The 72089-nt window shown below is 38.5% G+C and overlaps 1 protein-coding gene across 1 annotated transcript; it reads right to left on the reverse strand.

The window, feature by feature from the left end:
• Positions 1 to 26677: 26677 nt before the first annotated feature.
• LPL (lipoprotein lipase) lies at positions 26678 to 56643 on the reverse strand. Its single transcript, XM_036855941.1, has 10 exons — positions 56349 to 56643; positions 49549 to 49718; positions 45505 to 45684; positions 44079 to 44190; positions 43074 to 43307; positions 41640 to 41882; positions 39562 to 39682; positions 38646 to 38828; positions 30809 to 30913; positions 26678 to 28659 (listed from the first exon to the last, which is right to left on the reverse strand). Coding segments are annotated over exons 1-10 (1437 nt in total). The 5' UTR covers positions 56437 to 56643; the 3' UTR covers positions 26678 to 28658.
• Between the last annotated feature and the right edge of the window lie 15446 nt (positions 56644 to 72089).

Raw genomic sequence — 72089 nt, forward strand, 5'->3', positions numbered from 1 at the left:
TTGAGTGTTGAAATTTTCAATCCTCCCTCAAAGCCCCCCAACCTCTTGAGAGGAGAGAGGGACTAGAGATTGAATTCAATTGCCAATGGCCAATAATTTAATCAATCATATCTAAGTAACGAAGCCTCCATACAATCGCAAAAGGAAGAGGTTCAAGAACCTCTGGGATGGTGAACAGGTAGAGATTTGGGGAGAGTGGTGTGCTCAGAGAAGGCATGGAAGCTCCAAGCCCTTTCCCCACACTTTGCCCTATGCATTTCTTCCATCTACCTATTCCTGAGTTATATCCTTTTATAATAAACCAGTAATCTAGTCAGTAAAATGTCTGAGTTCTGTGAGCAATCTAGCAAGTTAGTTGAACACAAGGAGGATGTCATGGAAACTTCCTATCCGTAGCCAGTCAGTCAGAAGCACAGGTAACAGCTTGGCCTTGTGATTGGTATCTGAAGCTGAGGGCAGTCTTATAGGACTGAACACTTAACTCGTGGGATCTGACTCTATTGCCAGGTAGATAGTGTCAGGATTGAGTTGAATTGTAGGACACCCAGCTGGTGCTGGAGAATTGCTTGGATGTGGGGAAACAGTGCCCTCCTCACCACCACAGTGGAATTGAGGCAAGAGATAGATGGGCCCCACGCTGAGCAGCTGGAGTTTGTCCCCTGGGGGGGGGCAGGAGAGAGGAGGAGCTGAGCCCCACCCAGATAAAAGATAAAGAGACCACATATTTCTCATTCTCGAGGCCAAGGAGACCTTACTGACTACACATGCAGAGAAGGGCTCCTTGGGGGTCAAAAAGAGATGGGGTGCCACCCCATAGTAGGTGACATCAACCTACCCATGGGCCTCTTCACTAGACTCCATCTTGCCTAAGAGATGTTTGTGCACACAGGGGAGGACCCTGAGATAAACCAGACTCAGAACCAGGCAAAGCAAGATGATTGGTCAGAGGAAACCCAGAAGAAATGCCGCATGTAAGAGATTCAAGGTACCATGAGGACACGACTCTCTCTCTGAGCTCACCTGTGTGAGTCTATTCACACGTACTCTTTTTCCTCCTAATAAACACTTTAGTTGTTTCACTACTTTCCCCCTCTTTGTGGGAATTAATTTCTACAAAGCCAACAGGCCAAGGTCTTGTCACTGGCCACTGGTCCCTGGTGGTCTAGTGGCTGGGATTCAGCACTCTCACTGCGACGGCCTGACTTCAATCTCTGGCCGGGGAACCGAAATCCTGCTTCAAGCCGTTGCAGACCAAGGCCACCCGAGGTCAGACCCAGCCAGGTTAAATGACTTGCTCAAGGTCACACAGTCAGTGAAGTAAATAGATGAGAACCTAGATCTCCTGAGTCTGGTTATCTAATGTGTGTCCTCCCTATTTGATCCCCATAACCTAAGAAGTAGGTCCTACATCTACTTGGATATGAAAATGGGATTCAGAGAAGTTAAATGATTAGGCCTAAGGCATAAAGGGTAGAGTTGAATTTTAGAATACAGGTTGTTTAAAATATTTTTCCTGCCAGTCTGGTGCACCATATGTTACACCAGTGATTTGCTCATTTTTTGGTTTATTATATTCTTTCAGAATCTGATGAATGCTATGGACCACCTCCCAGAAAAGCATACTGTGTGCTTGCTGAGTGTTAAATATAATGGGCATTCTGAAATTCATCCACGGGCAAAGGTCTAGGAAGAGGTTGTAGAGCCTAGGTTAGAAATAGTATCATGCTTGTAAATATTTAGCAATCTACTCTCCTCATGTACTTCTGCCATAAATATTTGTTGATATTTTCATTTATTCTAACAAGTAACATGAAAGTGAAATAATAATGTATTGTTTTTCTAATGACATAAGGACCTTTTTGCCAAATCAGATAACAGTTTTCAAATATTGGAAAAATATTTCTCAATTCTTTGTGCTATTCACAATGTAATGGCAACAGTCACAACTTACTTTTAAGTTTAATCTGCATTATTAACACTTCTCCTTCACTGTCTTGAGTCCAGACAATCAACAAAACAATAAATAAAGACCTGATTTGTAGCATTTGCCAATTTCTGTGGTACAAATACTCCCACCAGGGCAGATTTCAAGCTACCAATATATGTTATTGAATATGGAGTTGGGATGATATGTGTAGTAGCACATTTTTATATAGAATCTATATACAATATATTTATAATATTATATACAATAGACATAAATTCAAGAACAGATATTGTTAAAAATTAGTAATTAGAAATCGAGAGGTTTTTGTGTTTGTTACCTTTGTTTAAAATATAATTTATTTAATAAGTTAATATAATTTTTAATTATGGCTGCATTTGACAACATTCTTATAAAATTCCTGACAATATAACAATGGGCTCTTTCATGCCATGTGTGAGCTTGCATACAACTGGTGAGAACCCACTGTACTGTACTATTTTGCCTCTTATCTACTCTGCTTATTGTGACTTGCTTCCTTAGGACTTGGAAGCCTCCTCCTGCAATTTTCAAGCCTACTTTTTTCTTTTTTTGCTATCAAAATTACCAAACTAAAAAGAAAGTCAATATTGCTGAGCCACTTCTCTCCACCTATGATGTCCTTGGGAGGGTTAAATTCTCCATGTTCTTCAGTCTTTTTTCCCCACTTTCTGCTAATCACTTTCTAATTAAATTTCACTGTGTTTCTGGCAAGTATAATTTATGCTTTTCCCATTGACCTGCTACCTAGGGCCAGATTGAGAATACTCTGTGTGGGCCTATATAGACCTGAACTTTATAAAATTTGGGGGAATATGTTAAGAAAATAGAACACAAAATACAAATTCAAATAAGGTACAGGTCTTTGGAAATTCCTCTGCCTAAATTCACTTGATTTCATAATAAATCCTCCTCTCTAGCTCCTAAATTCTGTCTTGAAAATGCACGGGTAGTTGGAGGGGTTTGTGTGTGTGTGTGTGTGTGTGTGTGTGCGGGCGCACAAATGTACATTCATATCAACACAATGAGGAGCATCCAGAGGAGAATGTGAGCACTAGGGTGCGTTTTGGCAGGGTTGGGTCCAAGGTAACTTCACTTTCATCTGGAATCTCCCTGTTAATTTACTGTGTGATCTTCAGCAAGTTATTTGACTCCTGGAAGTCTCAGTTTTCTCAATTGTAAAATGAAGGGATTGTACTGAGTCCCTGTCAGTTTTTAATGGCATTTTAAATGTATTTTAAATTGTTAAGATATACGTGTTGGGGGGACAAGTATCTCAAAATAAATATTTGTAGAATAAAAGTAGCATCTGTTCATGCTTATCACAATGAAGGGTGGTACACAGGTAAGCAAACCATTATTTCCCATTTTAATTATTGTTGGAAAGAGTGACTTGTCAGAAAGAAGAGGGAGAACTGAATAAGAGATTGAGGCTTTTTTGTGCCATTTGTGTTTAAGTTCAGGCAATAGCCTCCTTTTAAAACTTTACTGCAGCTCTCCAGCTGTTTAACCCTTTATGACAGCTACCCAGCATCAGTAGCAGTGTTATGCTAAATTATTTCTCCAGAAAAGGGAGTATGTCCTTCTCAGAAGAAATTTTCCAGTGGTAATCCCCTGAATTAAGTTCTGTTTCCCTCTGCTGGGCCTCTCTGTTCAACCCCAAGACTATGTTTTTCTTGCTCCCTTTGATATGCTAAGTAAGGGTTTCATAGATTTCCCAACCTTACCCTCATTGGCTGTTATTTCTCATTCCACCTTCTTATTTTTTGCCAGAATTCTCTAAGTTCCTTCAGCTGCTGACACCTTTCCCAGCCCATCTCTCTCTTCCTTCCATGTTAGAGTCCCACCCACACCTTCAGTAATGACCCTATTGCCTTCATCCATGGGTTTCACCTGTGTGGAGGGCACAAGAGTGAGCCTGGGATTGTGAAGGAAAATCAAAGTGGAGTGGGTATTGCTAAGAGAGCTCTCTAAAACGGAGCTGAGAGGCCAATGAGGAAGTGCAGTTTATGCATGTCTCAGCCCAGAAGGAATCTGAACTTTCCCCACTTACTGTCTCAACATAGACATCCAGAACATCTGTCCAATGTTCCAGGAACTCAAGATATTTATTGGACCCTTACCCTAAATAACTTGTGACAGCCTATCCCTTAAAGATAAAATATGTCCTTTTTGTATCAAAGTCAGTCATAGTTCTTGTAACTTTAACAGCTGTATAGCTTTTGCCTTTATAAGTCCCTGACTCTATTTCTTCCCTGAATACTCTTTTGGTTTTACCCAAATCTGTGTCTCCCAAATTACAATTCCTAATACCCCACATAAAACTCTTTGTTCTTTGTAGCTTTGATATTGATTATTGTTTTACAGAATCCCAACTCACAATTTACTAAACATGTCACCTCAGCCTAATTATTTAATTTCTCTTTGTCTTGATTTCCTCATTCATCAAATACAGATAGTAAGGGTACTTAATCCATATGTTTCTTGTAAAGATTAAATCAGTCAATGTGCATTAAAGACGTAGCAGAGTACTTGCAGACAGTAAAGAATAAGTAGATGTGAGATATTATATGTTTATACTATTATATGTTATATTATATATTTCTGTGCACACTCCAAAGGCAGGGTTTGTAGGCAATACAAACACTCTTATTCCAACAGCACAGCTGACAGACTTTACTGAAAAGATGAAATTTTTGGTAAAGTCAATTATTTTGCATCATGTAAAAAACCCCTCTCCTATCTATCTCCCTTCAAAAATCAAAGTTTTCTGAATTTATACCTATATTTCTATAACATTTTATAATTGAACTTATTCTTGGTTATTACTAAACATTGTCAGTTTTACCTCTTCCTTTCCTATCTGGATGCCTTTTACTTTCTTTTTTCTTGCATTATTGCACCGAATGGGACCTTCAGTACAATGTTGAGTAGGAGTGATGAGGTGACCATTCTTGCTTTGTCCCTGATCTTAGGGAAAAACTTTAATATTTCACCACTAAATGATATTATCTGTAATTTTTTTGTAGATGTCTGTGATGGTTAATTTCATGTGTCAACTTGACTATGCTAAGGGATGTACAGATAGCTGGTAAACATTATTTCTGGGTATGTATGTAAGAGTATCTCTAGAAGAGATTACCATTTGGATTAGGAGACTGAGAAAAGAAGATCATCCTCACCAGTGCTGGTGGGCATTATCCAATCTGTTGAGTGTGTGAATAGAACAAGAAGGCGGCCTGTTTACTTGACCTGAGACACGCATCTTCTGCCCTCATAGATTGTCACTCCTGGTTTGTGGGCTTTTGGATTCAGACCAGAACTTATTTACACCATTGGCTCCCAATTTTCAGGACTTTGAACTTGGAAAGAATTACACCATTTTCTGGGTTCATTAGCTTGCAGACAGCAGACTGTCGAACTTCTTAACCTCCATAATTGTTTGAGCCAATTCCTATGAATAAATCTCTTCTTATACCTATCTATATCTATATCTAATCTATCTATCTGTATCCTATTGGTTCTTCTTCTCTCAGAGAACTCTGATTAAGCCAATGCCCTTCATCAAATTGAGGATGTACCCTTATACTCCTAATTTTCTGAGAGTTGTTTTTGTCATGAATGGATTTCAAATTTTGACAAATGTTTTTTCTTCCTCAGTGTTTTATGGTTACAAAATAATCCTAATTAATGGACATATACGTTGTTCACAGATTTGCTGTTACAAACAAAATTGTGATAAGTAGCACCATATTAATATCTTTAAGATAAATTTCCAGGAGCAGGAATATTGGAAAGGGTGTTTATTTATAATTTTGATAAGTATAAACAATTGCCCTTCATAGGGATTGTACAAATGTACATTCCCTCCACCAATGTAAAAGATTTCTCATTTCCTTTCAGGGTTGCTAACAGAGGGTAATTTTATTTTATTTTTATTTATTTTATTATATTTCATTTTTGGCTGCACTGGGTCTTCGTTGCTGCTTGCGGGCTTTCTCTAGTTGCCGCGAGTGGGGGCTACTCTACGTTGTGGTGTGCGGGCTTCTCATTGTGGTGGCTTTAATGGAGGGTAATTTTGTTTTTTATTTATTTATTTTTTAAGATTTATTTATTTATTTTATTTATTTTTGGCTGCGTCAGGTCGTAGTTGCGGCACGCAGGATCTTCATTGAGGCACGCGGTATCTTTTGTTGTGGTGCACGGGCTCTTCATTGTGGTGCACGGCTTCTCTCCAGTTGTGGTGTGCGGGTTTTCTCTTCTCTAGTTGTGGCGCACAGGCTCAAGGGCACATGGGCTCTGTAGTTGTGGCACACGGGTTTCAGAGCGCATGGGCTCTGTAGTTTGCAGCATGCGGGCTCTAGTTGAGGTGTGTGAGCTCAGTAGCTGTGGCACACAGGCTCAGTTGCCCTGCCACATGTGGGATCTTAGTTCCCTGACCAGGGATTGAACCCAAATCCCCTGCATTGTAAGGCAGATTCTTTACCACTGGACCACCAGGGAAGTCCCAACAGAGGGTAATTTTAAACTTTAGGATTTTCCCAGTCTAAATTGGTAAAAAGTGGCTTTTCAGTAAATTTATAAATTGCATCTCTTCTTATGAGTGACAGTAACTATCTTCTATTTAAGGGCCTTTTTATATTCACTTTTCCCATCTTTTGCCCTTGTTTTTTTTACTCTGTGTGTGTGTGTGTGTGTGTGTTTGTGTATGATTTTCTTATTGATTTTTAGGAAATTGTTTATTATGTATCAATGTTTTTTAGCCAATTTATTATCTTTTGACTTTGCTTTTGGTATGTGTGTAAAGGCTATATTTTAGCTTAAGTGAGTCACATTATTTCCATTATTTTTTTCTGATGAGCCTTTAGAAATGGGCATTATGAGAAAATCTGGGAAACACTGTAATTTTATCAATTCTTTTGACAAATCATCTTGTGGAAAGATGTCCACAGTAGTATATCTTACAACAATAGTGTGCTGATTCCTGCTAATTTTTTTTTCACAGAAAGTACTCAATATAACTTGTTTCTTCTTTCATTGGTGTGGATAGAAGGTACAATCCTCACTCACTCACATCATACCTTTAGTATTAGAGGAGCAGTAAAGGTGAAGAAACAGAGTGACACTATTTGATGCATATGGAGTTATGATGTCCCCTTGGACTCATGGTCACCTTGAAATGATTAGTGGCTTGGTTTCAAATAGAATGTTCCATACTTCTGAGGGTATACTCATCATTGATATCTTAGCCCAAATCACATGTGGTAGTAGGAGAGTCCCAGGGCCTCATTTTACAACCCAGACTCTCCAACTTGGGGATTTCTGAGAGCCTAATATTTTAGCCCTTACTTGGCTATCAAAGTGCTGAGTTCACAGTGATAAACTCAACCAACACTTTATTTAACTTGTACTGTCATTGCCTTCAATGTATGACACTATCTCATATGATGCTGGCACATACAATGGAAACAAAAGTTATTTTTTCTTTTAAAATTAATATTAAAGATATAGTGTTATGACATGAATATCTTCCTTCTTTCTAACTTCCCTTTTCTATTGCTTTTTTTAACCTCAACTCATCAACTTTTTCCTTAGTTTTTTTTGGATCAGTGTCTCAGTTCCTTTTTTCTTCTTCTCTAGGAAAATCTTGTTCTAGAGCTAATTATGTTCATGTTTGTTACACTATTGAGAAATTTATTTTAATACATCAAAAAATATATTTTTAGAACATCCTAGGAAGAATGAGTATACTGGTCAATTTCAATTACACCCGCTCTTGAGGAAATCTACAGAGGTGGAGATATGGACAGTGAAGTGAAGAATTTTATTCATTTATGCTTTTTGTCAAAGTTTTAAAAGTACTTAATCATGATAGTCATCATTCATTTATTGATGTTTCTATTTAACAAAGAATTGTTAAAATAAATGCATGCAAAATTATTTTCATACTCTGAGTTTTTGAAAAAGTAGATGGTTGATATAATCATTATCATCAAAGAAAACTGGTGTACATCTGAGAAGGCAAGACAAACAATAAAATGTAAATCAATTTCTGGAAAAATAGAATGGTGGAGGCAATACAGAGCCAAAGCACAATGTACCATAGCAGTATTTTTCCAGCTCCCTACTTCATATTTAGGTACTTACAGCATCTTTAAACCTTTTCTAACTAATTTTAGTGAGGAGCAGGGCAGTAAGTAAAGTCAGTGTTTGCATGTATAGTGTCTTTGCATGAATTACCCAAAGATGCCCACTTTGGTAAATAAATTACAAAAAGGCATTCACTTCTGAGTACGTAAAACATATAAAGATCCATGTCATGCATAGATTTTCCTATCTACTCCCATATGCCTACTCAAACGGGCCATAAGTACCTTGACCCTAGCATATTACAAAATGCCTGCATGTAGTAGATGCCTAATAAAACTTGTTGATTTGAATTGACCCTATACTTTTCTTCCTCTGTCCCTCCAGCTGTTAATAATATTACTTGTCACAACCCACTGCCAATGCATTAAGTGCCAGAGATGTCAAGGTTTTCTGACTGACTGAGTCCCCAGTGAAGCCAGAGCAGCTTACAAAAACCACAAGAGACCCAATGCATTAATACATTGCTGGGAGAATGTTGGATCAAAGCTGCCACCAGACCCCAGGCCATGGATGTTAAATTTAGCCATCCACAGATTGGTCCCTTCTCCCTAAGTCTCAGGCATTTCTCCATAGAAGCTGTGACAATAAGAGAAACAGGCACAGGGCAGAGCTCAAAATTGTCTCTCTTCTCCATCCTGGCCCCTTGTACGTGGATTGTTCTTTTGTACTTAGAAGAAGATTTAGAAGAATATTTTCCTGCCAACAAATTTCTGGTGATCCATCCACAAGTGCTCCTGATATGTTCAAACAGGCTTAAAACTTAGAGGAAAAACAACGACTTTGAAGTTAGAGATGGGTTTGAATGCCCACTCTTCTACTTACTAGCTATGAGTCTTTAATTTCCAAGCTACTTAATTTCTCTGCACCTCAATTCGTTCATCAATAAAGAGAAGATAAAAATACCTTTCTTAGTGGGCTGTGGGGAGAATATAGCAAATGTAAATATAAACAAATGCCTAACACAGTGCCTGGCACAGAGTTGATGCAGAGAAAATGACAGCTATTATTTATTAAAGCAACATCTGAGCAAATACATACTACTATTGTGCTGACGTATCCTACTGGTCATACAACAATGAAAGAAGAGGGGTTGAGGAAGGGAGTTCAGAACAGTGAATATAGTCATTAAAGGTATAGAGAAGATAGGGTGGTTATCCTAGGCAGGGAAGACCACATGAGCAAAAACGTAGAGGTCAGAGTAAAAATCTTTATTTGGGGAAAGAGTAGAGGCCATGCTGTCTGGGGCAGAGCTTCCATCTTAGATGAGTGAAGAATAAATTGTTGAATTGGAGAAGTATAGGGAGTATGATGATTTATTGTTGCTCTACTTATCCCACTCCCATTGACTTGCAATTTGGATCACTAGATGACCATTAATGGGCTTAAAGGACTCTCAGTTTTGACTCAGCTCAGTCTGACACAGGAGATGGTCTTGGGATTGCATCTCCAGGCAGCCACCTTCTGGTGATATGAGTCTGGACTTTGCACATAACTTTTGTTTATCTATAATGAAGCAATGATGCCAAACTCATAGAATTATTACAAGGATTAGAAAAGAAGATGCATGTGAGAGCCTGGAACCACAGCCTCAATCTCAGGTGTCAACCCTCAGTGACTCATCCATGACATAATCTCTGCTGCCATAGTCGTCCCTTCTGGGAACACAAAGACTGTAAGGAAAGTTTCACCATCTTTGGCTTATGTGGCCAAATTTTGCAGATCTTATTATTGATCTTTCCCCTTTAGAAATTTCTCCTGTTGTGTCCTAAGAGCGAGTTTCATTTGGATTGTGAAATCTTTGTGTTTCACCTTTGGATAAAGAGGAATTGTCTCAGCTTAGCAATTGAGAGATTTCTAAGACTGAAAAACACTCTAGACATGTTGGGACCCTGTCAGAGGAATGAGGGAGTCAGAGCAGTAACTTAGTCTAAGTATTTCCTTAATCTCGTTTCTCAAGTAGATTTCCATTTAGGTCTGGAAGCCTGGATGAGAAGGTAAAGGATTTGAGCCAGGATAAAATAGGGAGTTCCCCTTACTAGAACTTTAGAGCAGGCTTTCTGAGTCTGTTCAGAGCCCAAATTTGCTGAAAAATCAATCATTATGAGTAACTGATCTATGAGGATCAGAGAATAGAGTTGCCAATGTGATTCAATGGAAAAACGATAGTTTTTGTGTGTGTGTGTGTGGCCGTGCCGCCGGTCATTGCGGGATAGATCCCTGACCAGGGACCCGTGCCCCCTGCAGTGGATGTGCAGAGTCTTAACCAATGGACCACCAGGGAAGTCCCAGAAAAGGGATAGTCTTTTTAACAAATAGTGCTGGAACAATTTGACTATGGTAAAAAGAAGTAAACAATTATTATCACCACAACCACCACCACCATATCAACATGAAAAAACAGCTCTATCCCTAGCTTGCACTATATATAAAAATTAACTAGAAATGCACTAAATGCAAGACAGAGTGGATGAAAACAGTGTGCATACACGTTCATATACACACCTGCACATGCACGCATATACCCCCACACACAAGCTTACATATGAAAATAGTAACTTACAGTTTTGTTGTTAGCCAGAGAGATTAAGAGAGATTAAGTTTTGAGTAGAAGAATGGGATGTTATGTTGTATTTTAGAAATTTTACCTGGCTGTTATATTATTAATAGACTAATGGGTAAAAAGGGAAATAGAGAGAGGAAGGGAAGATTATTGTAATAATCCATGTAAGACCTGATGATGGTAGCATCAAAGAGAGTAAAAAAGTGGTCAGATTCTGCATATATTTTGAAGCAGAGCTTTTAGGATTTCTTGATTGATTGACTATGCCTGGTGGAAGAAAGAAAGGATTGAAAGATAAATTCCAGAGAAAATGGAAAAAGTTGACATCAACTGGGTGGAGAAAATTGGGGAATTAGTAGGTTTTAAGATCAATAGTTGTTTTTTACATGTTAGATTCTAAATGCCTATTAGAAAGCCAAGTGGAGATATTTATTTATTTTTTAACTTTATTGAGAAATAATTGACAAATATAATTGTATGTATTTAAAGTGTACAATATGATGATTTGATATACATATACATTGTAGAATGATTACCAAGATCAAGATAATTAACACATCCATCACCACACACAGGCAACATAGTTAACTAGTGTGTGTGTGTGCATGTGTGTGCATGTTTTGAGACTGCCTAAGATCTACTCTCAGCAACTTTCAAGTATAAAATACCATGTTATTAAGTATGGTCAGCATGTTGTATATTAGATCTTTAGAACGTTTTTTTTTGTGGGAGGGCACACCAGGCGGCTTGCGGGATCTAGTTCCCTGATAAGGGATTGAGCACGGGCCCCAGAGGTGAAAGAGCCGAGTCTTAACCACTGGACCACCAGGGAATTCCCTAGAACTTCTTTTTTTTAAACATCTTTATTGGACTATAATTGCTTAACAATGGTGTGTTAGTTTCTGCTTTATAACAAAGTGAATCAGCTATACATATACATATATCCCCATATCTCTTCCCTATTGCATCTCCCTCCCATTCTCCCTATCCCACCCCTCTAGGTGGTCACAAAGCACCGAGCTGAACTCCTTCTGCTATTCAGCTGCTTCCCACTAGTTACCTATTTTACAATTGGTAGTGTATATATGCCCACGCCACTCTCTCACTTCGTCCCAGCTTACCCTTCCCACTCCCCGTGTCCTCAAGTCCATTCTCTAGGTCTGCGTCGTTATTCCTGTCCTGCCCCTAGGTTCTTCAGAACCATTTTTCTCTTTTGTTTTTAGATTCCATATATATGTGTTAACATACGGTATTTGTTTTTCTCTTTCTGACTTACTTCACTCTATATGACAGACTCTAGGTCCATCCACCTTACTAAAAATAACTCAATTTCATTTCTTTTTATGGCTGAGTAATATTCCATTGCATATATGTGCCACATCTTCTTTATCCATTCAACTATCAATGGACACTTGGGTTGCTTCCATGTCCTGGCTATTGTAAACAGAGCTGCAATGAACATTGTGGTACATGACTGTTTTTGATTTATGGTTTTCTCAATGTATATGTCCAGTAGTGGGATTGCTGGGTCGTATGGTAGTTCTATTTTTAGTTTTTTAAGGAACCTCCATACTGTTCTTGATAGTGGCTGTATCAATTTACATTCCCACCAACAGCAGAAGAGGGTTCCCTTTTCTCCACACCCTCCCCAGCATTTACTGTTTGTAGATTTTTTGATGATGGCCATTCTGAATGGTGTGAGGTGATACCTCATTGTAGTTTTGGTTTGCATTTCTCTAATGATTAGCGATGTTGAGCATCCTTTCATGTGTTTGTTGGCCATCTGTATATCTTCTTTGGAGAAATGTCTATTTAGGTCTTCGGACCATTTTTGGATTGGGTTGTGTGTTTTTTTGTTTTTGAGCTGCATGAGCTGCTTGTAAATTTTTTAGATTAATCCTTTGTCAGTTGCTTCATTTGCAAATATTTTTTCCCATTCTGAGGGTTGTCTTTTTGTCTTGTTTACGGTTTCCTTTGCTGTGAAAAGGCTTTTAAGTTTCATTAGGTCCCATTTGTTAATTTTTGCTTTTGTTTCCATTTCTCTAGGAGGTGGGTCAAAAAGGATCTTGCTGTGAGTTATGTCATACAGTGTTCTGCCTATGTTTTCCTCTAAGAGTTTTATAGTGTCTGCCCTTGCATTTAGGTCTTTAATCCATTTTGAGTTTATTTTTGTATATGGTGTTAAAGAGTGTTCTAATTTCATCTTTTACATGTAGCTGTCCAGTTTTCCCAGCACCACTTATTGAAGAGGCTGTCTTTTCTCCATTGTATATTCTTGCCTCCTTTATCCAAAATAAGGTGACCATAGGTGCGTGGGTTTATCTCTGGGCTTTCTATCCTGTTCCATTGATCTATATTTCTGTTTTTGTGCCAGTGCCATACTATCTTGATTACTGTAGCTTTGTAGTATAGTGTGAAGTCAGGGAGCCTGATTCCTCCAGCTCCGTTTTTCTCTCTCAGGATTGCTTTGGGTATTCAGGGTCTTTTGTGTTTCCATACAAATTGTGAAATTTTTTGTTCTAGTTCTGTGAAAAATGCAAGTGGTGGTTTGACAGGGATTGCATTGACTCTGTAGATTGCTTTGGGTAGTATAGTCATTTTCACAATTTTGATTCTTCCAGTTCAAGAACATGGTATATCTCTCCATCTGTTTGTATCATGTTTAATTTCTTTCATCAGTGTCTTATAGTTTTCTGCTGACAGGTCTTTTGTCTCCTTAGGTAGGTATATTCCTAGGTATTTCATTCTTTTTGTTGGTAAATGGGACTGTTTCCTTAATTTCTCTTTCAGATTTTTCATCATTAGTGTATAGGAATGCAAGAGATTTCTGTGCATTAATTCTGTATCCTGCTACTTTACCAAATTCATTCATTAGCTCTAGTAGTTTTCTGGTAGCATCTTTAGGATTCTCTATGTATACTATCATGTCATGTGCAAACAGTGACAGTTTCACGTCTTCTTTTCTGATTTAGATTCCTTTTATTTCTTTTTCTTCTCTGATTGCTGTGACTAAAGCTTCCAAAACTAGGTTGAATAATAGTAGTGAAAGTAGGCAACCTTGTCTTGTTCCTGATCTTAGAGGAAATGGTTTCAGTTTTTCACCATTGAGAACGATGTTGGCTATGGGTTTGTCATATATGGCCTTTATTATGTAGAGGTAAGTTCCCTCTATCCCTACTTTCTGGAGGGTATTTATCATAAATGGATGTTGAATTTTGTTGAAAGCTTTTTCTGCATCTATTGACATGGTCATATGGTTTTTCTCCTTCAATTTGTTAATATGGTGTATCACATTGATTGGTTTGCATATATTGAAGAATCCTTGCATTCCTGGGATACACCCCACTTGATCATGGTGTATGATCCTCTTAATGTGCTGTTGGATTCTGTTTGCCAGTATTTTGTTGAGGATTTTTACATCAACGTTGATCAGTGATATTAGCCTGTAGTTTTCTTTCTTTGTCACATCTTTGTGTGGTTTTGGTATCAGGGTGATGGTGGCCTTGTAGAATGATTTTGGGAACGTTCCTCCCTCTGCTATACTTTGTAAGAGTTTGAGAAGGATAGGTGTTAGCTCTTCTCTAAATGTTTGATAGAATTCACCTGTGAAGCCATCTGGTCCTGGGATTTTCTTTGTTGGAAGATTTTTAATCACAGTCTCAATTTCAGTGTTTGTGATTGTTCTGTTTATGTTTTCTATTTCTTCCTGGTTCAGCCTTGTAACGTTGTGCTTTTCTAAGAATTTGTCCATTTCTTCCAGGTTGTATATTTTATTGGCATATAGTTGCTTGTAGTAATCTCTCATGAGCCTTTGTATTTCTGCAGTGTCAGTTGTTACTTCTCCTATTTCAATTCTAATTCTATGAAGTTGAGTTTTCTCCCGTTTTTACTCGAGGAGTCTGGTTAATGGTTTATCAATTTTGTTTATCTTCTCAAAGAACCTGCTTTTGGTTTTATTGATCTTTGCTATTGCTTCCTTCATTTCTTTTCCATTTATTTCTGATTGATTTTTATGCTTTCTTTCCTTCTGCTAACTTTGGGGTTTTTTTGTTCTTCTTTCTCTAATTGCTTTAGGTGTAAGTTTAGGTTGTTTATTTGAGATGTTTCTTGTTTCTTGAGGTAGGATTGTATTGCTATAAACTTCCCTCTTAGAACTGCTTTTGCTGGTTTTTGGTCGTCGCGTTTTCATTGTCATTTGTTTCTAGGTATTTTTTGATTTCCTCCTTGATTTCTTCAGTGACCTCTTGGTTATTAAGTTGTGTATTGTTTGGCCTCCATGTATTTGTATTTTTAACCGATTTTTTCTGGTAATTGATATCTAGTCTCATAGCATTGTGGTCGGAAAAGATAGTTGATACGATTTCAATTTTCTTAAATTTACCAAGGCTTGATTTGTAACCCAGGATATGATCTATCCTGGAGAATGTTTTATGATCACTTGAGAAGAAATTGTATTCTGTTTTTTCTGAATGGAATGTCCTATAAATATCAGTTAAGTCCATCTTGTTTAATGTATCATTTAAAGCTTGTGTTTCCTCATTTATTTTCATTTTGGATGATCTGTCCATTGGTAAAAGTGGGGTGCTAAAGTCCCCTACTATGATTCTGTTACTGTCTATTTCCCCTTTATGGTTGTTAGCATTTGCCTTACATATTGAGGTGCTCCTATGTTGGGTGCATAAATATTTTCAATTGTTGTATCTCCCTCTTGGATTGATCCCTTGATCATTATGTAGTGTCCTTCTTTGTCTCTTGTAATAGTCTTTATTTTAAAGTCTATTTTGTCTGATATGAAAATTGCTACTCCAGCTTTCTTTTGATTTCCACTTGCATGGAATATCTTTTTCCGTCCTCTCACTTTCAGTCTGTATGTGTCCCTAGGTCTGAAGTGGGTGTCTTGTGGATAGCATATATACAGGTCTTGTTTTTACATGCATTCCGCCAGTCTATGTCTTTTGGTTGGAGCATTTAATCCATTTACATTTAAGGTAGTTATTGATATGTATGTTCCTATTACCATTTTCTTAATTGTTTTGTGTTTGTTATTGTAGGTCTTTTCCTTCTCTTGTGTTTCCTGCCTAGAGAAGTTCCTTTATCATTTGTGGTAAAGCTGGTTTGGTGGTGCTGAATTCTCTTAGCTTTTGCTTGTTTGTAAAGTTTTTAATTTCTCCATCAAATCTGAATGAGATCCTTGCTGGGTAGAGTAATCTTGGTTGTAGGTTTTTCCCTTTCATCACTTTAAATATGTCCTGCTACTCCCTTCTGGCTTGCAGAGTTTCTGCTGAAAGATCAGCTCTTAACCTTTTGGGGATTCCCTTGTGTGTTATTTGTTGCTTTTCCCTTGCTGCTTTTGATATTTTTTCTTTGTATTTAATTTTTGATAGTTCAATTAGCATGTGTCTTGACATGTTTCTCCTTGGTTTTATCCTGTATGGGACTCTCTGTGTTTCCTGGACTTGATTGACTACTTCCTTTCCCATATTAGGGAAGTTTTCAACTATATTCTCTTCAAATATTTTCTCAGTCCCTTTCTTTTTCTTTTCTTCTCTGGGACCCCTGTAATTCAAATGTTGGTGTGTTTAATATTGTCCCAGAAGTCTCTGAGACTGTCCTCAATTCTTTTCATTCTTTTTTCTTTATTCTGCTATGTGGAAGTTATTTCCACTATTTTATCTTCCAGCTCACTTATCCCTTCTTCTGCCTCTCTTATTCAGCTATTGATTCCTTCTAGAGAATTTTTAATTTCATTTATTCTGTTGTTCATCATTGTTTGTTTGCTCTTTAGTTCTTCTACGTCCTTGTTAAACGTTTCTTGTATTTTCTCCATTTATTTCCAAAATTTTGGATCATCTTTATTATCATCACTCTGAATTCTTTTTCAGGTCAGCTGCCTGTTTCCTCTTCATTTGTTTGGTCTGGTGGGATTTTGCCTTGCTCCTTCATCTGCTGTGTGTTTCTCTCTCTTCTCATTTTGCTTAACTTACTGTGTTTGGGGCCTCCTTTTCGCAGGCTGCAGGTTCGTAGTTCCCATTGTTTTTGGTGTCTGCCCACAGTGGCTAAGGTTGGTTCAGTGGGTTGTGTAGGCTTCCTGGTGGAGGGCACTGGTGCCTGTGTTCTGGTGGATGAAGCTGGATCTTGTCTCTCTGGTGGACAGGACCACGTCTGGTGGTGTGTTTTGGGGTGTCTGTGACCTTATTATGATTTTAGGCAGCCTCTCTGCTAATGGGTGGCGTTGTGTTCCTGTCTTGCTAGTTGTTTGGCATAGGGTGTCCAGCACTGTAGCTTGCTGGTCGTTGAGTGGAGCTGGGTCTTAGGGTTGAGATGGAGATCTCTGGGAGAGCTTTTGCTGTTTGATATTACATGGAACAGGGAGGACTCTGGTGGACCAGTGTCCTGAACTTTTCTCTCCCCCTTCAGAGGCAAAGGCCTGACACCGGGTTGGAGCTCGAAGACACTGTCCGCCACACAGCTCAGAAGAAAAGGGAGATAAAAAGAAAGAAAGAAAGAAGAAAGAAAGAAAGAAAGAAAGAGAGAGAGAAAGAAAGAAAGAAAAAAAGAAATGAAAGTTATTAAAATAAAAAATAAAAGAATTATTAAAAATTTAAAAGTAATTAAGAAAAATTAAAGAAGGAAAGAAGAGAGCAGCCAAACCAAAGACTAAATCCACCAATGACAACAAGCACTAAAAACTATACTAAAAAAAAAAATCAAAAAACAAAGAAAAAAACGGACAGACAGAGCCCTAGGACAAATGGTAAAAGCAAAGCTATACAGACAAAATCACACAAAGAAGCATACACATACAAACTTACAAAAAGAGAAAAAGGAAAAAAATATATATATCTATATATAAAAAAAAAGGAAGAGAGCCACCAAATCAATAAACAAATCTACCAATTATTATAAACTCTAAATACTAAACTAAGATAAACATAAAACCAGAAACAACTTAGCTGCAGAAAGCAAACCCCAAGTGTACAGTTGCTCCCAATTTGGGGATGATTCATTGTCTATTCAGGTATTCCAGAGATGCAGGGTACTTCAAGTTGATTGTGGGGATTTAATCTGCTGCTCCTCAGGCTGCTGGAAGAAATTTCCCTTTCTCTTCTTTGTTCGCACAGCTCCTGGGGTTCAGCTTTGGATTCAGACCTGCCTCTGGGTGTAGGTCGCCTGAGGGCGTCTTTTCTTCACTCAGACAGGATGGGGTTAAAGTAACAGCTGATTAGGGGGCTCTGGCTCACTCAGGCCAGAGGTAGGGAGGGGTACAGACTGCGGGACGATCCTGTGGCGGCAGAGGCTGGCGTGACGTTGCACTAGCCTGAGGCGCGCAGTGCGTTCTCCTGGGGAAGTTGTCCCTGGATCACGGGACCCTGGCAGTGGCGGGCTGCACAGGCTCCCGGGAGGGGTGGTGTGGATAGTGACCTGTGCTCGCACACAGGCTTCTTAGTGGCTGCAGCAGCAGCCTTAGCATCTCACGCCCTTCTCTGGGGTCTGTGCTGATAGCCACGGCTCACGCCCATCTCTGGAGCTTGTTTAGGTGGTGCTCTGAATCTCCTCTCCTCACACACCCTGAAACAATTGTCCCTTGCCTCTTAGGCAGTTGCAGACTTTTTCCCCGACTCCCTCCCTAGTGCTGTGGCGCACTAGCCCCCTTCAGGCTGTGTTCACGTAGCCAACCCCAGTCCTTTCCCTGGGATCTGACCTCCAAAGCCTGAGCCTCAGCTCCCAGCCCCCACCTGCCCCAGCGGGTGAGCAGACAAGCCTCTCAGGCTGGTGAGAGCTGGTCTGCACCGATCCGCTGTGTGGGAATCTGTCCGCTTTGCCCTCTGCACCCCTGTTGCTGTGCTCTCCTCCGTGGCTCTGAAGCTTCCCCCCTCCACACCCCATCCCCACCAGTGAAGGGGCTTCCTAGTGTGTGGAAACGTTTCCTCCTTCACAGCTCCCTCCCAGAGGTGCAGGTCCTGTCCCTATTCTTTTGTCTCTGTTTTTTCTTTTTTCTTTTGCCCTACCCAGGTACGTGGGGAGATTCTTGCCTTTTAGGAAGTCTGAGGTCTTCTGCCAGCATTCAGTAGGTGTTCTGTAGGAGTTGTTCCACATGTAGATGTATTTCTGATGTATTTGTGGGGAGGAAGGTGATCTCCATGTCTTACTCCTCTGCCATCTTGAAGGTCTCTAGAACTTCTTTTTATAACTGAAAATTTCTGCATGAAGTTGTTTAATAGGCAATTAGATATATACAAGTCTGGAATTTAGAAGAGAGGTTCAGACTGAAGATGTAAATTTTTGATTGATTATCAGGTAAATGGGGTTTAAAGCCATGGAACTAAATAGAATCACCTTGAAGACAGGGTCAAAGACTAAGCACTGAGGCAATTAAACTTTTACAGGTCAAGAAGATGAATAGGAACTAACAAAGGAAATTGAGAAGGAATAGCTAATCAGAGGGAAGGACAGCAAATGATGGAGTTTTGGAGATCAATGAAAGTGTTATGAAGAAAGAGCAACCAGCTGGATCAAATTATGCCAGGAAGTCAAGTAAGAGGAGAAAGGAGAATTGACTATTGGGTTTAGCATCATGGTCGTTGCTAATAACCTTAACAAAAGTAAGTTTGGTAGAGTGAAAGTGACAGCTTCATTAGACTTTGAGATTGGAGAGTGAAAGTAGAAACAGTGAGTAGAGACACATAAGGCAATTTTGCTGTAAAGAACATATAAATGGAATGGTAGTTGGAAATGAATGTGGGATCAAGGGGCTTTTGCTTTGTTTTTAAGTAGAAACTATTACAGCATGCTTGCATCCTGATAGAGTGATTCAGTAGGGAAGTGTTGGGGAGTGGGAAATTTTCCCCTCTACCTCTCCTGAATTCTTGTGGCAGGACTAATTATAAAATTGACACAAGACAGATTAGCAGGAGAAAAAGAACCAAATATTAATTCATCCACATGGAGGTCTCATAGAAATAGGACCTAAGAAGTGGCCAGAGCAGACAGCTTTTATACTTTTTAGACAAAGAAACAATAAACTGGTGAAAAATTGACAGGACAAAGAAACTTAAGTTTGGAGTACTCAGTTAGTGAAGTATCTAAAGAGAATTTAGGCTTAGGGTAGTAAATTTAAGAACTAAAAAGTTTATACAGGCTTCTTGGCCTGAATTTCCTACCTCTGGTGAGAAGGGTGTCCTAATACCTCCAGATGCAAGGAGAATGCCTTTTGCATGAGTGACTTATTTCCTGCTTTTGAGGAGACAGAAAGGAGTGTCAGAGTGTCACTCTTCCATTGGCCATTTCTTAAGTAACTTAATTCAAAATAATCAGTATGCTACTGAGGCACATTTTAGGGTGGCCTACCCTGGCCCACAACAGAAGTAAAAATTGAGAGGCAGGAGGGAACAGGGACAACTTTAGAACAATGTCTGAGTAGGAAAGAAAGAATTTCTTCTCCTGTACAATCAATCTGTGCAGGAATTGGCCTTAGATAGGAACAGGGAAAACATTTTTTTATCTGAAGGGAAAGCATAGTATATGGAGCAGGGAAATTGGTACCATTAGGAGTGGAGCACATAGACATTCTCTTTATGATTGCCTCTACATTCTCAGTAAAATCAGAAGCTAAGCCATCCTCTGAGACTGAGGAGTTATAAGGAGGTATCGGAAGTTGTAGGTGAAATAATCATCTGGGAGAGTAAAAGAGTGTTTATAAATGTAGGAGGATTGCTGGGCAGTTCTAAGGTACCATCTGAATGAGGTACTGACAGATTTAAAGTGAGACAGTCAGCAGGGTGTGTGTGCATGTGTACGCATTGGTGTGTTTCCAGCCACATTCTGTTGTTCAGATGCAGTCATTGAGAAAGTGATGATTTGGATTTGTTCAAGGTTTGTGTTTTGCCCTGGAAAGTTCAATTCAGGGAGAGAGGAGCAAGGGCCTTGGGAGTTTTGGCAGTAGAGTAATAATGACCTTGGGCTTTGAAATCTAAGCTGAGTAAGGATCAAAGTGAGGATATGAAAGGAAGCAAGAGATGGATAAATCAATGAATTGGAGGTTCTAGGGCATTTGAGGAATTGTTGGATTAAATTAATTAACAGGTAGTAGTGGTAGTAGTAGTGGTCAAAGAGGAGAGAAATTGAAATGAAGTTCCTGAGTTATTTGTAATGACATAATGTAGTATATAACTCAGGAAGTCTATGTAAAAGTAGATTGAAAGACAAGATTATGGGGGGAGAGGACGTAAAGAAATTATGAGGCCATAATATTGGAAGCATCATCTGTATATGCCCCAGCTATCTATTTTTGTATAACACATCCCCTCAAAACTTAGATAAAACAATGTATTATTATTATTACTTTTTATTTTGGCTGTGTTGGGTCTTCATTGCTGAGCATGGGCTTTCTCTAGTTGCAGCGAGTGGGGGCTACTCTTTGCTGCAGTGCGCGGACTTCTCATCTGCGGTGGCTTTTATTGTGGAGCAGGGGCTCTAGGCACGCCAGCTTCAGTAGTTGTGGCATGCGGGCTCAGTAGTTGTGGCGCACGGGCTAGTAGCTCCTCGGCATGTGGGATCTTCCCGGACCAGGGCTCGAACCCCAGTCCCCTGCATTGGCAGGCAGATTCTTAACCACTGTGCCAGCAGGGAAGTCCCAACAATGTATTATTATCTCTCACAGTACTGTGGTTAGTTCTAGGTAATAGCTGGGATTACAGTCTTCTAAACACTCAACTGGGTGGCAATCCAAGATGGCTCATTCACATGGCTGACAGTTGATGCTGGCTGTTTGCCAGGAGCTCAGCTAGGCTGTTGACCAGAGTGCCAACATATGGTCTCTCCATGTAACTTGGACTTCTTACATCACATGTGTTGTGTTCCAAAGGCAAGTGTCCCAAGAGTGAGTGTTCCAAGAGGCAGGAAGCAGAAACTACAAAGCCAGTGAAGGGTTACACCCAAACTGGCACAGTGTTATTTCCACCATATTGTGTTAGTAGACGCAATCTCAGGGCCCACACAGATTCAAGGGGGTGTGGGGAATAGATTCTAACTCTTGAAAGGGGTGGCAAGGTAACATTGCAGAAGAACATGTGGAATGGAAGATATTGCTGTGGCCATCTTTGGAAAATAAAATTTGCCATAGCGTGGATACTGAAATCAATAATAATAATAATAGGACTAGTGTTGGAGGGAGAGAGAGTGAGCCAGGTGTTAAAATGCTGATTAGGAAGAACAAAGAGCTATTTTGTTGTAGATATCTGCAACAAGGAGAAATAGAAGATAATGAGTTTGTTGGTATGAGCTTTAGCAAACTTGGGGTTTGAGGAAAAAGGAAGGGATAATGGTATAAAAATGGCAAGGAGGAACAAGAAGGATATCTACCTCACTCTCAGGTCAAGTGATAAAAGAGGAAAGGACTATCTACCCTTAGAGAAGGCTACAGAAAAGAGGTATTCTCAAGGGACAGCCAATCTCAGAGAAAGAAGGTAAAGATTATGTTCAGACAAGAAGCTGCATATACAATGGATTTTGCTGATGACGAATTAAGAATTCCAGAAGATGAGGAATTCCCTGGAGTTCCAGTGGTTAGGATTCCATGCTTCCACTGCACAGGTTCGATCCTTGGTCAGGGAACTGGAAATTGTGGAAGGGTGTGTGGGGTTGGAGAAGGGTGGGAGACAGAGTTAGGTTACGGAGTATACAGAGTCACAAGGGAATGAGAGTCAGGAGATGATAAATAACCTAGGAATCTTGAGATTCATTGGTGAGCAAGGAAAACAAAGTTACTGAGCATGATGGAATTAAGGCATGATGGTCTCTCTAAGACAAGTTGTTACATTAAAGTTGCAAGAATTGGGGACGGTATCCTTGGAACAAAGAGAGCATTGTGAGACCCTTCTTCAGTTAAAGACCACTTTGGCCCCAGGAGTATGGGGATCTCTATAAGAAATAAAATGACTTTTAATATGTCCATGGGTAAATATTATATAGCTTCTTTTCTCTTTTGTTTTGTTTTTGACAGAGTATTGAAGTATAATTGACGTTAATAAACTACAGTTCTAAAGTGTACAATTTAATAAGGGTTGTGATAGTGTGACCATCACCAAAGTCAAGATAATGAACATATCCACAACCCCAAATATTTACTCAGGTCCCTTTATAATCTCTCTCTCCTGTCCTCCCTCCCTTCATTCTTCAGGCAATCACTAATCTGCTTTCTGCCATTATAGATTAATTTTAAATTACAAGAATTTTATGTAAATGAAATAATACAGTATGCACTCTTATTTTGTGTGTCCGTTCACACAGCATAATTATTTTGAGATTCATCTGTGTTGTTAGGTGTATCAGTAGTCCACTATTCGTTTATATAGTCACACGTTGATAGTTATGTGGGTGGTTTCCAGATTATAGTGATTACAAATATATCTGCTATGAACATTCATGTACAAGTCTGTATGGACATATGCTCTCATTTATTTTTGGTCAATACCTAGGAATGTATAGGCTGAATCATATGGTAGATGTTTGTTTAACATTTTAAGAATCTGCCAAACTGTTTTCCAAAGTGAGTATACTATTTACATTTCCACTAGTAAAGTATGAGTGTTCTAATTGCTCAGTATTGTTACTATTCTCTCTGATGATGTCTGCTTTTTACTGGGGGGTGTGTTTATGACATTTACAGTTAATGTTATTATTGACATAGTTAGTTTTAAGTGTATTCTCTTGCTAATTGTTTTCTCTTTGTCCCATATGTTATTTGTATCCCTTTTCTTCTTTTTCATTAAGTTTATTACAACATTTTATCTCCCTTTTCTGGTTTATTAGCTGTTTTGTAACTTTATTCCTTGCTTTACTCTTCATGGTGTAAACCTTTAACTTATGACAGTTTTTGTTCTAATGATGTCATATGATACAACTTCACTTATAGCATTATAGCCTTACAATTGAATATTTTCATTTCTCCCCTCCCAGCCTCTGGACTATTGTCATCTATTTCTACATATGTGATAAACCCACAATTCTTTATTGTTACTTTTGATTTAACCAGATGATTGTTTAAATAAATTTAAATAACAGGAAAAAAAATCTTATTTATTTACCCAGTTACAATTTCTAGTGGTCTTCATTATGTTGTGTAGATCCTTATTTCCATTTGGTACTATTTTCTTTCCATCTAAGGAATATTTAACATTTCTTTAACATTTCTTGTAGTGTGCACCTGCTGTTAATGAATTATTTTAACTTTTGTATGTCTGAAAAACTCTTTTTTCTCCACTTTTGTTTTTGAAAGACATTTTTACTGGGTATAGAATTCTAAGTAACAGGTTTTTTTCTTTGAGTACTTAAAGATGTTGTTCACTTGTATTCTCATGCATTTTTTTCAACAAGAAATATTCTTCCATCTTTATGTTTCTCCCTCTGTGCATATATAATCTTCTTTCTCTAGCTGCTTTAAAATTTTTCTTTCTCACTTGTTTCGAGAAACTTAACTACAATGTACTTTGGTGTAGTTTTCTTGTTTCTGGGTTTCATTAAATTTCTTGGATCTATGGATCTATAGTTTTCATCAGATTTGAAAATGCTCTACCATTTTTTCATTTTGTATTTTTTCTGTTCCTTAAGAACCCCTGCTTTCATTCAAAGTCACCAATTACATATATAATAGGACACTTCAAGTTATCCCACAACTCACTGATGCTTTGTTTAATTTTTGGTACTTTTTACTCTCTTTTTCATTTTGTACAGTGTCTTCCCATCCCTTAATCTTTTCTTCTGCAATGCTTAGGCTGTCATTAATTCCATCCAGTTTATTTTTCATTTCAAACATTATAGTTTTCATCCCTAGATGTTTGATTATTTAAAAAAAGCTTCCATGTTTCTATACTTAACATACTCAATCTTACCTGTAGCTCTTTGAACACATAAAATGTAGTCATTATAACTGTTTTAATGTCCTAAACTACTGATTCTATCATCTGGGTTGGTTTTGATTAGTTGATTTTTTTTTCTTTTTAGTTACGGGTCATGTTTTTCTGCCTTTTGCATTCTTGATCATTTGTGATCAGGTACATTTGCGAATTTTGCCTTGGTGGATGCTTAAAATTCTTATAAATATTCTTTAGCCTTGTTCTGGGATGCACGTTCTTAGAAACAATTTTAGCCTTTGGGTCTTGCTTTTAAGCATGTTGACAGGACCAGTGAAGTGTTTATTTTAGAGCTATTTTTGTTGAACTACCAAGGCAAAACCCTTTTGTGTATTCTACTTGATAACTCACTAATTATGAGGTTTTTCTAGTCTGCAAATTGGAGACAGGCACTATCTTATTTCTGTGTGAGCTACATAGGCACTATTTTCTCTATTCCTTTTGGATTGTTCTTTCCTGAACCTTTGGTAGTTCATTATCTCCACCCCCCCACACACATATATATACAGTGATCAGTACTCAGCCAAAGACTCAAGGGGGACCGTCAGCTGAACTCGAGTTCATTATGAAATGATTACTATGATAAGTCTAGTAATCATCTGTTCTCATACAAAGTTACTACAATATCATTGATTGTATTCCTTAATCATTTGGCACTTAAAGAGTGGAAATGAGAACAATCAGGTACAGATACTGCATTTCTGAAGTTAAGTGGGCACAGTTTGAATGCTAATAAGGTAGGTTAGAGGCTTGGGTTATCCCAGAAGTAGCTGATAAGCATACCTTATTGGATGGTGTCATTCAGATATAATAATTCTGTGTTCCAAAAGACTTTCTCTAATGAACAAAACAGAGGCTGTGTCTAGAACATTAGTAACTAACTGTCTAAATTTCTTAAGAGGTCATTACAGATTTTATAAAACCATACTTATTTTAGTTTAAGTTAACTAGAAAAACAAAATGTATAATCCATAACACTTTAAATAAAGAACGTGTGGGCCAAGAAGTCAAACTAATCGCAAGCTATTCTGAGTCCCAGAAGGGCAATCCCTGCTCTAGAAATTGATGCAGGAGTACTAAGAAGTACTGATTGTTCTAAGAACCAATCCTTACTTAGTTACATGGATGGACTGTACGTTGTTCTTTTTTTTTAATTAATTAATTAATTTATTTATTATTTTTGGCTGTGTTGGGTCTTCATTGCTGCACACGGTCCTTCTCTATTTGCAGCGAGAGGGGGCTACTTTTTTTTGCAGTGCACGGGCTTCTCACTGCGGTGGCTTCTCTTGTTGAGGAGCAAGGGCTCTAGGCACACGGGCTCAGTAGTTGTGGCTTGTGGTCTCTAAAGCGCAGGCTCAGTAGTTGTGGTGCATGGGCTTAGTTGCTGCGCGGCATATGGGATCTTCCCAGACCAGGGTTCGAACCAATTTCCCCTGCATTGGCAGGCAGATTCTTAAGCACTGAGCTACCAGGGAAGTCCCTTTTTTTTTAAGTCTTTACTGAATTTTGTTACAATATTGCTTCTGTTTTATGTTTTGGTTTTTTGGCCGCGAGGCATGTGGGATCTTAGCTCCCTGACCAGGGATCAAACCCGCATTCCCTGCATTGGAAGGTGAAGTCTTAACCACTGGACTACCAGGGAAGACCCTGTATGTTGTTCTTTCTCATTATCAAGACAAAGAAAAAGGATAAAAATGCACCCTCTCATCCCAAATAATTCATTTTATTGCACACATGCCACTGACTTTGTAGCTAATGATCAGACCTCAGAAATAGAAACACTATTCCAGAAAATGGTGAAAGATATTTTTATATTAATCTAACATTTTACTTGTGAAAAAGTATCTGGCAGGCAAGGAAAGTCCTGTGTATTTTTTAGGAAAAATTCTGTATCATTTTTCTCTATAATTTAAAGGATCTCTAAGGGTTTGTACACATGTAAATATAAAAAATATATAATATGCACTGTAATTTTTAGAAGCTATATTATTTACTAAACATAGGATTACTCAGTAAAAATTTGCTCAATGAATCTGCCCTAAGAATAAATTTCTTTTTGGAGGGGTTTAAATGATACAAAATAATGACTTAGTATTGTAATAAAATTTCATCAATTTTATTAAAAGCAGATTCCATTTCTTCACATAGTTAAGTAAGTTTTGTGTTTTTTTAAAGCCCATTTTATTGTATTACTTCATAAGAGTAAGTTGGCTCAGTGAGACTGTCACTGATAAAGACATGTACAAAGTTAGCACCAAACAGCTATAAATGCAGATAGCCACAATGACCTTTCCAATATGTACAAACTCCCTTTACACATACACACACATATTTACAGCTAATAAATAACATTTAAAGCCAAAGCATTGCTGATATATATAGTGAAGTCTGTAGAAGCCAGAGTTCCCAGGGCCATATACTGATTTGATTCATATTTTCTTAAGTTGATGCACCCTTGCGCAAAACCCAAATCCAGAGAATTAATGAATTAACAATAAAGGGGGATGCCAACAACTTGTCGCACAACATTTTATTTTTAGAGAGAATTCATTCCAAGCTGGCTGATGTCAATCACAACATTCGTCCTATTTTGTACAGGCAAAACCATATTTCTCAGATGAAGGGCTTAAGTTCTGGCACCACTGGAACAATTTCTACTCCAATATGTTCCAATACATCTCTTGATCATTTACCTTCCAAGCCACGCTGAGGAATAATCATACATGTGGGGCTTCATACGTGAATATGTGTTCAGACACCCACACACATTCACAGTTTGGATTCCCAGCAATAGCCTCTGAGATATTTGACTTCTTTATCATTTTATAATAATATATAGAAAAGCATTCTGAAAATATGAGATCTAGTTTATAAATAATTGTTCACTCACTCTTGACTAGTTGTTAAAAACAACAACAACTCTCATGATATTCCATGTGATTATAACAATGGAGGATCCTTTTAACTGCCCACGATGGTTTTAAGCACTGCCTATGAATATATCCTGTAATTCTTCTATTTCTTTACTTAGTAAAAACAATCTTTGTCTAAAATTTGTAAGAGTTTGCATGATGCAAAATTTGACCTTGAACACATATTTTCTTATTAAAATTAGGGAAGAAAGAGACATGCTCAAAGTCTGACTGAAGCATGGCTGAAATAAGCCTAAAATTAAATAGTAACTGTCGTATATTAAAGGACTTCAAATCAATGAATATAATTTTGAAAATCTGATAATAAAATTATGGTTTCATTTTCTTTCTCTGTAGTTAAAATTATGTGTCAGCTGATGATAACAGGCTCATTTTAAACGCCTATCCAGGGAAATTTGTTAAAATATAATCTTGAGACAAAGCAAGAAAAGGAAGGGGAAAGACTAAGCAATAAACAGTAAAGCCTATTAAGATTTAATTGATCTCAATATTATATGTCCTTTAATTTGTAACTTATTTATGATGCAACCAACCGCAGGGAGTATTTAAAGCATTAGTGCTTTATCAACTCTATTCTCCATTCCTCTCTCCAAGTCACTAGTTCCTGGTTAACTCCTGGGCTACATCCCAATGGCAAGAGGAGAATCATTCCAAGAAAGTAGGTATTTTGACTGATAAGTAAATGGGTCCAACTCATGCCACAAAAAATCACTTTCTATTTTAGACTTGGAGAAAACTTTGAAAAGGTTGTCAGTCTAGAAAATGCAGAATTCCAATTAAAATGTGAGGTTCTAATCAATTTTAGGCTACGGCTAAACTTATTACATGAAGAGGTCTGATTATTTTACCATAAGCCCAAACAATTATTTCTTTCTCAAAGGACAGAAGGCAGTGCTTTTCATATCTGCTATTTTTTAATGTTGAAAGATGTGCTATTTGGCCACTCTACTCCTCAAATTGAATTAGCCACTTTTCAGTATTTGAGACTGTTTCCTAAAATAACTAACAAGGCTATAGAGCTGGGATTAATACTCAGGAAAATCCATCTTTAACCACCCAAAGCACCGGGCGTCTTTTGTAAAAGTTACTTCATTCTTCATAGAATTCATAGGCTGTTCTTTCTTCTGTAGATTTGCCCAGTTTCTGAGAGAAAACAGAGGAAGAACGGCAATTTATTACCTGCTTAGTGTTTTATAACCCTCCCCCCCTCCCCCCCACTACTTTCACGGTGAAAAAGTAGTCACCTGGAAGTTCAGAACAAAGGTTGTGAGAATAAACTGAATCAGAGGAAGTGGCAGGCTCATAGGAATAAAAGACACTCTAATATTTACTTAGCCATGTCCTGATAAGGAGTAACATTTTCAGAAGACTGAACCAAATGATTTCAAAATTTAGGAAGATTTCTTACTTCTAAAACTTGTTAAATAAAATACCTATTTTTTTCTTTTCTTGAGACTTCTAAAGAGTTATATCAGAAAGTGAGAGAAAGAGACGCTTTTATTTGATTGATTAATTTAGTCACAGAGGCAACAAACTGCAGAGGGTTATTAGTCTGATTCATAATTACCTCCTAGATAAAGATCAGATGTAAAAAAAAAAAAAAGCTCTCTAAATGTCTGTTGTTCCAGTAGTCTTATAATCAGATGAGGAATGTATTGTAACTATCTCAGAGAAAGTCTTATAACTTATATAAATAATATGACCAATATGACCAGAAATACTTTACAAACAGCTGGAGTTATTTCCTAATTTTTCGAGTTTTGTTTTAAAATTCACATTATATATTTAGAGTTGTGGATGATTTGGAGAGAATGTATGCAGAGGTGTGTTTGTGTATGTTTATGTGTAACGTAAAAGCAATGTATAAAACTTCATATAGGAGTCTCTTTCAAAGAGTTAAAGCAAATGTGAAATTGCCTCAGATTTGTGATGAGGAAAAGCAAAGCAATGAATCTCTTGGTAGAAGTCTCCACTTAGATAAAAATTTAGTTATTCTCCCTGGCTCAATACCAGTAGCTATTCTCCATTTCAAGTTTATCTTGAGTGCTCTTACGTTAATGTTTTCAGTCCAGGTGGCTTCAGCTTGTCACTCAAAGCACATATGTCATAATGCCATTATGTAAAAAAATCAAAGAATATAAATATTACATGTGCATAGAGAAAATCTGAAGGGATACAAATTAAAATGTTAGTTGGGGGTTGTCCCTGGGTGATAGTTACAATGGTTTTATTATCTTTTTGCCTATTTTTGCTAATCTATTCAAAATCCATAATTATCCGTGGATAAACCATCTTATAAAATGGAAATTAAAAATAATAGAGATATTCCACATAGGGTCTTTAATATGCTCTTTTTGATTAGAAGATTCTTATTCTGTACTTTGGTCTATAAATGTAACTGGGAGAGGACAAACCGAAAGCAATTGGCTTTTCTATTTCCAGATGATGCTGTGACCAGCCTTTCCCATTGTTTCTTGTGTCACTGGCTTCTATGATATGATCTAAGCTTTCCCCCTTTATACCTATAAACCATCAGCACTTGGCTTCTGGCAGGGGAATGAGTGGAGGAATGAAAGTGGCATACTTTGGGAATTCAGGAGGGGATGGGGAAGGTCACATGTTCAGTCTCTACTTAGTACTGACACTCTGGAATGATTCAGCTGACAGCTGCCATGTGGATTAGCCTTAAAGGTCAGGTAGAAAAGAGCCAGGCCGTTGTTTTGAGATGGAAAAGAGAACCATCTCCTAAAGTCTAAGTCCACTAGCTTTCCGTCTCTGGGGGTTTTGAGATGGACGCTTGGTGGCTGCCCCTTTGGCTCTCTGTCCTGGAATCCGCTGCCACTTGGAGAATCAAGAAGGACTCGGGCTGCAGCTGATGTTTTGCTCCCCTGGGAACGTCCTGGGAGGAGCTGCACCCACAGCCGCAATCACGGCTACTAACTTGTGTTGTATCCCCTGCACACAGGGTCTGTAAAGGGGGCAGTACAGGAAAAAGCAGAAGTGAAGATTTTGTGGTAGTTCAAGATGTAAAATAAAATCTAAAAATTGCACCTGGGGTGAAGGTCAGAGCTGGCAGAAAGAACAGACAGAAAAAGAAAATAGAGGAAGTACTGCCAAAAGCAAATGCACTGGTCTAACGTGTATGCAGGAGGCCTGAGAAAGGCCACCCAAAGGCTCTGATCGCAAGACTCAATCCAAGCCTTTAGTTCAGGGGTGAAGGACAATGCACGAAGCAACATCCCTCAGAGAGCAAGTTCAAGATACCCAGAGAGCCTTAGCCCATGATGCTCACCAGCCAGACTTTCTATTCAGAGACTTGTCATGGCATTTCACAAATATCACAGGTGACTTTCCTTTCTGCAGATGAGACATTTTCTCCCTGGAGCAGAAGATCACCCTGTGGAAGAAAATGGACGTGAACACACCGTATTGGAACAATACCTGTTTATACTCAGCCCACTCAGGTCAGCAACACATCCAGATCAGAGGGTTATCTGAGGGCTTAACCCACTGTCCGGCGGTAAAGCTAGTTCATCAGTACAGACAGGCACACAGACAGCCTGGAGCAGGCTTAAAATCACAAGATTTTCACCAAAAAATGATAAAAGATCAACTTTACCACTTCTTAGTGTCTGCATTAGGGAATTCACAAACTAGCCTTCAACTGGCCCTGCTGGAGAAACAAATACTCTGTATAGCCTCTCCATTCACAACCTCTTTTTCTCCCCCTTTGGTTATAAAAGAAAATGACAAAAGAGAAATACATTATCAACCCTTATTTATTTATTCATTCATTCATTCATTGGTCACGCCTCGTGGCTTAGGGGATCTTAGTTCCCCAGCCAGAGATTGAACCCAGGCCCTCCACAGTGAAAGCACTGAGTCCTAACCACTGGACCACCAGGGAATTCCTTATCAATCCTAATTTAAAAAGTCATTTTATTTACAATAATAGTATACTACAGTTTGCAAAATCCCTGTACATTTAGTATAAAACTTTAAAATCTTATGGGGCTCTCTATGCAATTCATTTTATCTATGTGGAGTGGGGTTGGGAAGAGAGGATGAGAGATTATCTTGGAATCTTGTCCTTCTTGAGGAGGTTAGTTTTAATCTTTGAATGTCCAAGTGGCATCTCTGAGGTTCTCTGCATAACTGTTTTGTGCTTGCAAGAATCAGTGCTAAATGAGAAGCTGAGATTCTTGACTTCTAATCTCAACTCTCACTCAATGACTGCGGCAATTCAGAGTTTAGGTTTTCTTCCCATGAAATGCAGAAATACCATTACTTCCCTAGTATGACAATAAAATAACACTCCTAAAAAATGATTGATAGGTGTAATTATCTAGGTAATGTAGTTGTAAAGACAAAGCTTACTAAAGTTTCACCTGAACACTGGAGGCTTCATAAATACTATTTCTAGGTAATAACATTAGAGTGAATGAAAATGAATGAAGAGGGGCAGAGTCGAGAGGGGCAGAGTCGAGACGGCGCACTAGGAGGACACGGAATTCACGTCTCCTCACAACTAGGGCACCTACCAGGCACCGGTGGGGGACCATGGACATGTGAGGGGACGGGAGGAGCCCCCAGTGACCAGGTAGGACACAGAGAATGGGGGGAGTGAAGGGGGATGAGAAGTGGAGGCAGGATGGGACTGGCGCCCCTGAGGGGCGGCTGGGAGAGAGGAAGGGATCCCATGCCGGAAGGGGGAAATTGGGGAACCACTGGGGGGCAGAGGATCAAAAGGGAGCATGGCCAGGTTTCCCCTGCCCACTTGGACCCCCAGGAACCTGCTGAGATCCCGGGCCTGATCCTTTACCCACTGAGGCCCCCTCCAGCCATGCTGGTCCTGAGGGAGTGGGAGGGTGAGAAGGGGGAGCAAAAGCAAAGGCCGGACCTCCGACACCCCTGAGGGATGGCTGGGGGAGGGGAGGAGTTCCTACACCAGCGGACCCACCCACGGTTAGGGGTCCAGCAGGGAAAGGGGGAGACCCTGGGGGAGACGGTGGTCGTGGAACGTGAAGGAACGGAAGGGAACGCGGCCAGTGCTTTCCCTGTCCACTTAGGCACTGGGAAGCCTGTTGGGCTCAGGGGCCTAATCCTCTGCCCTTGGAGCCTCCCTCCTGCCGGGCAGAACCCAAGCCCCACCCCTACACCCCCAACCAGGGCCCTACCCCTACACTCCGCAGAGGTAGAGGTGTTCTCTACCTCTGAAGTTCTCTACACTTCAGCAGAGGCCCTCCTTCCAACGTGCTGCCTCTCCCCTTCTGCGCACGTCCTAGGCAGAGGCCCTGCCCCACGCTTGAACGTCACCCCGCCTAGGTCCTACCCCACGCTCAAGCGTCACTCCCCCACCTGCCTAGGTACCGCCCTACCCAAAACCTTGTCCCTGCCTAAGTTCCACCCCCTGCCTAAATTCCACCCCCATAGCCAAGGCTTTTTTTTTTTTCTGTGTGCTTTTATTTTACCTTGTTGCAGTTGTTTCAATTATAGTTTTATTTTTCCTAATATATTTTTTATCTTTCTAATTTGATTTTGTTTTTATCCTTTGATATGGTACTGCTACTTTTTTTCTTTCTGATTTCTTTTTTTTTTTTAACCACACCACAAAGCTTGTAAGATCTTGGTTCCCAGGCTGGAGGTCAGGCCCGAGCTCCTGTGGTGGGAGCTCCAAGTCCAAACCGCTGGACTAACAGAGAACCTCAGACCCCAGGGAATATTGATTGGAGTGAGGCCTCCCAGAGGTCCTCATCTCAGCAACAAGACCCGGCTCTATCCAACTGCCTGCAAACTCCAGTGCTGGACGTCTCAGGCCAAACAACCGGTAAGACAGGAATACAGCACCACCCATCAAAAAGAGAGAGAGAGAAAAAAAAGAAATGACAAAAAAATATGTTACAGAAGAAGGAGCAAGGTAAAAACCTATAAGAACAAATAAATGAAGATGAAATAGGCAATCTGCCTGAAAAAGAATTCAGAGTAATGATAGTAAAGATGATCCAAAATCTTGGAAACAGAATGGAGAAAATACAAGAAACATTTAACAAGGATCTAGAAGACGTAAAGAGCAAAGAGTGATGAACAACACAATAAACCCGAAGAGAAACACACCAAGACACATATTAATGAAACCATCAAAAATTAAATACAAAGAAAAAATATTAAAAGCAGCAAGGGTTGGGTTTCCCTGGTGGTGCAGTGGTTGAGAATCTGCCTGCCAATGCAGGGGACACGGGTTTGAGCTCTGGTCTGGGAAGATCCCACATGCCGCGGAGCAACTGGGCCAGTGAGCCACAACTACTGAGCCTGCGCGTCTGGAGCCTGTGCTCCGCAACAAGAGAGGCTGTGATAGTGAGAGGCCAGCGCACTGCAATGAAGAGTGGCCCCCATTCACCGCAACTAGAGAAAGCCCTCGCACAGAAACGAAGACCCAACACAGCTAAAAATAAATATATAAATAAATAAATTTATTTTAAAAAAAAGTCTGAAAATTAATGAAACATTCATTTCTTCCTAGTTTAAAAAAAAAAAAAAGCAGCAAGGGTTAGTGTTAACATACAAGGCAATCCCCATAAGGTTAACAGCTGATTTTTCAGCAGAAACTCTGCAAGCCAGAAGGGAGTGGCAGGACATATTTAAAGTGATGAAAGGGAAAAACCTACAACCAAGATTATTCTACCCAGCAAGGATCTCATCCAGATTCGACAGAGAAATTAAAACTTTTACAGACAAGCACAAGTTAAGAGAATTCAGCACCACCAAACCAGCTTTACCACAAATGCTAAAGGAACTTCTCTAGGCAGGAAACACAAGAGAAGGAAAAGACCTACAAAAACAAACCCAAAACAATTAAGAAAATGGTAATAGGAACATACATATCGATAATTACCTTAAATGTAAATGGATTAAATGCTCCAACCAAAAGACAAAGATTGGCTGAATGGATACAAAAACAAAACCTGTATACATACTGTCTACAAGACACCCACTTCAGATGTAGGGACACATACAGACTGAAAGTGAGAAGATGGAAAAAGATATTCCATGCAAAAGAAAATCAAAAGAAAGCTGGAGTAGCAATTCTCATATCAGACAAAATAGACTTTATAACAAAGACTATTACAAGAGACAAAGAATGATGAAGGGATCAATCCAAGAAGAACATATAACAATTATAAATATTTATGCACCCAACATCGGAGCACCTTAATACATAAGCAAATGCTAAAAACCATGAAAGGAGAAATCGATAGTAACACAATAATAGTAGGGGACTTTAACACCCCACTTTCACCAATGGACAGATCATCCAAAATGAAAATAAATAAGGAAAAACAAGATTTAAATGACACATTAAGCAAGATGGACTTAATTGATATTTATAGGACATTCCATCCAAAAACAACAGAATACACTTTCTTCTCAAGTGCTCATGCAACATTCTCCAGGCTAGACCATATTTTGGGTCAAAAATCAAGCCTTGGTAAATTTAAGAAAATTGAAATCGTATCAAGTATCTTTTCCGACCACAATGCTATGAGACTAGATATCAATTACAGGAAAAAAACTGTAAAAAATACAAACACATGGAGGCTAAACAATACGCTACTAAATAACCAAGAGATCACTGAAGAAATCAAAGAGGAAATCAAAAAATACCTAGAAACAAATGACAATGAAAACACAACAACCCAAAACCCATGGAATGCAGCAAAAGCAGTTCTGAGGGAAGTTTATAGCAATACAATCCTACCTCAAGAAACAAGAAACATCTCAAATAAACAACCTAACCTTACACCTAAAGCAATTAGAGAAAGAAGAACAAAAAACCCCAAAGTTAGCAGAAGGAAAGAAATCATAAAAATCAGATCAGAGATAAATGAAAAAGAAATGAAGGAAACAGTAACAAAGATCAATAAAACTAAAAGCTGGTTCTTTGAGAAGATAAACAAAATTGATAACCCATTAGCCAGACTCCTCAAGAAAAAAAGGGAGAAGACTCAAATCCATAGAATTAGAAATGAAAAAGGAGAAGTAACAACTGACACTGCAGAAATACAAAAGATCATGAGACATTACTAAAAGCAACTCTATGCCAATAAAATGTACAACCTGGAAGAAATGGACAAATTCTTAGAAAAGCACAACCTTCCGAGACTGAACCCAGAAGAAATAGAAAATATAAACAGACCAATCACAAGCACTGAAATTGAAACTGTGATTAAAAATCTGCCAACAAACAAAAGCCCAGGACCAGATGGTTTCACAGGCGAATTCTATCAAACATTTAGGGAAGAGCTAACACCTATCCTTCTCAAATTCTTCCAAAATATAGCAGAGGGAGGAACACTCCCAAACTCATTCTGTGAGGCCACCATCGCCCTGATACCAAAAACACACAAAGATGTCACAAAAAAAGAAAACTACAGGCCAATATCTCTGATCAACATAGATGCAAAAATCCTCAACAAAATACTAGCAAACAAAATCCAATAGCACATTAAAAGGATCATACAACATGATCAACTGGGGTTTTTCCCAGGAATGCAAGAATTCTTCAACATACGCATATCAATCAATGTGATACACCATATTAACAAATTGAAGAATAAAAACCATATGAACATCTCAATAGATGCAGAAAAAGCTTTTGACAAAATTCAACACTCATTTATGATAAAAACCCTCCAGAAAGTAGGGATAGAGGGAACTTACCTCAACATAATAAAGGCCATATATGACAAACCCACAGCCAACATCATTCTCAATGGTGAAAAACTGAAACCATTTCCTCTAAGATCAGGAACAAGACAAGGTTGCCCACTCTCACCACTATTATTCAACATAGTTTTGGAAGTTTTAGCCACAGCAATCAGAGAAGAAAAAGAAATAAAACGAATCCGAATCGGAAAAGAATAAGTAAAGCTGTCCCTGTTTGCAGGTAACATGATACTATACATAGAGAATCCTAAAGATGCTCCCAGAAAACTACTAGAGCTATTCAATGAATTTGGTCAAGTAGCACAATACAAAATTAATGCACAGAAATCTCTGGCATTCCTATACACTAATGATGAAAAATCTGAAAGAGAAATTAAGGAAACACTCCCATTTACCATTGCAACAAAAAGAATAAAATACCTAGGAATAAACCTACCTAAGGAGTCAAAAGACCTGTCTGCAGAAAACTATAAGACACTGATGGAAGAAATTAAAGATGATACAAACAGATGGAGAGATATACCATGTTCTTGAATTGGAAGAATCAAAATTGTGAAAATGACTATACTACCCAAAGCAATCTACAGATTCAATGCAATGCCTATCAAACTGCCAATGGCATTTTTCACAGAGCTAGAACAAGAAATTTTGCAATTTGTATGGAAACACAAAAGACCCCGAATAGCCAAAGCAATTTTGAGAAAGAAAAACGGAGCTGGAGGACTCAGGCTCCCAGACTTCTGACTGTACTACAAAGCTATAGTAATCAAGACAGTATGGTACTGGCACCAAAACAGAAATATAGATCAATGGAACAGGATAGAAAGCCCAGAGATAAACCCATGCATAAATGGTCACCTTATCTTTGATAAAGGAGGCAAGAGTATACAATGGAGGAAAGACTACCTCTTCTATAAGTGGTGCTGGGAAAACTGGACAGCTACATGGAAAAGAATGAAATTAGAACACTCCCTAACACCATACACAAAAATAAACTCAAAATGGATTTGAGACCTAAATGTAAGACCGGACACCATAAAACTCTTAGAGGAAAACATAGGCAGAACACTCCATGACATAAATCACAGCAAGATCCTTTTTGACCCACCTCCTAGAGAAATGGAAATAAAAACAAAAATAAACAATTGAGACCTAATGAAACTTAAAAGCTTTTGCACAGCAAAGGAAACCATAAACAAGACCAAAAGACAACCCTCAAAATGGGAGATATTTGCAAATGAAGCAACTGACAAAGGATTAATCTCCCAAATGTACAAGCAGCTCATGCAGCTCAATATCAAAAAAACAAACAACCCAATCCAAAAGTGGGCAGCAGACCTAAATAGACATTTCTCCAAAGAAGATATACAGATTGCCAACAAACACATGAAAAGATGCTCAATATCACTAATCATTAGAGAAACGCAAATGAAAACTACAATGAGGTTCACCTCACACTGGTCAGAATGGCCATCATCAGAACATCTACAAACAGTAAATGCTGGAGAGGGTGTGGAGAAAAGGAAACCCTCTTGCACTGTTGGTGGGAATGTAAATTGATACAGCCACCATGGATAACAGTATGGAGGTTCCTTCAAAACTAAAACTAGAAGTACTATATGACACAGCAGTCCCACTACTGGGCATATACCCTGAGAAAACCATAATTCAAAAACAGTCATGTACCACAATGTTCACTGAAGCACTATTTACAATAGCCAGGACATGGAAGCAACCTAAGTGTCCATTGACAGATGAATGGAGAAAGATGTGGTACATATATACAATGGAATATTACTCAACCATAAAAAGAAACGAAATTGAGTTATTTGTAATGAGGTGGATGGACCTAGAGTCTGTCATACAGAGTGAAGCAAGTCAGAAAGAGGAAAACAAATACCGTATGCTAACACATATATATGGAATCTAAAAAAAAAAAAGAAAAAAAAATGGTTCTGAAGAACCTAGGGGCAGGACAGGAATAAAGACACAGATGTAGAGAATAGACTTGAGGACACGGGGAGGGGGAAGGGTAAGTTGGAAGGAAGTGAGAGAGTAACATTAACATATATACACTACCAAATGTAATATAGTTAGCTAGTGGGAAGCAGCCGCATAGCACAGGGAGATCAGCTCGGCGCTTTGCGACCACCTAGAGGGGTAGGATAAGGAGGGTGGGAGGGAGACACAAGAGGGAGGGGATATGGGGATATATGTATGCATATAGCTGATTCACTTAGTTATACAGAAGAAACTAACACAACATTGTAAAGTAATTATACTCCAATAAAGATGTTAAAGGAAAAGAGAAAAAAAAACATGTGAGCTACCTTTGTAGGCTAGAGATGAAAGCAAAATGACCATTAAAAAAAAAAAAAAGAATGGAGAAAAATAAATTTAATTACTTTTTTTGAGTCTCTCCTGCCTTTACTCTGATCTTCTCAATAGCAAAGCCGGGACTGCTCCACCAGTTGGACCAGCTGAAGTATGAATCGCTGATCCATTTGAGTTTCAACATTAGCAATTCTCCAATATCCACCTCAGTGTAAATTAGAAAGGAGTATGTTTTATTTGTGGAAACTTCAGGCCTGAATAAAAAATCAACATATTTGGTTAGTTCTGGAAAGCAGGGTTTTTTTTTTTTTTTTTTCCTTTTTCTTCCTCCTAAGATATAAATAGCTTTACTGTTCAGGAAATATTTTTCAAATGGAAAAAATGTCCAACAAAATACGCAAGATGCATGTCAATGGCATTTAGTGTATTATAAACGATATCTACACTAATGTGGACCTTTAATGTATTCCAACTTTTATCCTAACAATATGAACTATGTAATATAATTCTTAAGAGAAAAAAGTTCATAAGTCCACCATTTAGAGATATTATTTTCATTTTCATATATTCCCTTTCAATTTGTATTGATATGTGAACATGTCCTTTGTTACAGTCATAGTGTACATAATACAATTCTCTATTCTTTCTTTGTTCACTTCATGTTTTATCTTTCACTTTTTGCCATGTTTTACCTAGTTTTCTATAATTACAGTTCTTAGAGGCTAGATTGATTTTATTGATTTGTTAAACCACAATTCACTTAGCCATTGCCTCAGTTTTGGACACTTGCTTTGCTTCTAATTTATGCTACTATATGTACCACTGCAATGAACATCTTTTGCCATATAGCTGTTTTAAAAATTTTCTGTTAAATATGTGTTTTTCTAGGTGTCCTACGCCTCTTCTGTTCCTCAGACCAATGGTTAGAGCAGGTAGCAGCGCCATGATAAACCCACGTGCTGGAGGTCATGTTCCATAGCTACTCACAGGGTGAAGGGGATGTTCTCACTCTCGGCCACAGTGCCGTACAGAGAGATCTCGAAGGCCTGGTTGGTGTGTGTATTACTCTCAGTCCCAGAAAAATGTATCTTTACTTGGTAATGGAAGACTGTAGAGAGAAAAGCAGAACAACCTCTGATCAGTCTTTATGGAAACACTACAGCCCAAATAAGCAGGCAATTCTGAACGACAGACAGTATCTTACTAATGATCAACAGCAAGTGCTCATACATGACTATAATTATGTGTGGCTTGGAAAGATTTCTTCATGTCTGTACAGTGCTCACTACTAGAAAATTCAGAATTTGAATTCTACTCCCTTGCATTAAAGTGTGGTTGCAGTGGATAGGAAGAATCCAGGTGTATCTGAATTGCTAAAGCCGACCCAGAAAGTAGTCAACTTTGATGGGGTACTAGGAAGATCAAACCAAGAGGCCAAAATTCCCATGAAGCTTTCTCTATGAACTCCACCTTTCCTTGGCTGTTTTGTCCCTTAGCATCTGGAACAAGCATATTTGGTATTTTTTACTGTCACTGTATGTGACCGTGTTTCTTCATGTTTCTTGGGTATGTCTGACCTCCCTACCCTGTATGTAGGCTCCTTCAGTTCAGAGGGTCACGTGTACCTTCTATTCCACTGTCTAGCACACAGTCAGTAAATAATAGGCTCACAATAACATTATTTCATTAAATCACTAGTGAGGCTGTAAAGACAGCCAGTTCCTAAAGTGTTCTGTATTAGGGAGAGCCTCCAGAAGCAGGTACTTAAACTTCCACACCTCCTCCTACTCTCCCCATCTCTACTAAAAACCCTGAGTAGATGGGACGTGGGAGAGGTTAAGGGATAGGAAAGGCAGCAGGCTTGCAACACAGCTGTAAAGGATGAAGAGAAACAGTTTGGGTTAAATGGAGGCCTTGCAGGCATCGCCACAGACCAGAGCAAGGGAAGTCTGACTCCTGAAGTGTCCCCGGAGGACACTGAGGCAGGATGCTGAGGGTGAGTGAGCCCTGCACAGTTCTTCAGAAGATTATGGTCTCCTGTATACCTGACACACACTTCCCCATTCTGAAAAGTCAAGGAAACTAAGGATTCCCTCATTGCTTAAAAGGTTTCCTTGAATTATAGATGCTCCAAACCTCTGGACCACCAAATGCACCTCTAGATTCTAACAAACCACCTTAAAAATGGGTGCCTCTATCAGATATATTTTACCCTGGGAAACCGTTCTTCAATGTCATCTCTTCCCTCATACTTCCACCTGGACTCCACATAAACTAGCCTTTCTGATATTAGTCCCTCTCGCTAGATTTATCTGATTATCTCCTCTTCCTGTCTCCCTTCAATTCCTGCAGGTCTTGCTCTGAACAAGCTGCCAAGTTTGAAATTCAACTGTGAACAAATTCATGGCAAAATGGGAATATCTTAGAAAGTTTGGTATAGACTTCCCTTCCAGGAATAGTTATATTTTCAAATACAGGTGGTTCTTGCCTTCACTGAAAGCAGACTTTAGGAGTTTGCAAACTTCTTCTACAAAGGGCCAGATAGTAAATATTTTAGGCTTTGTGGGACCAAATAGTCTCTGTCCCAACTACTCAGCTCTGCTGTGGAGGTATGAAAACAGCCTTAGTCAGTACGGAAATGAATTAGTGTGGCTATATTCTAATAAAACTTTATTTACAAAAGCAGGTGGTGGGCTGGATTTGGCCCATGAGCCATAGTTTGCTGACCCTGGATGAATGGTTTCAGGTTAACTTGGAGCCTGGTGCTAATGCAGTGGCCCATGCTAATGGTCACAAGTACAAAGGATGGTGGCAAGCAGGGCTGCTGCATAGGGCAGTGCAGTTGTGCCCTGGGCCTTACTGGCAATGGGAATTAGGAGCTTCAGTAAAATGGATTAGTACAACTCCTTCTCTACCAACAGAAACACAAGTGAGGGATCGGAGTTTAGCAACATCATTTTATCATCTCTGTTGCAATGGACAGAATCAGGACATGTGATGAAACAAGCATGATAAGAAAAGTAGGATCAAATCAATTTTCCTATTTACAACAGTCTCCAGCCTACCTTTGTAGGGCATCTGAGAACGAGTCTTCAGGTACATTTTGCTGCTTCTTTTGGCTCTGACTTTATTGACCTCATAACCCAAGTTGTTGCAACGGTTCTTTCTGCAACTCAGGCAGAGCCCTTTTTCAAAGGCTTCCCTGGAATTGCACCGGTAGGCCTTACTTGGACTTTCTTCGTTCAACAGAGAGTCAATGAAGAGATGAATGGAACGCTCGTGGGAGCACTTCACTAGCTGGTCCACATCTGGGGAAAAAGAGACACAAAGAACATTTCAACTCTGTGACAGTCCACAATGAGTGTTTCGTCTTGCATGTCTAAAATAGTTGAGGTGTGGTGTTAGAATAAAATGACCCCCTTGATTGTAGGTCCTATTTAAGGAGGTACTCTTGGCAGCAGCTTCTCACCTACCCCCAAAAGTGCCAAAGTTGAAAATTTATAGGGAACTTTTGATGTTTTTGCTGTCTCAATTTGTGAATATGTTTATGAAGCTATAATAAGAGACATCCAAGATAGAAGTTGATTTCCCCCAGTTTATCACAACTTTCTCTTATAGTGAAAGCATATAATACTTCTAAATGCTTCTAGAAACCACATCATAAAGGGCAGGCATAATTGTTAAATTAATAGTATTTTATCATAGATATTGATACTATGTATAATTGGGGGGTGTGTCACTGCTAATGATTTTTACATTAAATGAATTATAGAAATAATCAGCAATGTCATAAATGTGCAGCTATTACCATAAGCTTTATAACAATTGAAATTAGTAACATTATGTTGTAAATTCTATAATGTATGCCCAAAACACCTGAGCATACTGACTACAGGTAGGCCCCATTGTCCACAAGGTATGCAAAGGTCCCTTAAAACAAATCATAAAATTAACACAGCTAACATGATTATTAAAGTAAATATTAAAAACTAATATTAAATTGTATTTTCTTCTTAAAAATTTGGAATATTTATTCTTAGGGAATGGTGATTTGTTTCTGATTTGTACATCTCTTTAAAAGGCTGACAAAAGAAATTTGGACTAATTAACATGTCCTTTACTTTTAGTAAAATTCAAAATAACTCTACTTGTTTTGCAACTGTATTCAAAGTTTAACGTGTGGCCAGATAACACTTTCAAAGGCAGTGCAGTTCTCTTGTCTAAATCTCACCATTTTTTTTTTCCTTTTATTACTGCAAGTGCAGTAGTTTACAATATAAGTGTAGTTTACAATATAATATAAGATGAAATGTCTGTCTGACCACAGGAAGTACTGAGGCTCTGAGGTGGTCATGCTGAATGTGACAGACTTCTTCAAAATCATATCTTTGCTAAATGTGTATATTCAAACTACGTACTTGTGGAGAATGGGTAGGACACTTGGTCAGTAACAGTTAAGGCAAAAACTTACATTTAATTAACTTCTAAATTATATTTACCTCCAAGGCCTCTCTCTGCAATCACACGGATAGCTTCAGCAATGTTACATCCTGGTTGGAAAGTGCCTCCATTAGGATAAATGTCAACATGTCCTACTGGTTTCTGGATTCCAATACTTCGGCCAGGTGACCCTCTGGTGAATGTATGTAAGACGTCTACAAAATCTGCATCATCCGGAGAAAGGCGACCTGGGGCTTCTGCATACTCAAAGTTAGGTCCAGCTGGATCTAGGCCTTAGTGGGAAAACAAAAAGTCCTCAGAGATTTTTAAATTGCCATTAGTTTTAGTCTCCTCCAGTATCACCTTATCATTCCATTGCTCATCATTTGAATGTAAATGGCAGCCACATAGATTCTTATTAGCACCTCCTATTCTATAGTGATTGGATTTTTAAATTACTGAGATTCATAAAATCAGCTTAACTCCTTCTCAAATAAAATTTGAGTTTCTCAAACTAGCCATTAAATAACAATTTTCACTCAGGATGACTTGATTCCCTTTTGTATCAATAAATTATTTCTGAGCCTGGTTAGAAGGCCTTTAAATAGTGCTGGGCTCTTTCTTCCTCTCTACACAGGCCAAACAACCAATTGCTATTGGCCCAGATGACAAGACTCCTTTTTCCAAATGGCCTCTGGTGTTGGTCCTTTTTCATTTTTCCCAGTATTGATGTGAGAGGCGACATATGTGTGTGCAATAAACTATCAAAGCACAGAGCAGAGGGAGGAGGGAAATGGGTTTCTCAGAGACACCACGGGGCTCTCTGTGCTTAACTCTGCACCATTTCTCTTCTACTGCCATTAGACGGTAAGTTCATGAGAGCAAGCGTCTGTATTTTATCTTACTCCAGAAAAAGAGCCCTCCCATGAGATAACCACATGGCCAGGCGTACCCAGAAGACTACCACTCACATATGGTTGTTTGACAAACAGTCTGATTCTCTTTCGGAAAACGACAGGCATCTCAAGTCTTTTGTTATAAGAAAAATGGCACTGCTTTCTTACCGGTAATTCTGTTGACCTTCTTATTGGTCAGACTTCCTGCAATGCCAGCAACATGGGCTCCAAGGCTGTATCCCAAGAGATGCACATTGTCCAGAGGATAATTAAATTCATCCTTTGGAAGAGGAAAAGAAAAAGGTGTTTGATATTTTACAGTTCTTGGCAAAACATCAATGCTAAAAGAAATAAAATAAAAGTTTAACAGTATTCCCGCCAAATAAATAAAATATATTGTTTTGAAAATATAGGCAATACTGAAAATTAATTCTACTTATTTTAATTTCCTGTTACAGATGAGAGGAACATATACAATAGTGTTGAGATTTTCTCTTTCCTTAATAACATATTTAAATTAGAAAGTTTTCCCATACATCTGAAATAGAAATGTATGGAAACGTGAATTTCCATACATCTGAAAATATATGTATATGTGTATATTTACATATAGATATTTGTATATATATTGAAGAGATACATACATATACAAATATGTATTTAACTCATTATTCTCTACTCTAAATACCCTGCATCACTTTATTCTTTCAGGTTAGCCAAGCAGTGACTTAAAATCAGAAAATATTACAGGGGAAGGGACCACAGACACATAGAGTCCAGCCTCCTCATTCAACAGATGAGAAGTCTGAGGTCCAGGAAGGTGATCTGATTTGTCCAAATTCACTCTCCTGGTTAGCAAAAGAGTCAAGAAAAGAACTTTTATCTTTTAATGAGCAGCCAATAAACAGTTTATTTTTTACCTCCAAGCATCTGACTTAAATAATTTGGTCCTGTGAGAATATTAGCTTCCTTTCAACCCCGAGATACTTTCCAAAGGTAATTTTCAGAGAATGGCCTCAGAGAGTCAGAGGGAGTAAAACTCCTCACTCTCAGCACCTCATATCCTACAGACTTTTCCTGCCATTTTTCCCTAGTTCATCTCCATCACTCCCCTAACCCTCAACAAAAATCTGGATCCTTAATCCACACTAAGGAATAAGTACTATTAATATTTTTCTCAAAGAGATTGGTATTCTAACAGGTCAAACCCTGGATAAAATTTCCATGTGCCAGCCAACTGGTAGGCAAGGATTTGGCTGAACATGACATCTTCCCTCTGCCCTGAAATAACAAGCTTTTGTCCATTCTGCCCATTTAGTTCTTGGTCTCAGCAAATCCATTCACCATGAAAATATCAAAGGACAGGGCAGGGCAGGGCAGGGCAGGACTACTACGCCTTATGGGCTTTATAGCATTATCATTCTTATCATAGTGATGCTTTTAGCCGGAAAATAATGTCCAGGCTTATTCTGAAGATATGAGTTGACCCAGAAAATATCTATATCTAAGTGAAAAAGAGCAACGACCAGTCGTTAATTCAGCTGTAGCCAGGAGATCTGTTTTGGACATACAAGGCTCCTTCCCCCAGTCTTACCGCCATCCAGTTGATAAACTTGGCCACGTCCTGTCCCACCAGCTTGGTGTACCCCGCAGACACAGGATAATGCTGCTGGGCCCGTGACAGCCAGTCTACCACGATTACGTTGGAGTCCGGTTCCCTCTTGTACAAGGCAGCCACGAGTTTTGGCACCCAACTCTCATACATTCCTGTCACCTGAAGAGGATGATACCAGCATTCTTAAAATATCCACCTACAACTTGTTATAGATATGTCAGCCCAATACACCTACATTAAATGGTAAAAAGAAACAAACCCACAGGAAGCCCATTGGCTCAGACACAAAAATCAAACCACAAGAGTATTCAGAGTCTTCTGCCTGACCCTTCTGAGGCAAATTTGTGTACCCCAAAGAAGGACTGTGTTGAGCTCAGGAATGGCAGACTGAGGTTTACCAAAGCTTTCAATTTTAAAAGCATATTTTATAAATTCAGTAAAACTTCAATAATTTATAGTATTAAAAGGAAAGATCAATCTGAATAAGTTAAAAATTTGCAGCAGAATTACAGATGATTTTAAAAGAAATTTAGTTTAAATACTTTCAATTAGGCTAATAAATTAATTTGGGAGATGTGAATGTCCTTTATTCTTATAAAGGGTCATTTACGTACAACATTTGATGTGATAATGAAAACAATAGTTTTAAACATGCTAATCTATTCCAACAGAAGGTAACTTTGTTTAGCAATCTCTTAATACATAAGAAAATGATTAGTTTCAGTTCAGACTTTTTCACAATTCTCTCAAAGTCTTGATTATCACAGTGCAAATTAATGTGGCTTAATAATTGCATTTCCCAAATTATTAGATTGGTCCTGTTTTGGAGATAAGCAGACTGCCAACTGTAATTCTTTGCTTCTTGTTGATAAAGGCCCCCAAATTCAAAGTCAAAAGACTTATGCTATTAAAGAAGAGACATTGGACATCTTTGCAAAGATGCTTACTTTAAAATAATCGAAACACATTAAAAAACTGCAGATGATAAAATTCCATGCCACCCTGCCAAGAGCCTGTACACAGCAACAATCTACTTTAAATCCGCAAATCTATCCACTCCTAATATTACCTGAGAGCAGATCATACTGTAGCCATAGTAAAGGTTACTCAACTATGTACTCAACAGAGAAAGATTCTGAAATCCATGTTTAAGGCAGCTTTTAAGGGGAAGCTTGTAAAACCTATATTCTTCTTAGAGTAATGCCAATGGACAAAAATAAGGCTCTTGAATTCCCAAACCAAGGGACTTCATTTAAAACTTTGATCTTAGATGGTGTGTTCTTTTAAATCTATGCTTCCATTTTGTTTAGTCTATTTTCTAGGCTAAAACATTAAAACATGAGCTCTCTCTTCACTCCTGACACTAACTGCATGATTTTTCACCAAATTGTTGTGCTCTGTGCAAGGAAAAAGCAAGCTTGGGACTCAGGAGATCTTGGTTCCAATCCCAGCTCTTCCACTGATTACTTCTATGAACACAGGCGCTGTATTAACCTTACTAGGCTACCTATAAAACAAAGGGGTCAGAATCAGATGATCCGGAAGTTACTCTCCACCTCCAAAATTTCTTCTTGTGACCATTTTGGTTCCCAATCTACTTGCAGTGATAAAATGCCAGCTCTATAATCTATTTCCAGCATGAGGAGAAAACAAAAAAGAAAAGGCACATAGGTGATGTGAGCCCATTAGGAACATGTTTAAGTCTTCTTTGAACATGTCTCAGTGAGGCTGCTTCAAGCCTGGGTCTTTGGAGGAACCAGCTGGAATGCCCACCCAGCAAAAAACCCTAAGGAATTGGTCCTGCCTCCCTTTCTCCTCTCTTAGAGGTTGCAGGCTGGCCACCCTTTGCAGCTGCCTTTTGAGACAGGATGATGTCATTTCTTCAGAATGCAATGTTAATCACTCCTTTCAGCCAGGGGTGAGGATCTCCAACACCACAATGAGAACCCTGGACTTAAACACAAGCAGGTGGCCAAGCTCCAGGACAGCTGCGTCTGACTGCCTTCTGGGATGTGTCCTGTGCACACTGCATGCTAAGCATTCTTTCAGGTTCGTCAAAGCTGCAGAACAAACCTCCTCACTTCCCCTAGTCCTACGCCCTTGAGTCGCTGAGCTGCTTACCTCAGATAAGGCAGGAAAATCTCATTTACTCTCAGCACCTATTTCAAGTTTTTCTGTGCTTTCAGTGTTTCTAAATTAGGTAATCTGCCAAAGGGCAAGGAACCCAACTTACTCCTACAGTGACTGATACTTTTAGTAACTGCCTAACAACCAATCTAATTCTTTCTTTTTTTAATTTAACATAAGACACTGCTATAAGTAACCCCAACAAAGGGGTGCAAAACAAGGACCCACCGTCCTCAATTCTGAAAAGGTATTATTTCCTAATTTTTTCTTCTGTGCTTCCTTAAATCAGTACCAATTTTTAAAAGCTTTGATTCTCAGGCATACAGCTGAACTTGAAGCTCTCCTTGCCACCTGCGCCAGGTGGTCCCACTGAACCAGCCAGGGAGTTGACTGAAATGGCAGAGATCGGTTATCCAGCACGGCTGGATGAGTTATTGCACAGACCGACCAGCTCTGTACGATGAAACTCAGTCTCACAGCCAGTGGCCCAGACTCTGAGCCCAGGCACTCAAAAAAGTCAGGACATATGATGTGAAGAATATAAATGGGCTTATTGGGCAGTAGGGCTAATGATAGAAATTGGTGCTATCTACTTATACTAGGTGAGTCATGTCATCTTAATGTGAGAAGGAAATGTTTTTCAAAAATTCTTAAATTATAAAATTCTCTCAGGGATAAGATTGAGATGCCTGAGATATTCAATTTATTTCTGTCATATAAATGTTTATTAAGCTTAAACATTTTTGAAAAGTATTAACAGCCAAGACTACGTACAACTAAAATGTCTCTAAAATCACCAAAGATTATGTTTTCCTATTTAAACCTCTTAAAATATACAAAGATCTATGTTAGGAATTTGAATATGTAATTTTATCATAAGATATGTAATTTACTGTGTTAACTCTAGTAAATAGATGTATTTTATTAAAATAAACATCCCTGTGAATTCTGTTACTAGTTGCCTTCATCTCTATAAAAGTTATAGCAATTGTCCTACAACGTCAATAACAAAGGCACTTAAGTTATGTAGGAAAAGAAATCAGGACTGGAAGTATCAATCATTAGCTAATTCATCTCATTAGAATTTAGTGTCTATTATCTTACTCACAAGCTCTGACATAATGGAAAGATAATATCTCTTTAACCATCAATTTTATATAAGTCCTTTTTAATAAACAGTAAAATCTGCTCACTAAGGATTGAAAATATTGAAAACAAGCTAAAGTAGTTAAGTAAGAACTATGCCATATAAAGTGACTAATTAGCATATTTATTCATATTCTTATCATGTCGCTGACAGTTCCCTGGTTAGCCCTCTTTCCTCTCAAGTAAAGCTCCCAAAAGTTTACAATTGGAGAACGTTGAAAGTGGAGGGACATCTAGTCTAATCGCATTGTTTTACAGATCAGTAAACTGAGGCCCAGGGATGAGACGTATCTGGATCCACATCACAGAGCTGGAGAATGGCACAGCAGAACCAGAAACAGCACCTTCTCCCTCCACTCCAGCCCTCTCCCCCCTCTTACAGGTTATCTTCCTTAGGAAAGGACTTTGGCGATGTGCTGGATGAATCAGGATCATGCCAGTTTTCCATTGTCTCCTCTAAATGGTAACCTATATTCTTCTCTGTACTTGAACAAAGGCCCAGGAGAATGGCTGGTTCGAGGTCACAGTTAGGTACCGTGCTAAAATGAAGGCTGGCACTGTCCAGAGGAAGTACCCATGAACCTTTGGCTTTAGATTCCTCAATCCCCACCCCGAGCCAGAATTGTCTTTATTCAAGTTTAAAGCAAAGCCATCACTGGGTTCCCATCACTGGGCTCCCAACAACTGGGGCAAGCCAATCAGAATGCTTGGTTCATGCCACTCAGCTCCTTCCTAAGGAGCCTTTCTTACCGTCCAGCCGTGGAGCACCATAAAGGTTTTGCTGCTGTGGTTAAAGTGACAGTTAGCCACAGATTCTGTCACTCCAGGAATGAGGTGGCAAGTGTCCTCAGCGGTGTCTTCGGGGGTCCTGAGAGCAAATTTACTTTCGATGTCTATAAAATCTTTTCCTCCTGTAATTCCTGAAAAGGAAAAATTGGATAGGAGGTTAATTAGAGGCTTGTTTTACTTGCTGGACTGATATGTTTTAGATTCACAAGCAAACACCACCAATGTTATTTTTGTTTCTAAAGTTAAAAAAAAAACCAAAAAACTGAATGTATCCTCCAGTGGTGCTCAAAGTTGACAGAGACAGCCTTAAAATAACTGAGTTAAGTAATATTGACCTCTTCTGTGTCTTCTATCCTTTTCTTCAGCTCTTTTTCAGTCAAGGGGCATGTGTGTGTGTGTGTGGTGTATACAGTTTCAAGTAAGAGAACTGCTATTTGGGAATTCCTTAATTAATCTTCTCTCAAAATATGAATTTAAGTGGGTTAGCCGAGGTTATGCTGCCAATAGTGGAAGAGAGAGTAGGGACCAGAACCCAGGTCTCTTGGTTGTAGTTCTTCTAGAGAACACTGGCTCAGGGCACTTGTGTTATATAGTTCCACTTACTTCATATATGATTTCACCCTCTTTAAATCTCTGATTACATCAAGAGATTCTCTTCCTGCAAAATCTGATACAATAAGGCTTATTTGAAGGAAGGTTGTTTCCTTTTCACTAGCATTATTGTTTTAAATTTTAGCAAGAAGAAAAGTTGGAAGCATGGGGAAGTTTTTGTATGGAATGATTCCCACCAGCATGGCAAGATACATCACTTTAAAATGTTTTTAAAAATCCTTTAGCGGGTTGTTCAGAAATATCTGTGCTATGTGTGAGTTATGGTTAATTCTTCCCACCAGTATTTATTTTCTCAATTTTGTCTTTACAGTCTTCCACACAAAGTCCATGCTTAAAGTACTATAGCAAAGATGGTTTTGGAAAGAATCCACTGTGGTTCTTCATAGTTAATCCCAAAGTGAGTCAGGAGAGAAAGAGAACTTTGGCCTATTTTTTGACTCTCTGGACAATACTTCTAAATGTTGATAAATCTTCGCAGGGTATTTGTAGGTAGTACATATAATATCACAGTGAACACTTTAAGTAAATTGTATTGCAAATAAAATCAAACTCTTTTATAAAGCAAGCACACCAAAGGGAAGTTATATTAGGAAGTTATCTAATTTCTGGTCAAGTAAAAAAGAAGTCAAAAAACCTATCCATTCACTACAAGAAGGTACTAACTTACAGATTTTAGATTTGGCTATTTAAAACTTTCAAAAGATAAATAACTGGGGCTTCCCTGGCGGCATAGTGGTTGAGAATCTGCCTGCCAATGCAGGGGACACGGGTTCGAGCCCTGGTCTGGGAAGATCCCACATGCCGCGGAGCGGCTGGGCCCGTGAGCCACAACTACTGAGCCTGCGCGTCTGGAGCCTGTGCCCTGCAACAAGAGAGGCCGCGACAGTGAGAGGCCCGCGCACCGCGATGAAGAGTGGCCCCCACTTGCCGCAACTAGAGAAAGCCCTCGCACAGACACGAAGACCCAACACAGCCATAAAATAAAATAAATTAAAACAAAACAACAACAACTATTTACTCTTTTAAAAAAAAAGATAAATAAGGTTGCTAGAAATACTTCTAATTTCTTAATCTAAACCTTCTTTCTTTTCACAAAAGTTGAAAATCCATAATTTCAAATAATATTGCAAAATTCAGACCAAAAATTAAAATCAGAATGATATAGTACAGTGAAAGTACAGGCATTTGAATCAAGGTTATCATATAATTTTTTGGGGACTGACCAGCATTCTCCTTTTTAATTATTTCCCAAAATTCCTTAAACAATATTGTGGTTGCTTGCAAGTGATTCATTACATGCAACAAGTTGATCCCTCTCTCTCTCTCTCTCTCTCACACACACACACACACACACACACACACACATACCCCTAGCACCTAAACATTCTAAGAAGATTTATTCAAATAAAAGACTGTGATAGACTATTGATATTTAAGGCATTTTTTTCATTTCCATATAGTAAAATTTCACTTGAAATCCATTCATCAATCAAGAATATTCTCTGCCTCTCAACTCATTTGAAGATGTGGGTCTTCCTTTTCCTTCCTAACCAGAAAGCACTCTGGTGGCCTAATTATTTATCTGATGGTCAAAAAAAATTACAGATTTTTAATCTGATTCCACTTTCAGATTCTGCCCAAGAAGTTCTTTTACTGTTAGAAAGTGCTTTAGAAAATTGAAAACTAAATTAACTTTACCCTCTATATATTTGCTCTATATCAAATAACTCATGTTTCCTCTCATAACAGTCTTATTTTAACATGTTCGATTAGCAAGATTTTTAAAGCAGAAATACTCTGAACAATCCGGCAGACAGATGTTGCCCACCACCTATTTGCCAAACTGATATTTAAGATTATTGCCTTGCATAACTCCAGAGGATACCAGTCACTTTTATTCTATTTTTTCCTAGAATTGTGCAACATGGTGGCTCTCGTGTTGCTGGTGGTTTTGAAATGACTAAGAATATTCTTTGAAATTATTAAGGCAGGATTTGTATATTTCTATAAAAAAGAAAAGTCTATTCAATCTATAGATCTTGTATCAGTTTATCTGTACGGCTCATTGAGAGTTCCAGTTTCCCACAACCAACCTTTTCTGTTGGGCACATCGCTTGTAAAGAAAAATGATAGGAAATTCATACATTCTCAAGCAAATTTGTATTTGGAAACTTTTGTTTCACTTTTCATGGAATTTTTTTTTTTCATTTTAAGTTACAGAAAACATAATGAAGCCTTTGACAAGAAAATAATACCACTCTATATGCCACGTGATGTTTTCAATTCTATGTTTGTTCTTTATCTGAAATCATAAATGTTACTGGTGTTTAGTCAGTCTTTCCCTCTCTTTGGCGTCCTGACAGGTATTTCCACACTACTGGTGTTTCCAACCCCTCAAGGATGTCTTGGCATTCTAAAAATGAGTGTGCTTTCCAAACTTAGGCCAGGAAGAGTTAGGGAGAAGGATGGACCCTGATTTACGAGTCATCAATTCATTATGGGTCATTATGAGTATGTTTAGTTGACCTAATATATACACTGGGATTGCTTCTGGCTGGCAGATGAACTGATTTGACTCAACTGTTGCTAAAAAAATTATTGTTTTTCATACATGGAAATGATATTAGTGACTCTGCCCTTAGCCCTTTAAGGGGAGAAGGACCTTTCACCAGATCCCCTTAGAAATTAAAGCCGCCTTAGAACAGTGTGTGTCAGGGGGGAGGTGCATAAGGTTTAATCCTTTATAAGGGCCCCTATTCTGAATTTGGCTTATCATATCAGTAACATCACACCATCAGACCTGTTCTTATCAAACACTAAGGGGAGAGAACTTGGGGCACCAGGAAAGTTACAAGTTAATGCATTTCTTGACTATATAATCTTTATCCCTAAATTCCTAAATAGATAGCTAAAAATCTATGTGTATAAACAAAGACAAGGAGTTATCTTAATATGGATAATAACTCACAGGAATGAAGTTAGGCTGAGAAGTCAAAGCACTTTAAAGGCACATTTATAGAGGGTACATTATAGGAGGAACACTGAGCATCCCAGGAAAGAGACTCTAAAGGCAGTTCACAGTTATCAGATAAATAAGATTAACATTTATATGAAGACATGAGATACAAGAGCTCAATCATAATGCAATTCCCTTAGAAGTTTCTACTTCCTTTCTCTCTTTTTCTTTCCTCTCTCTCTCTCACACACAAACACACACCCCTAAAGAACTTCATCAGTAATTCACCTCCTCTCTGAGGCTGATGGTCACAGTTATTGGCTCAGCTTCTGTAGAATGCCAAAAAACAAGTGAAAAAAAAAAACAATAGGCGGGGCGTGGGTGGGGGGAATCAGTGCTGTTATCTGACTGAATTAATTGAGGTTTCCAGATATTCCAATGTAAACAATATGCTTGACTTACCTAACAAGCCGATTTACTTTTCATTTTTATAGAAAAAGTGTTTGCTAAAATAGTGGCCGTAAAATGCGCAGCCCAATTTCTCTTCCCAGAATAAAGCAAAAAAGGAGGACTGAGCTAAAAATACACTGCCTGAAAGAAAGTGAAAATTTCCCATTGTCAGTCTTCCCCAGTGCCTGACTCCCACCTTTCCACACAGCTATTAATCAATCACTCTCTTGCTGAGCTCTGCTCCCTTTGCAGGTGGTACCTGCTACTTTGCTGTCATCACCCAACATGTTTAACTCAGATGTTAGCCTAGAAATTCACTATGGCCAGTCAAATAGAGCTGCAGCTACTGAGCTCTTCAATTTCCTAATGGGGCCACGCAGAGACTGTGGTGCCTCCAAGAGCAAAGAGCTGAGGGCAGTGCCTGTATCCTCATATTTTTCCTAGAAATCGAGAATGAATAAGTAAAGTCAGAGCCCAGAGAGGGTGCTGCTTGCCATTCCCTCACACTGGTACCTTTCTACTCTGAATTTCTTACATTCCTAACTAAATTCATTTGGAGGATAAAGGGGGCAGAAATTTGCTGTGTTGGGAGAGGCACAATATAAAGGGGGGGGGGAGTGGGGCAGTAGAGTGAGAGTGGGAGGGAAGGATGAGAAGGATTAATTTCAAGTCCACTTCAAAATGATTCCTCCCTTACAAAGCATTTACAGCCATGAAAAGCATGTGTTGATTAAAATCCAATTTAATTCATTAATCACTTGTATCCATTTACATCAAAGAGTAAAGAATTAGAGGGGTCTAAGAGAACTTTTTTTAGAATTTTTTCTTTGCGTATAATTGCTTTACACTGTTGTGTTAGTCTCTGCTGTACAGCAAAGACAATCAGTTATATATATACATATATCCCCCTTTTTTAGATTTCTCTTCCATCTAGGTCACCACAGAGCATTGAGCAGACTTCCTTGTGCTATACAGTAGGTTCTCATCGGTTATCTATTTTATACATAGTAGTGTATATATGTCAATCCCAATCTCCCAATTCATCCCATCCCCCCTTCCCCCCTTGGTATCCATAAGTTTGCTCTCTACATCTGGAGGGGTCTAAGAGAATTTTGAGTCTGGTCCAAACTCCTCATTTTAGAGTTGAGGAAGCAAAACCCAGAGAGATGACCACTGACTAGCCCAGGAATTTAGGGTCCTGAATCTCTCAGGGAGTCTAGAAAAAACTCAATTTGTGGATGACACTTATTTGTGTGTGTTTTCTAGTCTAAGTAACATTACTGTGTGGTGTACTTTCTGAAATAAGAATTTGGAGTTTGTTCCAACCATTTTCTTGGACCGTGTAAAACACTATCCAGCGGCACATGCTACTTCATGTTTAAGACTTTCTAATTGAACCTCCATTGTTCCCAAACTGATCTGACATTAAAGATACTTTTCTTATCAGCTTTGATGGAATCTACTTTCTTTTTTTAATCTATCAAAAATGTTATTTCACAACTTAGTGCTGAAATAAAACAAGCCTTTAGCAGCAACCAAAGTCAGAGACAAACTAGACTATTACTTGAACCACTGCAGACTGCACCCCCTGAAAGCACAACCAAAGGACACCGCCCTAACTGCAAGTCCACCAAGGAAGAGAAAAGAAAATGTTGCCTCCTTTCATGACTTGCTTCAGTTGCCTTTTCAGTTGCTGCTGTGTGTTAACTGAACCAAGGTTCAAGTTACACAGGCTGCCTCTACTGTGGCAGGTCTCGGGCTGGGAACTCATCTTCCCCGCAATAAAGAAATGCACATCCGGCCTCGATGCCTCAACCCTGGTGAGAGAGGTAACTGGGGTTCAGCCAGTGGCCTCCCGGCGGCGCCCAAGAAACCCCAAGTGCTCGCCACCGCACCGCGGGGCAGGGCGCCCGGAGCCGAGCTCAGCTCGCAGGACAGTAAGGGTAGCCAAGTGCAAACCTGGCAACCCCCAAGTCAGCAGCCACAGACTGCTGGTCGGTCTGCCACGTTTTTCAGGAGGGTCAACTCTTCGCTAGGTTTGCTGGCCGCTAAAAAAAGCCGAGCGTACAAGAGTCGAAGCTAAACAGCTTCCCCGGAGCCCCAACCCTTGCAGGACGCTGCGTCCCCGGGACTCCGCGTCCCGCGTTCTCTTCTCCCACCTCCACGTGCAGAGCAAGAATGTCCTGTACTCCTAAGTGACGGTCAACCCCCCCGCCCCACCCCCGGCCACGGGCCAGCTTCTCCAGAAGGGGCCACTTTCTAACCGCGCTCTCAATGACGGGGACTGAGCCGCGGCCAAGGCCAAGCCAGGGTCACCCTGGCTCCCTTGCCTTTCATTCCAGGGCCCCGCCGAGCGAAAAGGTTGCTGCGGGTCACCGCCATCTGAGCCCTTCCTCCTGCCCCCCTGGTCCCGCCCCTCACACGCTCCCCCCCGCTCCCTTCCCTGCTGAGCCCAGGCGGTCGGGAACTCAGCCTCAGCCAGAGTGGAGGGGACAGCGCGGGAACGCGGGAAAGAGAGAAAGGAGAAGTGGGAGCTGCCCCAGAGAGACCGGAGGAAAAATTCCCTCCGTGGCCCTTCCAGATCCCACCCCGGCGACCCTTTTTGGGGCAAGCGCTCGGGCTAGGAGAGTCCCCGGCACACATCGCAACCGCTTCCTACTTCCTCCTTCCCATCTTCACAACGTGCGCAAGTGGCCGCTGAGCAGATTCCGCAAGTGGAGGGGAGTCTGCGCGCAAAACTTACTGTCGGCGGTGGCCACCCCTCCGCGGGAGACGGTCAGACTCTGAAGCCACACGCTCAGAGCCACCAGAAGCAGGGCTTTGCTCTCCATCTCGGGGCGCGTCCCTCTGTGCGAGTTACAGGGCACCCGGCTGGAGCAGGGACAGACGGATGGACCGGCTGAGCCTGAGGCGGGAGCAGGCTGGAGCAGCGGTCTGGCGCAGGGCAAGTCGCCCTTTAAAGAGGAGGCAGGGCAGCTAGAAGTGGCAGGTTTCCTTGGAGGAGGAGGAGGAGGAGGAGGAGAAATTGAGTCTGACACTGTTTCCACTCCACGGCTGCTTATGTGATTGGAAATATGCAAATAAACCTCATCACCTATTGGCTATAAAATCATAAGTTGGGGGGAGGGTCCTAAATTCACTTCCAAATATTTGAGCAAGTTGTAATGAGGATCAACCCTGCCAGCAAGAAAAGGGGGAAAGGGCAGAAAGGAAATTTTAATTTCTCTATGAGGCCTATTTGCTTTTCCTAAGGCGTCTGGCTCTTCTGGGTCCCCGGCACAAGCACCAAACACAGGTTTATGTGAAATACTCTGGAATCACCAGTTTTCCAAGGAAAGGAAGTTAAGTTGTTAAACTACATTTGGTCAATACTGAAACCCACTCCTCTTTTGATGGATCCCGTTTGTAACTTGCAGTGGTTTTTTGTTTGTTTGTTTTGTTTTTTGTTTATTCCCCCCCCCCCCAAATTCTCCTGGACAATGTCAATGTAAGGACCCATGAACACACGTTGTTCCGCAGCTTGAACTTGCACAATCTGGTATTTTAACATTGGCAAAATGGCAAGTGGTTGTGGAAAGTCCTCTTGCTCTAACTAGTTTCTAATTTTTGCCTCATGAAAATTATACCCAGTCCTCAAACTCATCAAGGAATGCAAAGATTACATTTTATCCTCAGAGGCAGAATATTGAGGCCAAATAGTCTAAAACTGTATTGTTATGCTAAGTGAAAGAAGCCAGTCACAAAAGACACACATCCTATGATTCCGTTCATTTAAAATATCCACAAGTAGGCAAATCTTAAAGTAGATTAGTGGTTGCCTAGTGCTGGGGAATAAGGGAGGGAGGAAAATGGAGATTTTTTGGGGGGGATGGTGATGAAAATGTTCTAAAATTACATTATGGTGATGGTTGTACAACTGGGTAGATAAATGAAAAAAATTAACTTGTACACTTTAAATGGGCAAACTTTATGGTATGTAAATTATATCTTAATAAAGCTATTAAAAAGATGTATTGAGGTATGCAAGTAAAATAATAAGAATAATAAAATCACTTTGGATATTGCATTTTTTGTCCAAAATGCTGAGAATACTTTCAAATATCTTTTTAAATGTAAAGAATTTGAATTAGCCAGGAGGGATAATTAACTCTATACTCTCCACTTTACATCTGAGTAATGGGCTCATAAACCAAAACCTCCAATTCACTGTCTATATTGGATTATTTCTCTGAATACCTTCAATGCTTCCTTCTACTCATCCTTCCTTCCTTCCCTCTCTCTCTGCCTCTCCTCTCTCACAGACACACACACAATCTACATTTGTATGTTAGAAAGATGAAAGGCCATACAATTTAAACTAGGCTCATATTTTCAGTTTTTCTCAAAAACAAAATACCTGATATTGCCCAAATAATTCAGTTTGTTATTCTACAGAATAGAGTTCTATCTTTAAGCTACTGTGTTAAATGTCACAGCACAATTTGTCTTGTATTGCAATTATTAAACAATACATCGTGCACATGCAGTCTATACTACAATACATGTAAAGGAATGTTGAAATGTTCCAAGAATTAAACCCTCAGAAGAGCTTCAGAAGTAGCAGAACAGACCAAGCAGCACATGAATAATTATGATGTGGCAGTCCTCCAAAAATTCTATAGTAAATTCTAATTTTAAAACATGACACAAGATGAGTACATTTGCATTGCCTGTGCTCAAGGTATAAATAACATATAAACAAAAGTGCAAAAATGTCTACTACCTTATATAGAATACACAAGCAGTCTATTTTCACACATAAATATCTTTTGTTAAGACAACCAAACCAATCTGCACTGCTATGCCTTTCAGAGAACTGCAAGAAGATTTTACGTAATTGCTAAAGGGAAGTGTGATGCTTATAATATATGTTTAAAATGATTTTCCGGGTTAACAGATACAAAATCAGAGCAGTCAAGAGTTACAGTAATTTTTTTTTTAATATGAAACAGATTTTGGAGTGGTCTGTACTGTTACACTGCATATCCATCAGAGTTGCAGAGATTTCCAGGAAGAATTCACTCATAGCAGCTCAGCGTGGTAGAAAAGCAGACAGATTGGCTCCAATCCCGGGGAAAAGCAGTGAGCAGCTGGGAGTGGCGGCAAGGCACTCTCTTGATTGGCTGCTCTCAGAGCATCAGGTGCCTGCGTTCTCTTGCAGAGGCTCACATGATCTCCAAGTACAGACTTGCATGTGCGTTAGAGAAGTTCCTTGCCCAAACTTCAGCAAGGTTATTTATCACCGATAGTGTGAGCCTTGACTTTTTCCATGATTGACATTTCCCTTGTAACAGACTTAAAAAGCTTCAGGTTAAAAGATACTAAGCTTTGTATAAACGTTTAACAAACAAGTACTCTTATTTGCTCCTGTTATAAGCTTAAAACTGTAAGTAAAAAGTTAAATGGGCATACCTGAAGAAACGACCAGAAACTCCAGAACTCCACATGTCAGAAAGTTTCTTTCTTTCTTTCTTCCTTCCTTCCTTCCTTCCTTTCTTCCTTTCTTTCTTGTCTATCTTCTGTCATTTAAATTGAGGGCCTGCTATTTGCACATGCTGGGCACTTTTCATCTCTTTTTGCATTTAATCATTTCAAAACTTAATGATATTCCCACTGTACAGATGAGGGAATATGAAACTCAAGGAAGATTAAACAACGGTAACCACAAATCATGAAGTATGGTTTGGTTTTTTTTTTGGAGATCCAAAGGAAGAACAAAAAATGTATTTGATGTGTGATATTTTAATGTTGCTGTAATTGCAAACCAGAAAAGGCTGGGAAGCAGATATTTTTTCTACATGCATAGTTAAGTGCAGATTTTATTTTGTGGCTGGTTTGCTCAATAAGTCTGATGAAATGTCTAAGTGGGCTCTAAAAGAGCATCAGTACTGAAGTGAATATGGTCTCTATCGCAAAAATTATACTTAATGTAGAAAAAAGCATGGCTAATACAAATAAAATTTATAAATACAAAATCATAATTATAAAAAATTTAAATCTATTGACCTTAATAAAAGCAAAACCAAAATGTTTACTAAATATTGCCATAAAAGTCTTTTCTGCTGCTACCCACCTATATCCCAGCATTAAAAGGGAGGGAGGAGCCCAATCTGTATCTGAACAGAGATGATATGACAGTGAGGGTGAGGATGAGGTTGAGGTTGTAGCTCTGGAATCTGGGGACTGAGGCAGTTGATAAGTGGAGATGTTGGTCTTGCAGACCTCTTCTTTTACTCATTACCCAGCAAAGCTATGTTGAAGAAATTCCAAGTAGCAGTTCAAGGGAAGATTAAACTCAGACAGAATATAGTTCTCCACTGGTAAAGTTGGGTGTTATGTTCTAAAAAAGTTAAAGTACAAATAAATATTATATTTTGCCAATTTGCTACTGTCTCCTTCCTCCACCAGGTTTAAGTAAAGGGAGCAGGTTACTTTCTTTGCTTTGGCGGCAAAGAAATTGTGGGGTGTGGGGAGAACTGCTTCAGATGACAAAAGTATGGTGTTAAATAAGCCAGATACATTTTAAGGATTTTAGTTTTCTTGAGTTGGAGGTATTCATCTCCTCCCCTCTTCCAAACACACAAGAAAACAAACAAAAAAAATGGAGAGAAAGAAAAAAATCATGTGGTAATATCTACATTAAAAGATTTGTCTAGGGACTTCCCTGGTGGCGCAGTGGTTAAGAATCCGCCTGCCAATGCAGGAGACACGGGTTCGAGCCCTGGTCCAGGAAGATACCACATGCTGCAGAGCAACTAAGCCTGTGCGCCACAACTACTGAGCCTGTGCTCTAGATCCCATGAGCCACAACTAGTGAGCCCATGTGCTACAACTACTGAAGCCCGATTGCCTAGAGCCCATGCTCCACAGCAAAAGAAGCCACTGCAATGAGAAGCCTACGCACCACAACGAACAGTAGCCCCTGCTCGCTGCAACTAGAGAAAGCCTGTGCACAGCAACGCAGACCCAATGCAGCCAAAAATAAATAAATAAATATAAATTTATTTTAAAATAAATAAATAAAATAAGTTTTGTCTAAATAAAGTTAAGAAGAGAAATAAAAGATACATAAGATAAATAAAAGATTAAATAAGAAAGAAAATAAAGATTACGTAGATTGTACGTAAGGTGAAGGAAGGTATTGCTCTTTTCACCTCTGTGGTCCTTCCAACAGCGTCAATTTTTTTAAAAAGAGAGACTAAATGAAAAAGAAAAAGATGATGCATTGCAATGGCATGTCCTAGAATAAGGCTTTACAGTGAGGGGGGCACATCAGAACACGCCAGAGAGACAGATTCTGTCACAGAGGAACTACAACAGGTCGGGGTGGGGGCAGAGAAGGATATAGGCCTTCCCTAGAAGACAACTCACGAAAACTAAAAAGAATGTCACATACATAACCCAGAGATTTATAATCCATATTTGTTTATAAGTAGTTTTTATTTTCCCTTTTCCGAAAAAAAAAAAACAAAAATCCAAACTTAAAAACTTAAGTCCGTGTAGGAAATCAAAGGAGACTTTCTATGAGATTTGAATATGGAAGACCACAAATGTTTTATGCAGAGGGCTTCACATTGACCTTCAGACAAAGCATCAAATCCGTAGATGGAAATGAGCTGAGCTTGACTTAGCGCAGACATGTTTGAAGTGCCCCCTGCTGACTTCATGGTGATACTGTAACGTCTCAAAAAAGCCATTTTAAGAGGTTTGACTTGGAATTGACTTAACTTTAAGCTCTTGTATTGTTATTTGGGGTTTTCTTGTTTCTTTTGTTAAATTATATGTAAGGTGCAGGAAACTATTGCTCTTTTCACCTCTGTGGTACTTCCCACAGCGTCAAACTGTGCAAGGAAGTTAGGAAGCTCTAAGTCAATAGTTACTGGGTGAATTAATAACACTGAGTAAAAGATTATCTAGTGCTAAATAGGGGAGAAAGCAGGATATTTTTTTATTTCAAATTTTCACTAGAATTAGTAATTAGGAAACTTGACTGCGCACGTGCACACACACACACACACACACACACACACATCCTCCTTGCTATAATCTAGTTAGGCCAAATCTATCTGGGTTAGAGAAATGGAGGATAACTTCATTTGACTGGAACTTTTTGCTGGCCTCATATATTTCTCTTCTTCCTTTTAATTAGCTCTTTAGTTAAAAATGTAATATACTCTTGATCAAATTACAACCACAAAAGACAAAATTTCAAGCACTACGAAAGTGTGTGCAGTCAAACAAAAGTCTTTCTCTGACCTCAAACTTCCAAGCCTCTAACTCTCTCTCCAGGAGCAACTAGTTTCCTTTTATGTGTATCTTTCTAGAAAAGGCTATGTATTTGCCTGCATAAATGTGTCTGTAAATGCGTGTACATGTGTGTGTATATTCATCCACACATGCACAACTTGCTTTTTTGCAGTAATGTCAACACACTGTAAGCACTTTTCTACAATTTATTCTTTCACCTAATGATGTGACTTAGAGATGAAGGCCCCCCCTTTTTTTCTTTCTTTTTATGGCCATGTAAGTTGTACCATCATTTATTAAACCAGACATCTATTAATAGTTATTTAGGTCTTTTGGTAATATAAACCAGGTTGTAATGAACAAAGACAAATTCTTTGAAAATATTGAGTCAAAAAGTATGGCTATTTATTATTTTAATAAATAAAGATATTTGTTCTCTAATGAAATTGCACAAATTTACATTCCTACCTACAGTGTAGGAGAGTTGGGTGATTGTGGATATTCTGGCCATTGCTGTGTATTATTGAACTATTTAATCTCTAGCAACCACAAAGTGGAAAATGGTGTCATGTTTTAATTGTCATTTAAAATAATAATCGGGAATTCCCTGGCAGTCCAGTGATTAAGATTGCACTTCCACTGCAAGGGGCATGGGTTCCATCCCAGATCCCACAAGCCATGCTGCACGCCCCAAAATAAAAAATAATAATATCAGCTAACTCTTATACAGCACTTGCTGTGTGTAATAGTTAATATTGTATATTACAAACATAATATATTACAGTAGCTTTATTAAGATATGTCACATATCATACAATACATCCATTTAAGCTGTACAATTACATTGTGTTTTAGTATGTTGAGTTGTGTAAACATAATCAATTTTAGAACATTTTAATCATGCTCAAAGAAGCTCTGTACCCATTAGCTGTCACTCCCCTCCCCACCCTCACCCAGAGCCAGCCCTAGATTACTTTCTGTCTCCATAGATTTACCTATTCTACACATCTCATGTATATGGAATCATATAACATGTGGTTTTTGTGACCAGCTTTCCTCACTTAACATAATGTTTTCAAGGTTTAGCTATGTTGAAGCATGAGTTAATACTTCATTCCTTTTTATTGCCAAATAATATTCCATTGTATGAATGTAACCCAGTTTATTTATCCATATATCAGTTGATGTATATTTGGGATGTTCTCACTTTTTGCTTCTATGAATATTTGTGTACAAGTTTTTGTGTGAACAATATGTTTTTAATTCTCTTAGACATACCTGGAGGTGTAGGATTGCTGGGCCATATGGTAACTAACTCTGTGTTTAAGTCTCTGAGGAACTGCCAGACTATTAAGTACCTCTTTCTTCATAGAGTTTCCAGATTTCTCTCTGAGGGTTTGTTGCCACTTCCTTGTGTTGCAAAATAGTGTTCATTTCTTGATTATTACATATTATATATATTTATATATATATAATAGGATATTATTTACTGTCTGTCTATTGCATGAGATTGTGGTCTTGCATAGTTGGGGATGAAATCTTATTCATACCCTCCGTCTCCTTATTACCAAGGGTAGAACTGGGTACCAGAGTAGGTACTCAAACATTCATGTGAACAAATGATTGAATAGAGAAGAAAGGAAAAGTTTAAAAGGTGAAAATTGGCATATACTGCAATGTGTTTGCATTTATTTCAAAACTTATTTTCTATTTTCCGTGGCAAAATAGTTAAATAAAAGAGCCAGAATTAAAAGGATCAATTGAAACTTAAGTCTTAAAGAAGTTTATGTATGAATTGAATATGGTGGTGTGGGATATTCACAAATGAAGTAAAGGTAAATGCAGGAAATCAGAACCAAATCAAGAGGATCCAGATCTCAGCTTGCACTGTCATAAACATTTGTGATTATATGGTCATGCTTTCTTACTATTATTATATGACTTAGATATGTCATAGAAACTTATATAATTTTATAGATGATTTTTTTCTCCTACTTGAATGGATATTTTAGTGTAAAACTAATGGTCATTTTCATGAATATTTTGTCATCAATGATAAAGTTAGAGTACTATTTTATAAAAAAATATTTGTATATTGTCCAATACCTTTCATTCAAGATATTTAAATAGGCTAATAATAGTATAAAGTGTCACATATGAACAGTCTTCACACTTGTAAAGGCTAAGGCATTATACTCAGAATTGAGAATTTGCCTGGATCTAGCCTGATTCTCAAAGAACCACCTGGGAAAACCAGCACACAAACTGATCTTCAGGACTATTTCTAAAAACTCTGCTCTCTGACTTCACACATCAATTACTATATTTCCTATCACTATACAGAAATTTGATTGAGCCTTGTGTGAATTTCTACACAGCCATCTCAAGCCTACTGCACATACCCTACCCTAGATGCATTCTTTGGACCATTTCAGGCTATAGAAATTCAACTCAGTTGACTTATTACCTAATAGTAATGTAATAAATCTGCCAAGACCTTGAGTCTACATTATTAACAGCTTTCTCTAGAGGTCTTGAAACCAATGTCTGCTTGACTGGCCAGGAAAAAACAAGCAATCTCATCAGTTCAGTCTTGCCTGAATAAGGAAGGTTTTTCCACCTCAAACTTCATCTCTGGCAGCTTCTCCAAGGAAAGTAAAACTCATTAGAATTTGATCCTAATCAAGATTAAAAGACTGAGAATAGGTGGCAAGATCCACACTGAAAGGGGAGGGGACCACAAAAGTTGGAGTTCTGGGCCTATTCCTGGTTGTTAGGACCCTGGCCCCAGGGATCACATTGACATCGGCAGTTTCAGATACGTTGAGATGGAATACTCTGTTCACTTAAGCACTATAGATCCTTATCTGTAAAGTGCTAAAGCTGACTTATATCAGCTCACTAAAGCTGATTATCTTTAGGAATCTTGCGGGTAGATTGATGACATTTGTAGCTTGAAATAAGCCACTGAGGGAGTATTTACAGCATGAAAATTGGCAAACAGTACAAACTAAGGCTTTTCCCTCAAGAGAGCTGGCTGTTACATATTTACCAGTATACCATTTATCCCTACCCTATAACAAACTACATATAAATCAGTGGTTCTCACCCGGGATTGATTTTTGCCCACAGGTGACATTTGGCAATGTCTGGAGACATTTTTGATTGTCATAAGTGGGAGGAGGGGAGAGTTGCTACTGTCATCTAGTGGGTAGAAGCTGGCGATGCTGCTAAACATCTTAATAGAACCCTACATAACAGAGAATTATCCAGCCCCAAATGTCAATAATTTTGAGGTTGAGAAACCTTGTTGTAAACCTTGAGGAAGTAAAGCTTCCTGATAGCCAATATTCATTAAGACTAAAATGGATTTCTAGTAGCAGAACTGACCAGAATATCCCTATAAGTACTCTCTTTCCCCATTAAAATGCTCACATGATCACCTTACAACCATTGCTAACGCTCATGTATTAAAAATTAATGTTACAGGCACTTGACACCTGAACTGTTGTTGCCTCTATCTACTCATATTGGAGTACTACCCACCTTCCAATGATTGCTCTTTCTACCTATTCCAGTGACATTCTGCTACATTCAACCAACCCCTACCCACCTATCCAACTACCTTCTTTTAAAAAAACTGCTTTATTGAGATATTATTCACATGTCATACAATTCGCCCATTTAAAGTGTACAATCGGCTTTTAGTATACTCATAGGGTTCTGCAACCATCACCACAATCAGTTTTAGAACATTTTCATTACCTCACAAACAAACCCTAAACCTATAACCAGTCGACCCCAATTTCCCCTAAGCTCCCCAGCCTTAGGCAGCCACTAATTTACTTTCTGTTTGTATAGATTTGCTGTTCTGAATATTTAATATAAATAGAATTATATAATATGTGGTCTTTTGTAATCATGTTGAATCATATGTCAGTATTTCATTCCTTTTAATGACAAATAATATTCCATTGTGTGGATGTGCCACATTTTATTTATCTATTTATCAGTCGACAGACATTTGGGTTGTTCTCACTTTTGGGCTATTTTGGATAATTCTGCTATGAACATTCGTGGATACAGATTTTTGTGTGGATATATGTTTTTACCTAGGAGTAGAATAACTGAGTCCTATGGTCACCCTATGTCTAATCATTTGAGGAACTGCCGGGCTGTTTTCCAAGCTAGCTGCACAATTTTATATTCCTATCAATAATGTATGAGGATTCCAATTTCTCCACATACTCACAAACACTTTTTATTATCTCTCTTTCTGATTATAGGCATCCTATTTGGTGCAAAGTGATATCCCATTGTACTTTTGATTTACGTTCACCTAATAGCTGATGATATTGAGCATCTTTTTTTGTGTGTGTATGGGTCATTTGTATATATTCTTTGGAGAAATGTGTATTCAGATCTAGTGTCCATTTTTTAGTTGGGTTATTTGTCTTTTATTATTGAGTTGTAAAAGTTTTTTCTGTATTCTTTTACACATTTTTTCCCCAGTTCTATGGATTGTCTCCTCACATTCTTGATTGTGTTCTTTGATGCATAAAGCTTTTTTTTTTACATTTTGTTGAAGTCCAATTTATGTATATTTTCTTTTATAATGTGTGCTTTTAGTAGCATATCTAAGACACCATTGCCTACTTCAAGGTCATGAAGTTCTAAGCCTGTATCCTTTTAAGAGTTTTAAAGTTTGTGTTTACATTTTTTTTTTTTTAATTTTTTTCTTAACATTCTTTTTTTTTTTTTTTTTTTCATTTTGGCTGTGCAGCATGACATGCAGGATCTTAGCTCTTCGACGAGAGATCAAAACCACGTCCCCTCAGTGGAAGCGCAGAGTCTTAACCACTGGACCACCAGGGAAGTCCCAGAGCTTACATTTAGATCTGTAATCCATTTTGAATTTACTTTTAAGTATGCTGTGATACACAGGGGTCCAAGTTTATTCTTCTGCCCATGGATATCCAGTGTCCCAGCACCATTTGTTGAAAAGACTGGACTTTCCCCAACCTTGTCAAAAATCAATTGACCTTAAGTGTGAAGATTTATTTCTGGATTATTGATTCTATTCCACCAATTATATCTCTCTCCTTGTGCCCGTACCACATTGTCTTGATTACCATAATTTTGTAGTAAGTTTGAGATCAGGAAATGTGGGTTCTCTTTGTTCTTTTAACATTAGTTAAAGGAACATTCCAGTTCTTTTAACATTGGATTGGTTATTCTGGATCCATTGAATCTCCATATGTTATTGATTTCTAATTTCATTCCATTGTGGTCAGAGTACATATTTTGTATACTTTAAATCCTTTTAAATTTAGTGAGGCTTGTTTTATGGTCCAGCATATGGTCTACCTTGTAGTATCGTCCATGTGCACTTAAGAAGAATGAATATTCTTATAATCATTGGGTGAAATGTTCAGTAGATGTCTGTATCATATATATTTTAAATTTTCTACATATTATGTTATTTGACATCTGAAAAAACCTTTCTGGCTGGGAAGAGACTGCCCTTCCTTGGGCTAGCCAATTCTTAGAAACAGCAATGGACACCACTGCGAGCATGCCTTTGATAATGCAGACCAACCAATCCAAATTCATACCTCCTTGATCTGGCCTGTCCACCCCAGGAGGCAATATTCCTTAATTGCTATAGATTTTTTTATCTTTTTCCAGGGCCCCTGTAAGTTTATTTTAGCAAAGTGTTGATTATATATTGGTGACTCCATGGGGGAGCAAAGACTTAGAGCTTCCTAGTCTGCCATTTTGCTGATGTCACTCCTCACCAATGAGTTTTGACCACCATAATCAAGACATAGAATATTTCCATCATACTAGAAAGTCTCCTCATTCCTCCTTCCCAGACCAGGGAATAAATGTTCACGTTTATATCACTATAGCTTAATTTTGCCTGTTGTAGAATTTTATATAAAGGAAATCAAACAGTATGCATTCTTTCATGCCTCTTTCAATCAACCTAATATTTTTGAGATTTATGCATGTTGTTTTGCATATTAGTAATGTATTCCTTGTTATAGCTGAGTAATATTTCATTGTATAAATATGAGTCAGTTTGTTTATCTAATCACCTGTTGATAGACATTTGGATTGTTTCCAGTTTTTTGTTATTACACATAAAGTTTTTATGAATATTCTTGTATAAGTCATTTTGTGTATGCATATTTTAACTTCTCTTGGGTAAATGCCCAGAAGTAGAAGAGCTAGATCATAGGGAAGTTGTATGTTTATAAGAAAGTGCCAAACTGGTTTTGAATATGGTTGTACCATTTTGCACTCCCAGCAGGTAGTTATGAGAATTCCAGTTCTTCTATATCCTCATCTACACTTGATATTGTCAGTCTTTTCAGTTTTAGATGGTCAAGTGTCCATGGTGATACCACATAGTTGTAGTATTTTGTACTTTTTGCTGATTTATGATTTTTTTTTAAACATCTTTATTGGAGTATAATTGCTTTACAATGGTGTCTTAGTTTCTGCTATATAACAAGGTGAATCAGCTATACATATACATATATCCCCATATCTCCTCCCTCTTGCATCTCCCTCCCACACTCCCTATTCCACCTCTCTAGGTGGACACAAAGCACCGAGCTGATCTCCCTGTGCTATGCAGCTGCTTCCCACTAGCTATCTATTTTACGTTTGGTAGTGTATATATGTCCATGCCACTCTCTCACTTCATCCCAGCTTACCCTTCCCCCTCCCCGTGTCCTCAAGTCCATTCTCTACGTCTGTGTCTTTATTCCTGTCCTGCCCCTGCCCCTAGGTTCTTCAGAGCCTTTTTTTTTTTTTTTAGATTCCATATATATGTGTTAGCATACGGTATTTGTTTTTCTCTTTCTGACTTACTTCACTCTGTATGACAGACTCCAGGTCCATCCGCCTCACTACAAGTAACTCAATTTTGTTTCATTTTATGGTTGAGCAATAGTCTATTGTATATATGTGCCACATCTTCTTTATCCATTCAACTGTCGATGGGCACTTAGATTGCTTCCATGTCCTGGCTATTGTAAATAGAGCTGCAGTGAACATTGTGGTACATGACTCTTCTTGAATTACGGTTTTCTCAGGGCATATGCCCAGTAGCAGGATTGCTGGGTCGTATGGTAGTTCTATTTTTAGTTTTTTAAGGAACCTCCATACTGTTCTGCATAGTGGCTGTATCAATTTACATTCCCACCAACAGTGCAAGAGGGTTCCCTTTTCTCCACACCCTCTCCAACATTTATTGTTTGTAGATTTTTGGATGATGGCCATTCTGACCGGTGTGAGGTGATACTTCATTGTAGTTTTGATTTGCATTTCTCTAATGATTAGTGATGTTGAGCATCCTTTCATGTGTTTGTTGGTCACATGTATATCTTCTTTGGAGAAATGTCTATTTAGGTCTTCTGCCCATTTTTGGATTGGATTGTGTGTTTTTTTGATATTGAGCTGCATGAGCTGCTTGTATACTTTGGAGATTAATCCTTTGTCAGTTGCTTCATTTGCAAATATTTTCTCCTATTCTGAGGGTTGTCTTTTGGTCCTGTTTATGGTTTCCTTTGTTGTGCAAAAGCTTTGAAGTTTCATTAGGTCCCATTTAATTAACTTTGTTTTTATTTCCATTTCTCTAGGAGGTGGGTCAAAAAGGATCTTGCTGTGATTTATGTCATAGAGTGTTCTGCCTATATTTTCCTCTAAGAGTTTTATAGTGTCTGGCCTTACATTTAGGTGTTTAATCCATTTTGAGTTTATTTTTGTGTATGGTGTCAGGGAGTGTTCTAATTTCATTCTTTTCGATGTAGCTGTCCAGTTTTCTCAGCACCACTTATTGAAGAGGCTGTCTTTTCTCCATTGTATATTCTTGCCTCCTTTATCAAAGATAAGGTGACCATATGTGCATAGGTTTATCACTGGGCTTTCTATCCTGTTCCATTAATCTATATTTCTGTTTTTGTGCCAGTACCATACTGTCTTGATTACTGTAGCTTTGTAGTATAGTCTGAAGTCAGGGAGCCTGATTCCTCCAGCTCCGTTTTTCTTTCTCAAGATTGCTTTGGCTATTTGGGGTCTTTTGTGTTTCCATACAAATTGTGAAATTTTTTGTTCTAGTTCTGTGAAAAATGCCTTTGGTAGTTTGATAGGGATTGCATTGAATCTGTAGATTACTTTGGGTAGTATAGTCATTTTCACAATGTTGATTCTTCCAATCCAAGAACATGGTATATCTCTCCATCTGTTTGTATCATCTTTAATTTCTTTCATCAGTGTCTTATAGTTTTCTGCATACAGGTCTTTTGTCTCCTTAGGTAGGTTTATTCCTAGGTATTTTATTCTTTTTGTTGCAATGGTAAATGGGAGTGTTTCCTTAATTTCTCTTTCAGATTTTTCATCATTAGTGTATAGGAATGCAAGAGATTTCTGTGCATTAATTTTGTATCCTGCAAATTTACCAAATTCATTGATTAGCTCTAGTAGTTTTCTGGTAGCATCTTTAGGATTCTCTGGTGATTTATGATTTTGAACATGTTTTTCACATGCTTATTGATGATAGGTATATCTTTTGCTCACGTATTTTGCCTATTTTAAAATCATATTGTTGATATTATTGTTGACTTCTGGGTATGTATTTTCAGATATACTTACTACAAATATTTCTTCTCATTTTGTGATGTGCCTTTTTATTTTCATAACGGTCTTTTTTGAAGAGCAGATGTTTTCATTTCAATGAAGTTCAATTTATTTTTTTTTTCTTTGTAATATTTTTTTCTTGAGGAACTCTTTTGCCAGTTGGAAGTTTACAAAGATATTCTACTATGTATTCTCCTAGAAGTTTTATAGTTTTTGCTTTTTTATTAAGGTTTATGATCTCTAAATTTTATGAGGTAAGGGTCAAGTTTTAGTGTTCCCATATGCATATTACATTGTTTAGCATCATGTATCCTGTCATTATTTAATTACCTGGGCATCTTTGTTGCAAATCAACTGACCATATATGTCTGGATTTTCCATGTATCTCTTAAATGTATTTATCTAGAAAAGCCAGGACTACATTGTCTTTACTGTAACTTTACAGTAAGCCTTGAAATCATGACATTTAAGATTTGGGTTTTTTTGTTTTGTTTTGTTTTTAGGTAATGCTTTTGACTTTTCCTGCTGAATCTACCTCAAACTATATTTCAAGAGCAATTGACTATAAAGGCATTGATAGTAACAAAGAAAAAGATAAAGCTAACTTTTTTTAATTGAAAAAGATGCCCATTATTTTAGGAGCTGGTCAAGTTCTTGGAAGACTTGCAAATATGCACTCAGGGGCAGCCATGACTCCTTCAACTTGTGTCTCTTCTTTGTTCTTCCTGGCTCTTTATCAATCTTTTACCTACCCCCAGTTTGCGATTATCTCCAGTTAAGAAACCATGCATTTCTACATGTTACATTCCCCATTCCCAACTCTGAACTTAGAAATGACCCAAAGGGACTTCCCTGGCAGTCCAGTGGTTAAGACTCTGAGCTTCCACTGAAAGGGACATGGGTTCAATCCCTGGTCAGGAAACTGAGATCTTGCATGCCCCACGGCATGGACAAAAAAACCCAGAAATGACCCAAAAGTTTTTCTTGATCCTCTGCATATAGCCAGTGAGAAAATGTGACTCTTTAGAGACTGGAATATACACAGTACAATGAGAGAACAGTGCCAGAAAATTTAATTATATGTGCAAGTCTATGAGTGTGTCTGCATGGATCACCACACTAGCTGTGTAGTCTGTAAATGGCATCTGTGAGCATATTCTTGAAATGTTTTTCAAACATCCTCTAAATTCCAGTAAAAGAAACTTAATGAACTCCAAACACTAATTTTACATATTTTTAAAAATTCTGCTTCATTGTTTTATTTCTTTGAATTTTGGTGTTAAAAGGACCTTAAAAGACCAATATTCTCTTCCACTTTATGAATGAGGAAACCAAGCCACCAAGCAGTAGCCACAGAACTTATTCATGTCAGAGCTAAGACTCAAAGCCTCAATGCTTTGCTAATTATTTTTTAATAACAGCAAAAAGTCTTTTTTACTCTTCTTACAAGACATGATATGTTTAATTTAAAAAATAAATGTATTTCTGAATTTTCTATTTCCAAGCCCCATTTTTTCCAGATATCTTTTTTCTTCAACATTTTTCTCTA

Source organism: Balaenoptera musculus, chromosome 6, assembly GCF_009873245.2.
Source record: "Balaenoptera musculus isolate JJ_BM4_2016_0621 chromosome 6, mBalMus1.pri.v3, whole genome shotgun sequence".
Taxonomy (NCBI): domain Eukaryota; kingdom Metazoa; phylum Chordata; class Mammalia; order Artiodactyla; family Balaenopteridae; genus Balaenoptera; species Balaenoptera musculus.

What these genes read in the sequence shown, in the direction of transcription:
- LPL (XM_036855941.1), bottom strand. Translation starts at nt 56,436, where the DNA reads ATGGAGAGCAAAGCCCTGCTTCTGGTGGCTCTGAGCGTGTGGCTTCAG. An exon ending in GAAGGTCAACAGAATTACCG is followed by an intron (nt 43,308 to 44,078) that starts GTAAGAAAGCAG and finishes TTTCCCACTAAG; the next exon opens with GCCTAGATCCAGCTGGACCT. An exon ending in TTCTCAGATGCCCTACAAAG is followed by an intron (nt 39,683 to 41,639) that starts GTAGGCTGGAGA and finishes TTCTCTCTACAG; the next exon opens with TCTTCCATTACCAAGTAAAG.